Here is a 57,198-nt window from a genome sequence, read left to right as displayed (position 1 = left end):
GATTGCATATATTTGAATATTTGTATATGTTACATTGTGTCTTTGTGTGTATGCTTGCAGGATTGTGTGTTTCATAGAATTGATTTGTTTTTTTACCATAGTGCCATGAAAAATGACAGTCTGTCTGTCTGTCTGTCTGTCTGTCTGTCTGTCTGTCTACTAGTGATGTCATTATTAATTTCACCAAATGACTTCATATCCATGTAGACACATTATTATATTAAATAATAAAGTATGTAAAAAATTTATATTTTCAAAATATTTTTATACATCTGAAAACTTGAAACGAGACATTCTACACAATGAGTACTTTCTACTTTAAGTACATTTTGAAGCTAGTACTTTTGTATAGTTTTAATCAAGTAAATATTACAGTACCAAATGGTTTTTTGAAAGTGAAATATCCCTTTAAGTAAAACATGTGAGTACCTTTTCCACCATAGCTAGGGTAAAGGGCAAAGGGTAAAGGCAAAAGGGCAAAGGGTAAAGGTTAAAGGGCTTAGCCTTAGAGTATATACATATATGAACAGAGACGGCACCAGATATCTCCTCCCATCCACTTGCATTAAGTTGCTCAAAAGCGCATGAGGTGATTTCACTCAGGAACAGAGTGAATTCTGGGATGGATTTGCCCCAAACTCATGAACGCGCTGGTCGTTGACTATCATTGCACACGTTCACGTGTGAAACAGCGGCAGTCACGTATGAAACAGCGTTCATGTGTCATCATGAACGTGCACAATGATAGTCAACGGACCAGCGTGTTCATGAGTTTGGTCCAGCGCTGCAATGGCAAATTCGGCCACTATGTCCGTCTCTATTCATATATACTCTAAGGTAAAGGGCCATTCACACCAAGCACGATAATGTCTATAATGATATATTCCACCAATCACAGAGCGACAGGACATGACCTGCCAGGGGGTAAAGGTCAAGGTGGAGGAGGAAGAGGAACCGATGGAGGTCACTGTGAACTCTGACCTCGTCGTCCCTAACGGAAGCGTCGCAGAAGAGGCAACACTTTCCGCCTCAAACTGTGGCCTCCACAGACTTCAAATAAAGGAGCAGAACTCTGGAGCCAGCCTGGAAGATACTCTACACTCTGAGGCAAAAATGGAGGAACAGGGACTTCTAAGCATGGACACAGGAAAGCGGTGTTCTTTGGGTGAGACGGAGGGTCAGTTCTCCAATGTGAAGTCCACTAACACTGTCCCTGGAATCAACATGGCTGACAATAGGCCTCCAGTTAGAGTCAAAAGGGAGAATTACTCTGCCTCTGGAGCCAAGATGGAGGGCCAGGGTCTCTCTGGAGCCAAGATGGAGTACCATAATCTGTCTGGAGCCAAGATGGAGTACCATAATCTGTTTGGCGCCAAGATGGAGTACCATAATCTGTCTGGAGCCAAGATGGAGTACTATAATCTGTCTGGAGCCAAGATGGAGTACCATAATCTGTCTGGAGCCAAGATGGACTACCAGGGTCTCTCGGGCGCCAGGATTGTGTCAAATAACCTCCAGTTCAGAGTCAAAACGGAAAACGACTGTTTCCCTGGAGCCAAAATGGAGGACCTGTGTCTCTCCGGTGTCAAAATGGAGGACCAGCCTTTCGTTGGGTCAGAGTTGGAGGACCATCTCCTCTCTGGGGCCAAGCTGCCAGACCAGTGCCTGAGAGCAGTACTGTGGCAGGACATGTCAGTCAATCTGGCCTCCACCCTTCTGCATCAGCTTTCTGGTAACAACAACTACACTACATGAATACATATACACAGACTATACTCGGTCTGATTTGACTTTTCCTCAGAAACTAGTATAACCTGTCTGTCTGTGTGTCTGACTGTGTGTGTGTGTGTGTGTGTGTGTGTGTGTGTCTGTCTCTCTACAGAGAAAGTCAGTAAGGCCAACAACCATTTGATTGAGAGAACATCTCCCAAAACAAACAGGTATGATGGTTATGATTTTGTTGTTGTTGATGTTGAAGATGATGATATTACATTTTCTATTAAATTTTTATTGAAGTGATTAATTAATTGATAGGCCTACACCTGATGATGGTCGTTGTGACCGAAATGTTGTAGACTAATAAATAAACTATAGCTGATGTAAGTGAAGACAGTGTGCACTCTGTTCATGTTGCGTTCCTTTCATTTGAAACGTGTGTGTGTGTGTGTGTGTGTGTGTGTGTGTGTGTGTGTGTGTGTGTGTGTGTGTGTGTGTGTGTGTGTGTGTGTGTGTGTGTGTGTGTGTGTGTGTGTGTGTGTGTGTGTGTGTGTGTGCGTGCGTGCGTGCGTGCGTGCGTGCGTGTGTGTGCGTGTGCGTGTGCCCACGCACTAGTCCTTTGTTTAAAGTGACAGCCACTCCTGCCTCTGAGAACAGTCTGCCTGACACTGCCAGATCACCACATGGTAAAACGCACGCACGCACGCGCACACACACACAACGACACATACACACACACACACACACACAACGACACATAGTTCACCAGGTCATTCAGTTCAGTTTCTCAACTATAGTGGAAAGATATTTCTAATAATCAACAAATCCTACATTACTAAATGGATGGTCAGGGAACACACACAATACTGAAAACCCCTGTATAGTATATAGACCAGGGTTCCCCAATATTTTGACTAGCGTACCAGGCTGGGGGGCAGAGTCTGCACGCGCGAGGTCGAGGTTTTGCCATGAAATTTCATTTTCAGGGTGCCCAGTTTGACATGCATATAGGCTACTGACCCCCATGTAATGCCATTTATATCTGGGACCCCTCCAAAACAAAAACTCTTCCAGGGGCCACAAGGAGGCGCTCCTCGGGCCGCAAATGGCCCCCGGGCCGCCTATTGGGGAACCCTGGTATAGACTATAGTCCACTGGTTCCCAAACAGTGGGTCGGGACCCATTTGTGGGTCGCGGACACATTGTTATGGGTCCCCTTAGTTTTTATTTCCTAAATGTGTTATTTCAAAACATTTTCAAAAGACATTCCCCAAGGAACTGGTTGGAATAACGTGTTCCTTCCACGCGCTACGTCCAACCAGGGGAACTCCCCCTGTCAGGTGTAAAGGTATGCCAGGAAGGAATGGAGGGGGTGTGTAGTCAAGTTCTCTGACGACACTGGCTACGTTTACATGAAGGGTGATCATTCCGAATAAATACTTCAGAATAAAATACATCCGATGTAATGTTTTTTGCAGCGAGTTTACATGGGAAATGGTCATTCCGAATGAGTGTTTATATGGAGAAGTGATAGAAGACATGATACATGTTAATTCACGTGAAACTACGCCATCTGTTGGACACATAAAATATAGGCAGTTCATTCATTGTGACTTTCAGACGAAAGACGACACTTTGAAATCCCATAATTTCATTCCGCAGTAGTTTTGAGGCTGCTGCTTGGATAGGGACGGACATATTATGTTTACCGTCTTTTTTTCCCCACCTGCTGCGGCTCCCCTTCTCCGCTGGGAAGGTGATCGTCTCGTTTTTATGTGTAGCCTACTTTATTATCTAAAGCACGGCCAGGGCACGCAACACACTGATTATTATTGTATCGGGTCGCTCGTTATTTTTGAGAGAGAGAGAGAGAGAGAGACCGTTGAACACACACACACACACACACACACACACAAAATGCACGAAATAACGCGCTCTATGTGCAAACTCCTCGGCGCGCCTTGGATATGAGGCTTATGAGCGCCTTGGAGTTGGAGCGCAATGGAAATGAGCATGCTCAGAAAGACCAGAATTAATTTACATCCGAAGCAGTGTATACATGAGTCCAATTTTCTTTCAATCACATTGAACATCGGAGTAATCCGGCCAGTGACATCGGAATGGTTTTTAGATCGCATCGAGCGTTTTCATTCGGATGTAAGTTTTTGTAGGTGTTTACATAACAACGTTTAATAGGATTGAACTTCTATTCGGAATGAAAAGGGGATTTAACTGCTCATGTAAACGTAGCCATTGTCATCCTATGTGTTTATCCTACCTGGGGTCTCTTGATCCGCTAGATCTGCTATATTCACTAGTTTGGGTCCCGGGAGAATGTCTGATTTCTGTTTCGGGTCACGGGCTCAAACTGAGTGATCTTAACTAGAAGAGAGATGACTTCACGTCTTGCATGCACTCACAATATCTCCCTCTCTTTCACTGTGTCCTTCTCTCTCCATTACTCTCTCTGTCTCTCTCTCTCAGACGGTCAGACAACATTCAGTTCTAATCGAACCATCAGTTCATACTTCTACAGGTAACACACGCACGCACACACACACACACACACACACACACACACACACACGCACACACACACACACACACACACACACACACACACACACACACACATTCCCAAATGGCTGCTGTACATCTTGAGTAGAGTTCTCAGTGTCAGCCCGAAATAGTCAGTTCCGCATCAGAAAAAGTGTTTTTTTTTCCTTTTCCGTGACCTTTGACCTCCTTGACCCAGTTACCCCAAAAATGTAATCTCTCTCTTCAGATGTCATGTGTGTGGTTTTGAAACGGAGGGGCGTGGCATGTTCCTGGATCACATGACCGTGCACCGCCAATGGGAGCTCAGCTCCTACTCCCTGCACTGCTGCGCGTGTGGCCACTCCACCAATCAGGAGCCAGAGATGAGAGTGCACATTGACACACACTCTACCGGGGGCGGAGCCATCACTGGGGAGACTGGGTTAGCACACACAAGCAAGCACGCACACACACACGCACGCACGCACACACACGCACGCACAAACTTGACATAACATTTGACATGAATCCTCTCCTCCTCTCTCCCTCAGATGCTCCTCCCCTTCTATTGCCACCACCATCCCAGTAACGACGGTAAGCTCCGCCCCTGGCGCTGCCTCCTCCTCCTCCAATGAGCATCGCTGTCGCATCTGCCAGAGGCTGTTCCCCGGGCAACAGGACCTCCTGGCGCACTTCCAGGGCCATCGCCAGGGCAACCAGTACCGCTGCGACCTGTGCGGTCACCTGACCCGGACGGCCAACAAGCTGGTGGAGCACGTGCGCGTGCACACGGGCGAGAGACCCTTCACCTGCGACCTTTGCCCCTACAGCGCCAAGCGCCGCGACAGCCTGCGGCTGCACTGCAAGGTCAAGCACCCCGCGCACGCCGGCGCCTCTGGCGTGGTGCCGCGCGACGCCGTGCACACGCACCGCTCGTACGCGCCCGGCGAGGCTCAACAGCAGCAGCAGCGCTGTGGCAGGAACGGACAACTGGCCCACCGGGCGCTCGGCCACGCCCCCTCCAGCGTTCCCTTCGCCCTCGCTCTGCGTCCCTCACTGTCGGAGAGGCCGGGGTGGAGGGATCTGTCTCCTCTCCTCCCCATCACCACGCTGCTGTCTCTCAAACACCCCGTCTCCCCGCCTCCCTCCTCTGGTGGGGTGCCTCCTGCCCCCGTCTCCCCTCCCTCCTCTGGGTCACCCCCTGCCCCAGTCTCTCCTCCCTCCTCTGGGTCACCCGCTCCCCCCGTCTCCCCTCCCTCCTCTGGGTCACCCCCTGCCCCAGTCTGTCCTCCCTCCTCTGGGTCTATGTCTGTCAAACATTCCTTCCTGGCATACCTTGGTTTGATGGGGTCATCCTGAAAGCCTGTCTCACTCCCCTGCCAGTCCATTATCACTCCTCTCTCTCTGACGCACTCTTCTATTACTATTGTCTCACTCTTATCATTCCTCTCTCTGACACACTATTATATCACTTCTCTCTCTTTCTGACTCACTCTTCTTTTTTTTCCCCCATGATTTTTCACCCAGTGTCAATTACCTAATTCTGGATCAATCAAACCGGCATTTGATAGGAACTTCTCATCACTCTGGCATGCCAGTCAGGAGAAGATCCCCCTACACACAATTTCACAAGGTACTCCCTCTGGGAGTCAAACGAGCGCAGCTATAGGCAAGTCCTTGTACGGTTATTTCATGGTGACCTGGAGTCCAAATGGGAAGCACGCACATCTCCAAAACATTCTGCAGGTGTCGAACAAATATACGTACAGTGAAGAAGGAAGGCAGTTTGCACACTCTGTTGAAGCTCCAGGAACCACATTATTAAGAGGTCTCCTATGTCCAGCTTTGAGGGTTTGTGTAAACACAAACGTTGAATGCCATTGACATTACCTTGACATTAAAATAAAGTGCTTGTGGGAGCTACAAGATCAGTGTGCGAACTGTCTTCCTTATTTCATGGCTACTTCATGGTTATTTTTTACACTCTCGGTGGCGCACTATGAGCTTGTAGATCTGCTATTTTTCAATAGCTAAAATATAACATAATGCTTAAAACACCAACAGGGGTTCCCGCCCAAAATGGATTAATCCAGGCCTGGTAGGAAGAAAGGTGAGAAATGTCTCGATACAGGGGAACAGTATCAGAATCAGCTGTATTGTCACATCACAGTTTTACAAGTACAAAAGTGTGTGGAATAATTTCTTGTGCATACAGTAGCTCAGAATACACAGAATACGCTCCCTTCACCCAACCCTTTTATCTCTCCCTCTTTCATCTCCTTCTCATCCATCCATCTCTTCTCTTTCCCTCTCTAACTCTTTGTCTCTTCTCTCATTCTCTCACTCCTATAGAGCACCGAAGTCTGACGTCACTTTCAGTAGAGGGCGTCAGTCCCCAGGTTCATGTATTTGTTTAGTTGCATTGAAATCCCCATTGAGGCGATTTGAGATCGCCTCATATAACAACTGTGTTTGAAAAATAAACATGTCACCCCGGCCGCTTCACTCATATGGATATGAAGAATCAACTGACTGAGAGAAAACGCTAATGTTACTGCTGCTGAATTAGTTAGATTTTCGCTAGAAGCAGACTGTATCATATATGAGTGACTGACTGTTGCAAACGATACAGAGACACCTTCCCGACAATAACGCAGAGACAGCTTGTTTATTTTTGGACCACAACGCTTATAGTAGACGATATTAAGATCACCCCATGTTATTCTCCATAGAGACATTACTTCCGCGAACCAGGGGAATCGTCGGGATGAGCGAGTTACGTCAGGACTTCGGTGCTCTATTACTCTCTCATTCTCTCACTCCTCTCACTCTCATTCTCTCACTCCTCTCACTCTCGTTCTCTCACTCCTCTCCCGTGTCAACCTCGCCATCTTCTGCACTTACAAAGACACTAAAGTGATGATGTAAAGATCATTACCAATCTAAGGTATACTGTCACAGTGCGGTGTATAAGAATGTTAGATATTGAATTATCATGAATATTATTGTTGATATTATGCTTGCTGCACTGAACACAGGTATGAAGGATTTATATGTATTCTGGTTTTTGCGTCATGCTTGTGTGATTCTGCTGCATTTCTGCCTGCTTTCTCTCTCAGTCTGCCATCAGTGAGCAGCCTCACGCCCAGGCTCCACTGGGGAGTGCCACTGAGCTTTTGTGACGAACGTGAGCTGTGTCAGCGTTTGCCATGGACCGGTGAGGAAATGAAATCAATTCCTTTGTAATCAATACAACGTCAAATTGACAAAACACTGATTGTTTACGCAACACAATACCCTTGGTGGAGCGAAGAACCTGAACCTGACTAAACTCTGGGCTGATTCTGTACTTACTGCATTATCCCTGTGTCCTGCGCAAAGGCTGTACTGGGCTTTGCCTGATTGAATTTGTATTGTAACTATTCTACTAATTTATTATATCAATGGAAGGTGCTAAACACTTAAGACTGCAATCTTCTACTGTTGGTCACTGGGAGCCGCCCGATACAACCACAGTCTTCTACTGTTGGTCAGTCACTGGGTGCTGACCGGTACAACTACAGTCTTCTGCTGTTGGTCAGTCACTGGGTGCTGACCGGTACAACTACAGTCTTCTGCTGTTGGTCAGTCACTGGGTGCTGACCGGTACAACTACAGTCTTCTACTGTTGGTCAGTCACTGGGTGCTGACCGGTACAACTACAGTCTTCTACTGTTGGTCAGTCACTGGGTGCTGACCGGTACAACTACAGTCTTCTACTGTTGGTCAGTCACTGGGTGCTGACCGGTACAACTACAGTCTTCTACTGTTGGTCAGTCACTGGGTGCTGACCGGTACAACTACAGTCTTCTGCTGTTGTACTGGGAGCTGACCAGTACAACCACAGTCTTCTGCTGTTGTACTGGGAGCTGACCAATACAACCACAGTCTTCTGCTGTTGTACTGGGAGCTGACCAGTACAACCACAGTCTTCTACTGTTGTACAACTACACGTCAAATGCCTTGCTAAACGGGCCCCAGCTAATGTCTAGGCCAGTGGTTCTCAAACGGTGGGCCTCTGCACCGTGAGTCAAGTCCAGGTGTGCCTTGGGATTTTGTGACAACCACACATTATTGCAATATGTGACACATGTGTACAAAAGGTTATCGATTATTTATTTTTTTACCAGTATTTTGTGCACACTCATTTACCTATACAGTGGCAACTTCTATGCTCTAAAACAAATATATACATACCTGTACATAATACAGGATTTATTTTCTTCTTCATTTTGTTTTTTTTTAATATGGAGAAACCATAGACCGTGAAAAAGAAATGGACAATGGCGCCAACGGTTTCTACAGACCTATATGAAGCCTATTTTGCAGCGATTTCAAATCCTTTCTATATCTAGTTGATATCCGGCCTGGAATGCAAACGGAAATTAAAACCGCAGCGAGGTACGGTTCTTCACTCGGTAGAACCAGTAGAAAGCCTAGTAGAAACATACTCGACTTTATCGTTTTTTTATTTTTTTATGAATGGAACCATAAATAACTAAACGCATATCATGATTTAAATTATTTAAACTAGTGATTTAAAACATAAAGTGTTTGTGAAAAGGTTTACTAAGGTAATAAAATCAATTGTAAAGTTTGCCCATAACCTCATTGAGATATATTGATGATAAAAGGTGAAACAGCGACTTCTGCTGGGCCATTAATAGGAACAGCAGGCTGAACGAGAACCTTATTGCCCCTTGGGGACTGGGGAGATACAAGGTTTCTGCCCAAGGGCGATACGTTCCTTGAGATCGTGACTTGTCCAATAGTGTGCATTGTGCACAGTTTGAAAACCACTGGTCTAATAGGCCTCCGACTCACCCAACGAACTCAGAAGAACATTCAGGGTTTCATTGCTAAATTCTGTACAGGTATACGTGTCCAAAATGGAAAATAAAGCTACTCCCTGAAAGTTTACCAAAACCAAAACACATGAATGTATTCTCAGAAACATCAATGTTTTGTACATGTTTTTGAAACTGGGTTTCCTTCTGTCTATTCAGGGACTAGTTTTAAATCTGGGATACCAGGTGAATGTACGTAGCTTGTTATAGCTGGTACAACAGAAAACCAGGCAGTATTCCGGGTCACACTAGATCACTGGTTCCCAAACACTGGGTCGGGACCCAAGGTTGGGTCGCAGAACAATTTTTATGGGTCTGTTTAGTTTTTTTGGTTTCCTACACTAAAAACATTCCCAAAAAAAAGATTTTTTTTCATGAATTAAAATCAAAATTCTACGATTTCTTTCCAGGAATGTCATGAAGAAATCAATGAAAAGTCTAATTGCATGAATTAGAAAACAAAATTATGTTCATGAAGAGTTGGAAATAAGTTTCCACTTACACATTTGTAAGTTGAAACGCCTGAATTGAACAAAACAAAATAAGAAAGAAAATGGATTTACATGCATATGCTTTTTTTAAAACTTAATGGGGGGAAAAAATGTTTTAATTGTTTCAGTCCCGTGACCTCACGTCGGGTCCCGACCCATAGTTTGAGAACCTCTGCACTAGTAGAAAGCCACAGGCAAACCGCAGGAACTACTGTCTTTCTGTTTTACGGTTTAGATTTCATATCGACAATAATTCTACCACGAATGTTACTAATTGATGAACTGCTTACTTCTGTAGAGCCATGGAAGGGTCACTGCTCAATGTATGTACACTGTACAGACAGTTGTTTGGGTAATTAGGTAATACATTTTCAAAATAATGTAAACTAACCACTGCCAGTGAGTTTACCATAGAATCTGCTGTGTATCGGTTTGGTGAAAGACATTGGTTTCAGGCAGGCATTTTGAAAAAGATGATTACATGACATAGAGGGCAGTTTGTCTAAGCCTTCTGATACATCTAAATTCAATGAATGAGCTAAAGCTGGGTGGAAACACTTTAATGATGAATGAAAGAATTTAAACAATTTTAGGAGGTTCCGTCACATAGGATCATCAATGGTGGAAGAAGTACTCAGATACTGCAGTAAATGTAGAATACCACAATATACAAAAGTAAAAGGAATGCGGTCAAAAATGTACTTGACTAAAAGTACAAAAGTATTCGCATCAAAATATACTTGACCAAAAGTAACACCACTCAAATGTTTTACAATAGCAGATCTACAAGCTCAAAAAGCGCCGCGATTTGTCACACTGTGTGCTTGCGGATCGGCTATTTTCCAAAAGCCTATGTATAAAATAGGGCTGAAGTGGTTCATGTATGTTTTATAATATAATAATTTATATCTGCAAAGTAATTAGTAAAGATTTTCAAATAATTGTAGTGGAATAAAGTACAATATTTGTCTCTGAGATGTAGTGGAGTAGAAGTTTAGAAATTTGGAAAGACAACAGTTAAGTAAATGTTCCTCAAAAGTGCACTTAAGTACAGTACTTGAGTAAATGTACTTAGTTACTTTACATCACTGGATCTCAGATTGTCTGCGTGAGGCTAAAGAGCAGTTAACTTGTGTCCTGTAATTATCCTCTATTATAACATCTATTTCTACTGCAAGACTTATTATATGGACTTGAAAAGCCATTGCTGACGATCAATTTGAGAGATAAACTTATTCAGCCTTTCTTTATTAGCGAAGATGGTTGTTCAAAACAGAACAAAACTCTCATCCAATGAAACACTAAATGTTTGGTTAAAACCACATGGACCCTATAGCGTCCCTAATCCTGAGCGAACAATAGCGCAATGTTCCGCTTGACGTTTGTGATTTTTTTTATTGACAAATTGGTCTTTGCATCTCTAGGATAGATAGGCAGGCAGGCAGGCAGGCAGGCAGGCAGGCAGGCAGGCAGACAGACAGACAGACAGACAGACAGACAGACAGACAGACAGACAGACAGACAGACAGACAGACAGACAGACAGACAGACAGACAGACAGACAGACAGACAGACAGACAGACAGACAGTTTCAAGGGGTCAGTGCAGGTGTTCCATCACATCCAGTCTCCGTTAGGGTTTTGAATCCTTCAGGATTTTAACGATTCCAGTTATTTTAACGATTCCCTCTTTTAACGGTTCGATTCCTTTAACAGTTCCCTTTAACGATTCCTATAGTGGGTTCCTATAGAATGGACCCTTACAGGTACCCGCCAGGAATCACCTTCACATTTGAGTAAATTATCACGCCCCTCTCGCGACTTTCCCTACTTACTATTTACTATAATTGCAACTCGAACGGGGCTGAGTCGGCTAAGTGAACTTACGTTTGACACAGCAACTTGCACACTTTAGCACGCTCGGTGGTGTCTCTCGTGGGCCGTGGCTTAATCCATTCTGACCTGAGATCAGTTTCTGAAAATGTCTTCTACATCCTGACAGTTTTCTGAAAAAGCTATGTTTCTATGTCAGTCGTTCTTTGATTTTTCAAAAACAGCAAACCTACAAGCTCGTAGCGCGCCACTCGGTGGCGCGCTATGAGCTTGTAGATCTGCTATTTTTCAATAGCTAAAGCATAACATAATGCTAACACCAAAAGGGGTTCCCGCCTAGAATGGGTTTTAAGTTTGCTTGAGACGACGCCCCTCTGTCACGGTCTAAAACTACTTTATGCTCTACTACTAGTAGAAGGGGGGCGTGACCATTTACTGAAACGCAAAAGAGATTCCATGCTCGCTTACAGGTCTGTAAATTTGTACACTCGAAGAGTTATGGTGGTCCTTGAAATTTAAAAAGGTTTGAGAACCACTGGTATTGTAATTGCATAGCCGGGTTCCGGTAACGGTTCCAAATGTGATGGAACCCGTCTCCGGTTCCTGTGTTGTTTGGATAATTGTTCCTACGGTTCCGCATCCCAGCCCTAGTGGATCCGTCTCATTTTGTAATGAAACCCTGCAGATGTTTCATAGCCTTGGGACCAATACAATCAACAAACTTAAAATGTACAAAAATATTTTTTAATTTCTTTGTGGATGTTTTGAAGGTACATTGTTTCTTTATTAGATTTTTTTCCCCCTTTTCTTTCTTTACTATTTGTGTTGTTACCGTATATTGACTATATGTATTTGTGTTTATTATATAAGAGTTGTTAAGAGTTCAGGAAAAGCATCTCATTTTAAAGGCGGCATTGTATGTAGTTTGGTACGACCAACAAAAAATGTCCGATATAATGCAATCATAATCATTGACGAATAACTTGTTTTAGAATATTTCATCACCGAAAAAAGTCACTTTATTAAATGTGTGAATGCTTTGCCTTATGAAGGAAAAAAGAAACAGTTTGATTTTATTTCTGTGTGTGTTAAACATGTGTTGTGTTATTAGTCAAAGTCAAAGTCATACGATTTGTCACACACGTTACCGCAGTGAAATTTGTTCCCCGCATTTGACCCATCTCTTGGAGCGGTGAGCCGCAGCCAAGGAGCGGTGAGCTGCAGCGTGCGCCGCGCTCGGGAATCATTTGATTAGTAGATTTGACCCCCAATCCAACCCTTTGATGCTGAGTGTCAAGCAGGGAGGCACTGGGTCCCATTTTTACAGTCTTTGGTATGACCCGGCCGGGGATCGAACCCCAACCTCCCAGTTTCAGGGCGGACACTCTAACCACAAGGCCACTGAGCTGGTTCATAGTATTGCTGGCTGGTGTTGTGCACTGACAATGATCTATTCTACAAGATCACAATGTGCTGTCAGATTCGGCACTTGTTCATTAATGCAAGAACAATGACTTTTACTGTAGGAAGAGAAAAAACTAAATCCCATCAGTGAGCCCACCAATGAGACGCACACTGAATTGTGTCATCTATAATGAGCATCAGTGAGGATTGATTGATTGATTGATTGATTGATTGATTGATTGAAAATGTATTAACAGTATGCAGAATGGGTAGCGAATCTTGTGGACCAGACCCATTGCAAGATGCTGTACTCTGTCGTCAACCCTAAGCCATTCCAGCCTGTCAAAGTGGGCATGGGTGAGGTGGGTTCGGGGAGTGAGGCCAAGTAGTAGCCTGACCAGTTTGTTTTGGGAAGTCTGGAGCCTTGTTTTAAGGGCCTTAGAGGTGCTGTCGTACCAAGAGGTGCATTCGAAGAAACCTTGTACGAGGGCTCCTGTTAGGGTCTTCAAGGTGTTTTTGTTGACCAGTTAGGAGATCCTGTATAGGAATCTTGTTCTTTGGTTGACTTTTTTGATTACGTTGGTGGCCATTTTATCATCGGAAAGATTTGCCTCCAGGATGGAACCTAGGTAGGTAATTTTATCTTTTCGTGTAATAATATCGTCACCCACTTTAACCAAGAAGCCATCTGCCTTGCTGAGATTACTATTTGATCCAAATAGAATGGATTCAGTTTTTCCCAAGTGTAAAGATAGTTTGTTATCAGCGAGCCAGGTGCAGATTCTACCGAGTTCAGAGCTGAGAGTCTTTTCAACCTGCAGTTTGTTCCTGTCTGAGACCAGCAGTGCTGAGTCATCTGCGAACAGGAACAAATTGCAGTCTGTTATCTCCCCTAGGATTGCATCCAGCTCACTGATGTGCTATCAAAAACAATTTTAGCTTGTTAACCAGTATGGAGTTGTTCACGGTGTCAACCATGCCGCAGTAGGCTATTTGCCAGCAGCATCCACTTCGTGTTTGATGTGGTCGCTCAAATAGAGGAGCCATGTGTTAGTGGAGTGGGATGTTCTGAAGCCAGATTGGAATTCATACATTATTTTTTTGTGGCAAGATACTTTTCAACCTGTTCATAGACTATTTTTTCCATCACTTTCGAGATGGAGCTAAGAATAGAAATAGGGCGGTAGTTGCCGGGGTCTAATTTGCTCCCTTTCTTGTGCAGGGGGCTTACTTTGGCCAGTTTGAAATCTTGGGGGACCTGTCCCTGTTTGATGGAGAGGTTTATTATGTGGGTTTATTATGTGGAAATCTGGAGGGAATATTGTCGTGGCCAGTGGCCTTGTCGGGTTGAAGGGCACTGACTTTTAAGTAGCCTACCTCCTCAGCTGTTACTATTGTCAGTTTAAAATCATCTTTACAAACACCTAGGTTTTTGTAGAAGGCTTTGATGTGCTCTACACCAAAACGCCCAGAGTGGGAGGTGATGTGGCAGTTTTACACACACTAAACGCGTGAGGAATCAGGAGGTGAGCAAGGTCTGTCTTGATGATCTTTATTTAACGTGCACAGCAGTACACGGATGCTGCAGCACAGGCGGGTCTCAACGCAGGCACAATGTTATGTCACAATTCAGAGGTACAGTTCATATCAGTGATAGACCCCACCCAGAAGGTGGGGCAGAAAGAGAGTGGGGGTTTAGGAACAGGATGCAGAGGTAAAGGAGGGGAACAGGTGAGCAGGAAATGATCCCAGCCAGGTCACAGGAGCCATGTGTCAGGCACTGTTGTTATCACAACATGGTTCCGAGCTTCAAAGGCAGCGTTTGTATAGACTCATGTCAATACATTTAAATGTCCTTTTGGTGACCGAGTTTGAGTGAATGCATGATGGAAATTCCTCGTCAGAGGGCAGTTTGTTAACCAGCATTGTTTGATGTTTATTTATTTTACTTTCCCTGCTGCCAAGGTTATAGTCAACAGAGCATGAGTTCAAGTTGAAATTGATACTTAGGCTATATAGGCTACTTCACTTGCAATGATGGAATTGAGAATATGAAAGTTTCACTTTTTGAATTACAATATATTATGGAAGAAAATACACCTTTTTTCCTCACCATGAGAAGGATGTGCAACACACACACACACACACACACACACACACACACACACACACACACACACACACACACACACACACACACACACACACACACACACACACACACACACCCCTACACCTGTATTTTTTTGTGTGACATTTGTGTGAACTTTTAATGATACTATAGAACAAGTGCTCGGGACATGAAATAAAGGATACAATACAATTGTATGCGTGATGCTACTTCAAGCCAAGGTAAGATCGGAGGAGGGAGATATCAAACGCCCCCGTGGTGGGGATGAGGTAAAGATTCGTTCCCATAGCACGTAGGGATGGCCACGTTATGATTGGCTAGCTGGTTGTCAGGCGAAACCAACTTGGGTCATAAAACATTCTTGACTGATATGACTACTATTCCTTTTAAGTGTAGGCCTACGTGTGTGTGTGTGTGTGTGTGTGTGTGTGTGTGTGTGTGTGTGTGTGTGTGTGTGTGTGTGTGTGTGTGAATAATCCTTTCTTGAGTGAAAGCTATACTCCCAAAGTTTCTTAATTTATTTCTTATATTAGTTATTATTATTATTATTATTATTTGTTTTTGGGTTTTTTAAACTGCTGCTCGGTCATGATACAGCCGCAGTACATGTAGTAAGCCTGATTTGTATTTACAGTTCAGTGCTCAGATCCGGTCTAGATCCCACCTACTGTATCCGGTCATTTCCACTCTAGCACGCGGACAGTTTCTGTATCCGTTCTAGACCGGATCTGCAACGTAGCAAAGTGAATTGATCTAGTGGAGCGATATGCGTCTTGACAAACAACTGGCCAATCACAGCGCGCCCGTCTCCCCGGCTATGGGATCCAGGGTGAAAGGGGGCGTATTGCTAAGGAGGGTTGGGTTGTTAGCCACCAGCTAAAGTTCACCAAGAACAAGAAGAAGAAGAAGAAGCTATAAGCTAACAGTTTCATTTTGTAATAACATGACATGAATGTATTCAGAGAATCAAAACCACCTAAGAATCGGAAATCGTTCGTAACTAGCTGGTTAACAGTCAGTGGGTGGATGATAGCTAAGTTGTCCCACTGGTTCACACACTTCTAGATAAAGGTAAAAATAAAAATAAAAGAACGAAAACAAAAAAGTTTCAGGTTCAGCCCGGTTGTTTGGCCCCGGTCCGGTTGTTCAACCCGGGTTAACGCCTGTTGGAATGGACGGCGCCGGCGGCACCGTGCGGGCCACCGACGAGAGGGCGTCGGAGCGTGGCATGGATCAATACCTCCGATCGATCGGTTTACACCGCAAGAAGATCGCCAAGGACGGTTCCTGTTTGTTCCGGGCTGTCGCCGAACAGGTAAAAAAAAAAAAAGTTAAAAGTTGCCGGTTCTGTTCGAACCCCCAAACGTCACGTCAGCCCTCGGAACCGTGACGTTTGGGGAAGTTCGGTTTTTGGCTTATTTTTTGTCGGTGTAACTTTTGTTGTTAGCTTTTTATGTGTGTACCAGGGAACGTGTTTTAGCTGGTTAGCAACACAATCTAGTCGTGTAGCGTTCACATCGGTGACCTATCGAATCATGTGACCCAGGAGGAAGCCAGGCTGTTGGTGTGTGTGTGTATATATATATATATATATAAAACTAACATTTTTACAAGTAATTATTAAATGAACTAGTTGAATTGAAATACAATTATTTCTTTAGTTATGAATTAAAGTCTTGCATGCATTTCAAATTTAAAAACCGTCATCGCTGATAAACTGACCAAATCGCGAATTCTTCCATATTTCCATCCATAATTAGTCTTTGTACTTTTTGCAGACATGTCCTTTTTGTTTGTTATGTAATTTGAGTTATAAAAAAACAACAACAATTTGTTCCAATTCCTGCTCTGTCATACAGAGTGTCTATTTGTAGGTCTCTAAATGTTTTGATGAATTGAACAAGGTGGACCCTCTTGTAAACAAGTGTAATGCTTAATTGGGTCGTCCACTCACAGTTAACAGTCTTTGTATTGAGTTTGTGCTTGAAATGTAGTACTGTAATTCTGCAAACTGTTAATAAATATTTAAATGAATGAATCAATCAATCAATGATCAGTGACTGTATTGTACCGATATTAAACCAGAACCACCAGTTTCGCTGTTCAACAGCGATCCCAGCGGTCACCGAATCCGATAGGTCATTTGATCCCGTGTAACACCGTCTTCCACCCCTGCCTGGCTGCACGTGCAAAACGCATCCAATGATCTTAACCTGCTCCCACTCCCACTCATGATCTCATCTCATCCCAAAAAATGGACAGAATTACAAAATGTCTGCAACTTATATCCTAAACAACACCACATTTGCATTTATTGCACCTTATTTCGTAAAGGGAATTATGTATTCAAAAGATGAAACCATACAGAGACAGTTGGAATGTCAGGAAGTCATTGAGGCATAGTAGCTATGGCATTAGCTAACGCACCATGGGTAATAACTTATGCAACAACTTTAAGCAAACCTTCTGTTGTCATACATTTGTTTTTGATCAATATTGTCAATTTATCTAGCAATGAAACTTGAAATGTTGTCAATTTGATCAAAACGAAGAAAAATAAACAGATAAACATAGTACTACTGATTGAGTATTGTTTCAGGTGGCTCAAATGTTGTTTTCAAATTGTGTGCTATTAATATAGGTGTCACACCTATAGAGAGCCCTCATGATATTTCACAAAAACAGTGAACCCGGTAACAAAGACAGCCTGGTTGTAACCTCATGGTATTCCAGTCAAGTCTGCTAGTTTCTCTGTTTATAAATAAGACGATTACAATTCCGGCATTTAACAGACCCTCCTAATCCAGAACAATTTACAATATGCAAGAACAACACATGGTAATACATCAAATGCATAGAAATGGTCATCTAGGATCATATGTAAACTAAGAATCCGTCTATTACAGCAGAATATCACAGCGTTGAACTATGAACACTAGAATGCTGTCTGTCTACATAACATGCTCTCTATAATGACCGAGGCTTTGTCGTTTTTTGTGCAGGTGTTGGACAGTCAGATGCTCCACACCCAGGTTCGCAACAAGTGTGCCGAGTACCTGAAAGAGAACCGGGAGAGTTATGAGGCGGTAAGTGTACAGTAACCTATCAACAGCACCCATCGTGACCTACATACAGTACTTGCACTGTACCACACTGGCTCCTTGTACTCCTTATATGGATGAACTCAAACACAGTAACCTCAGGTGGCATTTAAAACTATGCCTAACCCTAAACTTATTTCTAACCTTATCCTCAGTATCACGCAGGCCGCTCTCTCAGTCTGCGTGATACTGATGATAAGGTTAGAAATATGTTTTAGGGTTAGGCAGGAAAAAGGTTAGGGGCGAGCGTGTCTTAAGGCGAGCCGTCCCGTTACTGCTGTTCTATGTAGAGTACTGGTGAGCTCATTGGTCAAATGAGAAACAAGTATTTGGACAATTTTCGTACTCGGGCGCTGTTGAGCACATTAATGCTGCTGCTGCTGCTGTGCGATTAAACCGTGCAAGGTCAACACACAACCTTCCATCTACCGGCCTGTACCCAGCGTATGTTCCAGAATGAATGAAAGACTTATGTATATGACAGTGTATGATCTCCTCTCGATCATCTTTTCTTTTGTGGTGCAACCACTCCCTTACGGAGCTATTTGTGTGGGTGGGTGGCTGGCTGGCTGGGTGCGTCTGAGCACGAAAACAACATGGTTGTTTTTCACCACCTGTGCACAACCTAACACACACTGTATATATGGTGATTTTGGGTGTAACAGTACAGTACAGTAGAGGGTACAGTAGGGAGACCCCCACACGGTAACTGTCATTTCTCAACCGTTTCGGACGCGGGGCGGCTCGCCGGAATCGGACCGGCACCCTGCGTGCGTTCCTGTGGGTCAGTACAGTGACAGTACAGGGCTGGCGCCCTGCGTGCGTTCCTGTGGGTCAGTACAGTGACAGTACAGGGCTGGCGCTCTGCGTGCGTTCCTGTGGGTCAGTACAGTGACAGTACAGGGCCGGCACCCTGCGTGCGTTCCTGTGGGTCAGTACAGTGACAGTACAGGGCCGGCACCCTGGGTGCGTTCCTGTGGGTCTGGAACTTCCGTCCCCCACCCACCCCCACACGGTGTTGCACCACTCACTTCACACGGGTGTGATTTTTTTACCCCCAGCAATTCATGATGGTATAGTCAGTGCTAGGTTAGTGACCACCGGTTGTACCCTTACATCTAAAGATGTATTGTGGGGTATGAGGATCCCACCGTAGGGTATAATATTGTCAAATAACCAGGGACAGCAGTGACTCAGGGGTAGAGTGGCCATTAGAGCAGCCAGATGGGAACCGCGAGGTCCCCAATTCCATCCCAGGCTCCCCCAGAGTTAGTATGCTGAACCTCTAATTGCTCCACATGTGCAGTTTGGTGCGGATAGTCCGAGTGTGAGGATAGTTGGTGTTACTGCGAAGGTGAGGTCCAGCCAACACCAACTCGGGACTCCTGGATCGCCGCCCTCCACACTTTTCCTATCCTACATCAGGTTCTTGAGCTCGACAGTGTTGGCTAAGCTGTCGTGCCGCAGTGCGTCTACATAGGTAGTGCGCTTCTTTCCCATAGAGTCAATTTACTTGCCTCAAGTTCTGGGTGTCTGTTACGAACGGGAACGAGTGAGTTAGGACTTTTAGAGAGAGGGGCGAGAGTGCACCACTGTAAGGGAAAAGGGATGAACCGGATTTACCACACGACCACTCAAAGTGTCACGATGAAAGTTTTAGGAACTTGATGTCGAACCCTAATAAGACAGTATATTTATTGTCACCGGTGGTCACATAGCTACCTCAGTGTGGAGAGATGGTGCTGCTTGTCAGCTTGTCGGCAGTCAAAATATTTACAATTTCTCTGTCAACACAAGAAAGTGATTATGTATGTACTGTTGGTTTGTTTATATTATAACCATCTTAAAAACTAACAGTAATATAATAATAATGTTGTTTGACACGCATTGTATTTTTACTGGTATTAAGAAAATATGTATTCCGACCGTTGCTCAGATTGCACCAAAAGGAGTGGTGTGATAAATGTTAGTCTTCCTCTATAATCACATTTGTAGTCTTTTTTTTTTTTTACTTAAATTTTATCCCACGATTTTGTAACCCAGTTTTCTTTTCACCCAGTGCCAATTATCTAATGTAATCCTGGGCGCTACACTTCCTCTGCCAACCTGGGGGGGCAGCGGACTGACCTCATGCCTCCTTCTATGCATGAGGAGTCCAAGCTGCTTCTTTTCACCTGACAGAGGGGAATTTCCCCGGCCGGACGTAGCGCGTGGAAGGGACACGTTATTCCGACCAGTTCCTTTCCCCTCCATCAGGCGCCCCGGCTGGCCAGGGGGAGGTAGTTTTAGAGACCAGGATTACAAATTACATTTGTAGTCTTAAGCTTTATTAGTAATATTCAAATATATATTAAAAAAATGTATGCTAAAATTTAGCATATTACTATGTACCTGGTCCTATGCCAGGGCCTAGTTTATGACCTATGCATCCTGAGAAAATCGCCTTCTCCCAACAAGTTATTTAGCTCAAATGTGAAATGATTAACCTGTACATGTCCCTTCATTTCATGTCCTCCAGTTCGTTGAGGGAGACTTTCAAGAATACCTGGTCAAGCTACGAGATCCACAGGTAGGTTTGTGTGTGTGTGTGTGTGTGTGTGTGTGTGTGTGTGTGTGTGTGTGTGTGTGTGTGTGTGTGTGTGTGTGTGTGTGTGTGTGTGTGTGTGTGTGTGTGTGTGTGTGTGTGTGTGTGTGTGTGTGTGTGTGTGTGTGTGTGTGTGTGTGAGATAATCTGAACGTGTTTGTCTTTGTGTTTTACAGCAGTGGGTAGGAGAGGTGGAGATCAACGCTCTGGCTATAATGTACAAGTAAGAACACTTCTACATTAAACAACTCTATTCTCTGCCTCTCTCTCCCTCTCTTCTGTCCAGTCTAACGGAATGTCTCTCTCTCTCCCTCTGTTCAGTCCACTTGTCCAGTAGTCCAACTAGCCCTTCTCTATCAACAGTCAAACCAAATGTCTCTCTCTCTCTCTTCAGCAAAACAAAATTCAGTCCAGGGTTCCCACAGTCATGAAATTCCTGGGAAATGTTTTGAAAAACAGTTTTTTCCAGGCCTGGAAAAGGTTTGGAATTAACGCTTTGGAAAATGGTTGGATATACATACATAGTTTTTGGCTACTGAGGTCAAGGTCAAGTTTATTTATATGTCCCAAGCTGGGCACTTCATTTTACAGCAGATAATAAACGCTCTTAAAACACATTACAAACAGTAGAACATACATAAACAACAGATGTACGATACGTATATATACATACACATTATCACAAGATACAGATTGTTACATTAAATATAAAGTGCAACTACTAGTTAACATCACTAAAATTGTTTGTAAACGTAATGTTTTGAAAATGAATTGTTACAAATGTGTGGGAACCCTGTTAGTCCAACTAATTATCTCCCTCTCTTCAGTCCAAGTAAAGGTATTTCTCTCTCCAGTTTAGCTAAATGTACTGTATCTCTCTCTAGTCTTGACTACATGTCTGTCTCCAGTCTTAAAACACATTATGTGCCCTTTCGTTCTTTCAAAATAGCGACGTGGGGTGCCCATCCGATTTAGCAAATTTGCATTTAGAAAATTTCCCCAAGATGTGTACAGACGTCCTGGGCACTGCATGGGATAGTTCGTAGGACGTCTTGGGCTCTGTCTCTCTCTCTCTCTCTCTCTCTCTCTCTCTCTCTCGTCTAACTAAAGGTCTCTCTCTCCACTCCAGTCTAAGTGTGTGTGTGTGTGTCTCTCTCCAGGAGAGATTTCATCATCTTCCAAGAGCCTGGTAAACCTCCAGTCCACATCACAGACAATGGATTCAAGGAAAAGGTTAGGACACACACACACACACACACACACACTCACTCACTCACTCACTCACTCACTCACTCACACATACTAGGCTTGTTCCGATTGCTACAGAAACGTATTGATCACCAAAGTGAATAACACAAAAAAGAAAATTCCTATGCCAAGACATTCATAAAGTCGGTGACGGTAAATGTGGATGTCCAGTATAGAGGGTATGCGCATGCAAGAAGCGAGTGGCAAAGTTAGTTTAATGTTGTTTAACCCATTCTGACCTGAGATCAGATTCTAAAAATGTCTATTACATCCTGACAGTTTCATTATTAACCCATTCTGACCTGAGATTTTCAAAAATAGCAGACCTACAAGCTCGTATCGCGCCACTCGGTGGCGCGATATGAGCTTGTAGATCTGCTATTTTTCAATAGCTAAAGCATAACATGATGCCAACACCAAAATGGGTGCCCGTTCAGAATGGGTTAAAAACAAGAAAAATTTCCATATATGGGCAGAACCAGAACTTGCAGTTTGGGGCGAAAAGGGCGAGGTCACTTTTTGCCCTCAAGTTATGCAGGAATTCCAATGCACCTTAGACTGGCACCCTCCCTAGATGTTTTTAAAACTCAGCTTAAGACCCATTTTTTTACTCTAGCATTTAGCTGAATCCTTTGATTTTAATGATTTGTTGACTCACTGTTTTACCCATTTCATTGTCTTTTTATGCATTTAATTTATTTTCTGATGTTGTTTGGTGTTTTTGGCATTTTTTTGTGCCTTGATTGTTATGTTGTTGATATTTTTTGTACTTTATTTGTCTTGTAAAGCACTTTGCGCTGCACTCGTGTCATGAAAGGTGCTCTATAAATAAAGTTTATTATTATTATTATTATTATACATACAAACAGAAAAGTCCTATCTGATGGCATTAATTGACCTATTCGTCCCGGGTAGGGCGGAAAATGTGTGCTAGTAATTACTAAGGCCAGGCAGGGCCTCGGGCCAGCCCAGTTAGGGCCCAGGAAGGGCCGGGCCTTAATTTGAACTCTAGTCTAGAGTTTGAATGGACCGGTTCGGTATCAGTCAAAAGGGAGACATTGAAGAGGAAGGACGGGTGGGGTAGGATCAACATATGCAATGTCAGTTAAGGTCAGCTCCATATATGGAGATCTAAGGGTTTGAGGTCAGATGTAGAGTTGCTGGCCCGGCTCCATAATTATGTAATGTATGCAGATCTAAGGTGACGATCCAGTTTTCTCCATGTATGGCTATCCAGGGTTTGATGAGGTCAGTGTCGTGATCTTCATATATGGAGACGGCCATATATAATAATAATACATTTTATTTATAAGGCGCCTTTCAGGGCACTCAAGGTCGCCGTACAGATTAAAAGCAGTACAAGAACACAGTTAAAAGCAGAAAAATCATAATAATAATTAAACTAGGGCACAGCTTGCAGCAGAAAGTCACACAGAGTCATAGGCCTGCCTAAACAGGTGGGTTTTGAGGTGAGTTTGAAATATGGTGATAGAGTCCATGTTTCTGATGTCAGGGGGGAGGGAGTTCCAGAGGTGAGGGGCAGAGCGGCTGAAAGCTCTTGACCCCATGGTGGAGAGACGGGCTGGGAGGACTTTCAGGGTGAGGGAGGAGGCAGACCTGAGAGACCGGGTGGGGATATTGATGTGGACAAGGTCAGACAGGTATGGGGGGGCGAGGTTATGGATGGCCTTGAATGTGTGGAGGAGGATCTTGAAGTCGATACGGTATTTGATGGGGAGCCAGTGGAGTTGGTGTAAAACAGGGGTGATGTGACTGATGACAGGGGTTCTGGTGACAATACGGGCAGCAGCGTTCTGGACTAGTTGGAGTTTATGGAGGAGTTTGTGGGGGAGACCAAAGAGAAGGGAATTACAGTAGTCCAGACGGGAGGTGACGAGAGAGTGAACCAGGATAGCGGCACTGTGGGGAGTGAGTGAGGGGCGGAGGCGGTTGATGTTTCTGAGGTGGAAGTAGGCGGATCGGATGGTGGTGTTTATGTGGGTGTGGAATGATAGGGTACTGTCAAGGACGACACCCAGACTCTTTACCTGAGGGGAGGGGGAAACCGAGGAGTTGTCAATGGTGAGAGTGAAACTGGGTTGCTTGGTGAGTGTGGATTTGGAACCAATGAGGACTACCTCGGTCTTATCACTGTTGAGTTTGAGGAAATTGGAGGTGAACCAGGACTTGATTTCCTGCAAACAGGTACAGAGGGAGGAGGGTGGGAAGGTGGAAGAGGGTTTGGAGGAGACATAGAGCTGGGTGTCGTCCACGTAACAGTGGAAAAGGATGTTGTATTTGCGGAAAATCTGTCCAAGGGGGAAGAGATAAATGATAAATAGGATAGGGCCAAGTACAGAGCCCTGGGGGACACCGGAGGAGATGGGGGAGGGATGGGAAGTGAATGATTTGAGCTGAATGAACTGAGTACGGCCAGAGAGGTATGAGTGAAACCAGTCTAGGGGTGTGTCGGATATACCAATTGATGCCAGTCGCTCAAGGAGGGTGGAGTGTGAAATGGTGTCAAAAGCTGCGCTCAGATCCAGGAGGATGAGGATTGATATTAGTCCAGAGTCAGCAGCAATCAGGAGGTCATTGGTGATTTTGTGGAGGGCTGTTTCTGTGCTGTGACGGGGGCGAAAACCGGACTGGAACTGTTCATAGAGGTTATTGTTGGTGAGGTGAGCTTGGATCTGTGAAGCAACTGTTGGAGCGTACCAGCTCAGTGGCCTTGTGGTTAGAGTGTCCGCCCTGAGACTGGGAGGTCGGGGACTCTGGGTTCAATCCCCGGCCGGTTCATACCAAAGACTGTAAAAATGGGACCCAGTACCTCCCTGCTTGACACTCAGCATCAAGGGTTGGATTGGGATATAAGTCCCTGCGACATACTAGCGTCATGTCCAGGGGGTGTACTTGTACATCAAGCTACAGAAACAGGAGATAGGCTCCTGCCCCTATGGGCCTCATGGCTCGGCAAGGCTACTTACTATATATGGAGCGTGTCACAAGGCGTGACGGACTGACAGCCATCTATGGTGGCGTGACGTGTCACGAGGCGTGACGGACTGACGGACTGACTGACAGGTTTGGCAGGTTTTCATAGTAATCTACGCCGGTCACTAAAACCTTTGTGTGTGTGTGTGTGTGTGTGTGTGTGTGTGTGTGTGTGTGTGTGTGTGTGTGTGTATTCCAGGTGCAGCTGTGTTTCCTGAATGGTAATCACTATGACAGTGTTTATCCAATCAGCCGCATGAAGAGTGCTGCCGTCTGCCAGTGTAAGTCTGCCTATTCAGAACACCTAACCTTATTTATCCCATTCTGACCTGAGATCAGATTAAAGAAATGTCTTCCTCATCCTGACAGTTTTCTGAAAAAGCTATGTTTCTATGTGGTTCTTCGATTTTTCAAAAATAGCAGACCTACAAGCTGCTATTTTTCAATAGCTAAAGCATAACATAATGCTAACAACACCAAAAGGGGTTCCCGCCCAAAATGGGTTATACAGCACATTTCAGACATTAACGTTCAGTAGAACTAGAATGCACTATACTGTACATTTACAGTGCACAGGTGAAAAGGAGGTGAGGTTGACCTAAGAATCCTTACAGAATACAACAAAAAGAGAATTGGATAAAATGGAGATCAGCGGTTTTCTGTCCTTTTTTCAACCTTTTTTCTGTCACAATAACCATTACAGATACTATTAATGTTCTCCCCCCCTCAGGTTGTGAATAGCTCAAATGGAGAAAGTGAATAAAATAGAGAGAATTAATTCTTAGTTATTGAAGTTAAAGGTAATATAGATGGGGTGCATACCCTAGACAGGGTGCATACTTAGTTTAGACTAGTCATTGGTTAGACTTGGGTTAAGGTTAGGTTTAGGTGTGCTGCCCCGTGGGAGGTTGGGTTTAGGGTGAGGGTTTGAGATAGGTTGTAGTTGTAGGAATAATGACTGGTCTAACCAATGACTAGTCTAAACCAAAAACTGTCTAAACTAATAGACTACTTTTTTTTTTGCCTTTTCTCGTTTGTGTGTGTGTGTGTGTGTGTGTGTGTGTGGGGGGGGCAGCCATCCTGTATGATTGGCTGTACGAGCACGTGTTGCATGTGGATCGTGCGGCTCTGGGTTCGTGTAACCGGGAGCCTCGCAGCCGGGACCTCCTCAACGACGACACCATGGACCCCTGCCCGTCCAGCGAGGATTCGGACCGCGAGGAAGACCACCAACCCCAGTGGTACGAACCAGGAAGTAACACGCAAACACTGCCAATTAACTATATCAGAATATAGGGATTTAACCTTTTCACAAAAAACCTTTCAGTTTTAACCAAAAACTATCACTTACACCTACAGTACATACCTTTAACAGTTATACTGCGAAACACGCATTCCCTGCTATTTAATCCAATATCCTACGCTGCCGAGATTGTTTTATTACCTTAGTTTAGAGCATACGCTGAAGTATTTGCAGCTTTCAACCACGAAAATCTGGCGAAAAATGGTCAGATGGGTTGTTATGATCAGAAGCATTAGCGGCCATGACAATGCGAAACGAAACCACAGTGCACAGGATGTTGTAGTCTAAACAAACGGCCCGTCCACTTGCATTGGGCTCAATTTCCCAGAAGCCATAGCAGCCCAGAGGATGACTTGATTTCCGGTTTCGTCATCATAACGCGACGGCCTCGACACCAGATCCGGGACAAATCCGTTGTTTTTTTTTTATTATTTTAAAACGGCGAATTAAACGCATTAAACAAATAGCGGGTTTAGCGTGTTACACAGGGGTGCATACTTAGTTTAGACTAGTCATTGGTTAGATATGGGTTACGGTAAGGTTTAGGTGTGCTGCCCCGGGAGGTTAGGTTTAGGGTGAGTGTTTGAGATAGGTCTAACCAATGACTAGTCTAAACCAAGTACTGTTCCACCACACGCAACGGGTGCAGTACTTAGTTTAGACTCTAAACTAAGTACTGCACCCGTTGCGTGTGGTAGAACCCTGTATTAAACAATTTAAAGCCCTGAAAGTGTTAACATAAGGATGGGACTGCATAGATGATGTGATGTGTGTTTTGTGTTGTTACAGGCTGGGGAATGGAGGCAGCACAGCGCCTAGACACTCCCGCCCATACAGGGTAACTGCAGTAACACACACACACACACACACACACACACACACACACACACACACTGATTGTCGTCCCCCGAATAGTCAGATGTAATTTACACAACCTACCTGTGTCATGTTTTAATTTAAACAACCTACCTGTCTCATGTTTTTCCCCCCCATTCTGAATTCCCATAGAGCTTTTTTTGGGGGGTCCCTGGAACAACATATTTTCAGATGGGGGTCGGTGGCCAATTTCATATAATCTTTGGGGTCCTTAACATGAAATATTGAGCACAGTGATGCAAATAGCCTGCATCCTGCATCCTTAGACTCACTAAATTGAGAAAGTACGCAATCATGTCAACCTTCGGGGTCCTGGGATGCAATACTGTACTCTAACCTCGTTTATACAATGTCCCTGGGACCCATCTCAAAGACCACCCATTACATTGAAAACCTATTTACATCACTGGAGCACCACTGATATAGAAACATGGGTATTTCAGAAAACTGAAGACCTTTTTATTTTTTTAATATTTTAATGTCAGGCCTAAATGGGTTTATCTGTCTGGTCTGTGTCTAGGCTGAACGTTCTTTGGTTTAATTTGGCATGATTAAAATGTGTGTGTGTGTGTGTGTGTGTGTGTGTGTAGGGGAGAGGTACAGGCCGGCCTTTTCTGTCGGAGCGAGTGAGACGCTCTCTGAACCCAACACTGTTCAGGAACATCGAGTACGATGTGTGGGACCGAGACCAGAGAGGTAACACACACACACACACACACACACTCTCAGATTGGTTAAAATAAAGCTTTATTCATAAAACACACCGAGTGAAGCCCAACACACACCGGGTGCGCAGCGACGCGGCACAGGCGTGGAAAATAGAACAGTGGTGTATCGGAGCGTCCGGCGAGGCGTGAACGCGCGTCGGACGCCGCCGGTGTGGGATAGGTTCATTGAAAATAACGGAGGCGGCTGTTTTGACACGCGGCGTTCACAGACGGTGTGTGATGGGCTTCAGTGTTCCAGTGGGTCTTTACCGTACAAATGCATGGCAGAAAGAAAACATATTGTCAGAGTAAAGCAGTTCAACTGTTGTTTGTCTTTGTCAGCCCAACAGAAACAAGACTTCTGCATTGCTGCTGGGATGCACTTCAGTACAGGAGACAGATGTCAGGTAAGGTGCGTGTGTGCGTGCGTGTGTGGGTGGATTCACATTAGTGGTTAGGAGTTGAAGTTTATTTTTATTTTTATTGAGTCAATCACAATTCCTTGTTACAAATACATTTTCTTTTCACATTTGTTTCTCACATGTTTCATGTCACTGTTGTTATCTGACATTGACCCATTTTTTCGCATACATACAACTACATCCCTTCACCTATTTCAACATAAGAAAACACAAAGAAATTTAAAGAAAAAGAAAAAAAGAAGGTTAGGGTTGAAGTTAAGCCTGATTTTGCCAGTGCGGACAGTTCAGAAACCTGCCTACCAGTGACATAATCGGTAGGCGGGTTTGGTCATTTCAAAGAAGATGTTTGATGAATTAAGTTTCGGGTTAGGCATAGTTTTACTGGGGTTGAGTTTAGGAATATGGTTACCGGTAGTTAAGGTTAGGTTTAACCGTTTAAGCTGTTGAAAATGGGCAAAGTTCTCCTTTGAATATTAAATGGTGTTAAATATTCAAATGCATGAGTATTAATGAAACATCAATCATCAGGTTCGTCTTGACAACGGTGGGCGGTACCACAACGCTACCATCAAGGAAGTGTTGCCTGGCAACGGACCTGTGACTGTTTACATAGAGGAACTCAACAGGAAGTATGTCACATGTACTTATTAACAACCACACTACCGGTAATTAGATTCTCACTGTGTGTGTGTGTGTGTGTGTGTGTGTGTGTGTGTGTGTGTCCACATGTCATGTGTGGGTGCACGCACACGTGTGTATACTTTTATATATATCGTTGCTGTCGGACAGAAACCTTGTATCTGCATATTTCATGTTCTTTCTCAAATTAACGCCCTACTTTGTCATACTACAGTCACACGAAAGTTGCAAAAATAGCTGAAATACAAGCTCAGAATGTGTTATTATTAGACAAATTGATATGAGATGCATGTGAGCCAGCTGTTCCAAGTCTTTGATTAGACGGCAGTCTGTTATTGATTTCAGCGGTCATTATTCAAAGGTAACGGACCACTGAATTCAGTGATTGACCAATCTGAATCAAGCATTCATCCAAGCCGTGTAATAAGATGAAATATTATTTCTTCTTTCATTCCTTGTACATTTTTGGACATACATCGTGTACTAAAGTGTGTGTGTGTGTGTGTTTGTGTGTGTGTGTGTGTGTGTTTGTGCGTGTGTGTGTGTGTGTGCGTAGACACACAGTGCCTCTGTGGAATCTGTCTCCTCTCAGTGACGACAGCAGTTGGAAGACTGTAGTGGCAACCCGAGACACCAGGAGACTCAGTAATGGACACACATCTGGTAAACACACACACACAGCACACACACACACACACACACACAGCATACACGCACACATACACACAGCACACACACGTAGTGATAATAGGCAATCTACGAGCGCACAGCACAACGTGTCGCATCAGCAACGTGCTGTGCACTCGTACATCGGCCATTTGAACTATTTCGGAACGTTTTCATTTGTTACAACTTGTTTCATTGATATATTAAACAAAAAAAGCTCTATAGTTTATTATTAATGCCTTCGAGCTCTGTCTCTCTCTCTCTCTGTCTCTCTATCTCTGTCCCTCTCTGTCTCTCTATCTCTGTCCCTCTCTGTCTCTCTGTGTCTCTCACCCACAGAGTGGGGAGAGGGAAGAGGACGGGGGAGGGGGAATTCTCCTGGATCGTCGAACGCGTCCACCTCGGCCACCTCATCTATTTCCCCAACGGGTTCTACAGGGCGCGTGCAGAGGCAGCGCTCTTGGCCCCCACAGGCCACCGTACAGGACAACAGGTCTGTCTGTCTGTCTGTCACATGAAGTATAAGAATACTTAGACAGACAGTGTCTCTACAGTAGCCAATCTCTTGACAAAACAGGCAACATTTGTAAACTAGAAAAGTGTGTGTGTGTGTGTGTGTGTGTGTGTGTGTGTGTGTGCGTGTGCGTGTGCGTGTAGGAGCTGTGCAGTCTTACCAGAGGACGACATTGACTTGGAGATCCTACTCACCGATGAGCAATGTTTTCCTGCTCTTGTGAGTCTTTTTTTCTTCACGTACACCTTCACAGTCCCGGGACGCCCTAGAAATTAGGGGTGTCAAAAAATCGATTCGAATTAGAATCGCGATTCCCGCTATGAACGATTCAAAATCGATTCATAATTTCCAAAGATCTACATGGTGTTTGTGTTATGAAATGTAAGCTTACCCTAATCACAGTAAACATCATGTCTTCAGTCAGTTACTGTAGTCAGTACTAGTCACTTCAGTTCAGCACAGCTGTATTGTATTGTATTGTATTGTAGTATTGAATCGAGAATCATTTCGAATGGAGAATAGTTTTGAATCTGGAAAGAAAATGCTTTAGAATTTTAAAAAAATCGTTTTTGTATTGAAAATCGATTTTGAATCGAATCGTGACCCCAATAATCGGAATCGAATTGTGGGACACCCAAAGATTCGCAGCCCTACTAGAAACCCCTCAATGACCCCTGATGACAAAGACAATTTGATTGACTGACATTTTGACAAATTGTGTCTCATCATTTCCTCATCAGACACAGAGCCACGGAGACGGCGGGAAGAGGAGAGTGGAGAAGAAGAACCGAAGGAACACGGTGTGTGGTGTGGGGGGGAGGGGGGGGGGGGGAATAACTGTTCTGGGGTCAGTGGAGTGAACACTGTGTGTGGTGTGGGGGGGGGGGGATAACTGTTCTGGGGTCAGTGGAGTGAGTTTGACGTCTATATTATTACAATTGGCGAAATTTAAACAAGAAGGTGTAGGTCCTAGCAGAAGTTATTTTGGCAATTCGCCAACGTTTTTCCGAAAAACTGTCTGCAAGGAAGTCGGACCCAGAATAGAGAGAATGCACAATTTGCCCCACTCATCTAGAGTGGCAAAACGTTGAGCAGTGTGGAATTTTTATGAAACAAAAACACCATACAGCTGCAATGTTGATGGTGAGTTAATGTCGTATAATACAATCAGATAGGACTTTTCTGTTTGGATGTATGGGCTGTCAAGTCAAGTTGCCACTCAGTGGGCGTTCCCGCATAACTTCCGGGTACGATGATGTCACGCGCATACCCTCTATAGAGCGTCGCAGTCCCGCCCCCTCGGGAGACCCGGAAAATAAATCCCGTTCATTTTCCTCATAGACTTTTCAGAAAGTATTTATTTAAAGACGTTTACGCCGCGGACAAAGCCAACTCTTGTCGTGACAAATCATGACAATAAACACAATGTTTTGGGCCAAACAAAGAATTATAAAGTAGAAAAAAACAGCAGGTTACAACTATTTTTTTTGTTGTTTTTCTTCTTTGTAATTATTTGTTTGGTCCAAAATATTGTGGTGTGTTGTCATGATTGTCACGACTCGAGTTGGCTTCGTACGACGCTTAAAAGGTCTTTAAATAAATACTTTATGAAATGTCTATGGGAAAAATGCATTGGGATTAATTTCCTGGGCCTGGCGTCGTCATGAAAGGGGGCGGTACAATAGAGAGGAAAGACACGAGGAGAGTAGTCGGTGATGAATAAGAAGTAAGATCAAAAACGTCTCAAGTGTTTCTAACTGTACGTTCCTCTTTGCATTCTACAGAAGAGTCCAGTTGACGACCTCAAGCCTCCATCACCACCTAGTGGTGAACCACCGAAGTCCTCCACTCCTCCCCTCACAGCCGCGCCGGCTACCACTACTACTACTGCTGCACCCAAAGATAAAACCCCACCCTCCACCGCCACTACTACACCCTCTACCACTGTCGCTACCAAAGACACCGCCAACGTGGACTTGGTCCCCGCTTACGCTAACTTAGCGCAAATGGTGGCCAACAACACGCGCACTGGTTTGATTAAAACGAGCGCTACGTCGAACGCGGCGGCCACCGGCGCAGGTGGTGCTCAAAACCCCCCGTATGCACCCGCCCCCGGCCTGGCTTCGTCAACGGGCGTTGAACGGGCGTCTTCCTACGCGTCGGTGATGAGCGCCAAGTCCACCTGCCCCGCCATCCTGGCTCTCCTCAGCCCCGGCCTTCCGTCCGCCGTCTCCTCCTCCTCCTCCTCTGCCGCTCCGCCCACCTTCATCGCGCCCATCGTCCCTCCCCCCGTCTTCCTCACCCAGACCACCAACCCCCTCTCGTCGTCCTCGCACACCCACCCTCCTCTCCACCCTCCCTCTGCTCACTCCGATCACTCTCATCTCTCTCACCAAGCAGCACAGATCTCTCACCACCACCAGCCTTCCGTCTCTCGCCTGTCCGACCTCCATCCTTCGGTCTCTGAGCCCCAGGCCGCCGTCTCTCACTCCCAGACCTCCGTGCCTCAGCCCCAGCCTTCCATGGGGCACCCTTCTCACCGTCAGCCCCCCGACTCTCACCCCTCTCACCCCCAGCCCGCTGTCTCCTACGCGCAGCATCCTGCGTCTCACCCGCACCCTTCTCTCTCTTACGCATCGCAGCAGCATCCGGTGTCTCACCCCCAGCCCTCTGCGTCTCACCCCAAGCCCCCTGACTCTCAGTCCTCTCACCCGCAGCCGTCTCAGTCTGTCTCCCCCCCACGGCCCTCCATGATGTCTCATCCCTCTCACCCCCAGCCTTCCATGATGACTCACCCCCAGCATCCCATGATGTCTCTCCCCCAGCCTCCTGACTCTGACCTCCCTCACTCCCAGCCACATGCGATGCACCCATCACACCACCACGTCTCTGTCGCCCACCAGTCTCACCTGCATGCCTCTGTCGCCCACCAGTCTCACCCCCACCAGTCTCACCCCCACGCCTCTCTCTCCCACCAGTCTCACCACCAGCAGGCGCCCGGCGTCAACAACAACGCGCCTCACTTCCAGCCCTCTCACCCTCACCACTTTCACCCTCCGCCTCAAGGGCAGTTTCAAACGGAACCCCAACCCCAACAACAACAACAACAACAACAGCCACAACAACAGGCCCTGAGCCCCCCTCCTCCTCCCCACCAGTACCCTCCCCACCCTCACGCCGCCCCCCAGCACCACGCCAGGGTGCCGTCGGTGCCCACCGGAGCCGTGCCCCTCCACCAGCTGTCCCAGCTCTACATGGACCCCCTGTTCCCCGGCTTCCCCGTAGGGGAGAAGGGAGAGGCCCTGCCCACGCCGCCGCCATACTCCATGAGCTTCAACGGGAGTGACCTGCCCAGGGGTGAGTTGTTTTAACGGGAGTGACCTGCCCAGGGGTGAGTTGTTTTAACGGGAGTGACCTGCCCAGGGGTGAGTTCGAGGTCCCATCACCCCTTTAGCCCCTCCTAGATTCAGCTTTTAGTGAATAGGAAACTTTGTCCTACACAAATATTAACCCATTTAGGCCTGACGTCGAAATTCGCTCTGAAAGAATATATATTCAAAGATTTGAGCTGCATTTTCACGATTTTTCAAAAATAGCAGACCTACAAGCTCGTAGATCTGCTATTTTTCAATAGCTAAAGCATAACATAATGCTAACACCAAAAGGGGTTCCCGCCCCAAAATGGGTTAAATTCCTATCGACAATGAATGGTAGAATTTTACGTCATAGTGTCTGAGGAAATAGTGTCTATTTTTTTTATCATGATGATGTACGATGATAAGAGCGCCCTGCCGTTATGTGTGATGATAATCCGAGCAGCATTATGACTCAGTATGATCATAATTTTCTATCCCAATCTTGTGTTCTGTGTTCCAGATGTTCACATTCTGAGGTTTTTCTTCAATCTGGGACTGAAGGTAAGACCAATGCTATATTTGTAGTGAACAGATGCTAGGTAATAATACAGATACAGTATAGCTTACTTGTGGACAGACGATGCTAGGTTCATGGTTTATTTGTACTAGTAAACATGTTAGGTATATGGTTTCCTTGTAGATGGACGCTAGGTTACAGTACAGTATAAGGTGTACTTGTAGACAGATGCTAGGTATGTGGTTGCGAACGCAGTGAGCCACTTACTATGACAGCAAGGGCTAAATGTCTGTGTGTGTGTGTGTGTGTCACGCTGTTACACCACCCACCCGCCACCAGAGGGCGCAGCTGTAGCACACACACACACACACACACACAGGGCGCAGCTGTAACACACACACACACACGAGCTGCGTTCGCTTCACGCGTTTGCGCGTCTTACTTGTGTACTTGTAGACAGATGCTAGGTATGTGGTGTACTTGTAGACAGACAGGGGGTTCCCCAGCTAAATGGTAACCAAATGGACCCTTGTATATCTTTCATTTTACACTCTCACCCTTACAGGTCCATCCATTTGGTTTCATTTTTCGCTCTCAAGAGTTAAATTATTGTTAAATATCTGCATTACTTAATTCTACACAATTAGAGAATGTAGAAGCATTGTTATTTTGATCAATGTTTGCCTGTTTTCTCTCCTATGGTACCTACCATATCAGTTGCCTACAGCATGGAATTGTGGACAAAATATTATCCAATGATAACCAAATGATAAATATTCTTTTAAAAGTTTTGGGTCTGAGAGGCTAAAATCTCTTTTACACAGCGACCATCTCCAGATAAAACGTCAAAGTCCCCTTTGCGTTCTCATTTTTTATTGACCCTTTACACGAGAACGCACACTTTATGAAAACGCTATAATGTCGCTAGGTGGCGGTAATGGGTTGCCAGATAGACCAGTCACCCGCGTTATGTACAAGAAGAAGAGCCACGGGATGGATATATATTTTATAATACATTAGGCTACATAAACGCTGCTGCCGTTTACATCATGGTTTTACATTCACCATCGCTGATGAGCAGCACTTTGTAGGCGAGGAGGGAGGCTTGTTCAGGAACTATATTATATCATATATGGCTCTGCATCAATGTAATACACGTATGCGCTGTGAACCAACGTGAGCCGTGATGTCATAAGTTTTGCGGATTCATCGTTTTGCCTGTTTACATGGAGAAGGGATAAAACGGCGTTCTCAAAGATTTCCACTCTGGAAGGTGGTTTCACTTTGTTGCGTTTTCACCTCCTGAAAACACAGTTCTCGTGTAAAAGGACACCAGCAAACGATACTTTATTTTGCCGTTTTCTATGAACACCATTCTCGTGTAAAGGCCACCTAAATCTCATGAAATGGTGGTCCGTGTGGCTCAAACGCTGAATAAATAATGGACCCTGATATGAAAAGGGTTGTAATAAACCACTGGCGTACCCGACTGACGTCGTCTCCATATGGTGTGTCTCTCCCAACAGGCGTACTCCAACCCCATGTTCTCTCCGTACATGTACCTCCTCCCCCTGCAGCAGGCCTACACCATGCAGCCCACCCTCCCCCACCTCTACCCCCCTCCCCCCGGCCCCGCCTCCTCCCGGGACCCCTCTCCCCTCCCGCCCCCCCTCCCCCCTCTACTCCATCAGTCCGGCGCCGCCCGCCAGCCCCCAGTACGACCACTTCACCCCCCCTCCTCCTGCTGCCCCTCCGTCCCACGACCCCAACCCTCCCCCTCCCGTGCCCTCGCAGTGGCAGCAGCCGCAGCACCTGGGCGGCGGCGGCGGCGGCGGCGGCGGGGTCAGGCAGTTCTCGTCCTATCCCGTGGCGGCGGGGGGGGTGTACCCGTCTGCCGCCACGCCCCCCTCCTACCCCCACTCCCACTCCCCCACCGCCGCCTCCCAGTACCTCTATCAGCCCAGCCTGCCCCAGTACCCCACCTCCCCGCTGGGGTACCCCCCTGAGTTCCCGGGGGGCCACGGCGCGGAGCAGCACCAGCACCAGCCTCCGGCCGGCGGCAGAGGCCTGCTGCAGGGCCTGGCGCTCAGGCAAAGCCCCGGCTTCGCGGAGGCCTCCTCCGTGGCCAACGCTAACTTTGCTAATGCTAACGGAAGCGCAGCCTCAGGTAGGAGCACTTTATTACACACCGGTGGTTCTCAGACCTTTTTAATTCAAGGACCCCCAGTTCAGTGAGCGTTTGTTCACCTGTAAGATTTGGTTTTGTCTCGGTAACAAAACTTCATAGGAACAATACTGGCATAACTAAGTAAACTAAAAACTAAAAACATTAAAAAAATGTTTTTACATGATAGACGACAATAGCTTAAGTATTTATGATGCATTCTCTTAATGACTTTACTTCGCCTCTACACGTTGAGGTGTTTTGGTATGAAAACCCACATATAATATGCATGAAGCCAAACCGCTTGAAATTGAGTTTTCTTTTGTTACTGTAAAATAATCTTTTGAAATAATAAAAATCATTTGTAGTAAACAAAAAAAGAATGTTATTGATTCCATGTGGGAAAGCTTCATTGTTTACTTTATGGTTCATTTGATTCTCTTTCTTCACGTCTTTTTCCATCTAATGGTTTGCTTGTGTTTTGTTCTGTAGCCATGACAACCAATGGGGAAAACAAAGATGGCAAACGTGTTTTACCGGTGGACTTTAACCTAGTAAGACACACCTACGCACACACACACACACACACACACACACATTTATGAATTTACAGTAACAGTTTTGGACATGCAAGGTTTCCCGCACAACAGTGACGATACGTTCTTCTCCTCAGGTCACATTTGTCTCTGACTCCTCCCACCACCCGCCACGTGGTTTTGGCCTGCCCAGATTCACAGAAGTCCCCGTGGCGGCGTTGGGCGGCGACCACCCCCGCATGTCCCCGGCGCCCTGCGGCCCTCTGGAGGCGGCAGACCTCAACTGCTTCGCCCCTCCCTTCCAGCCGTCGGCCGCCGGTCATCATTACGCGGCCGGCGGCGTCTACGCCGGCGCGGAGCCCGTCGTCCGCGGGACCACGCCCCTGTCCGTGGGGTGCAGCACGGAGGACGAGCCGCGGGAGGACGAGGGGGGGGGGGAGGAGGGGTGCGGGGGGGAGGAGGCGGAGCAAGCGGCGGATGCCATGAGCCACCACAGGGGGAACCGGCGGTACAACCCCCGCTTCCGAGAAGGAGGGGAGAGGGGCGGCAGGGGGAGGGGTGGTGGGGGGGACCGGGGACGTGGACGGGGGGGATACAGGAGGGGTCGAGGAGGGGGGGAAGGAGGAGGAGGAGGGGGGGAAGGAGGAGGAGGAGGAGGAGGAGTGGGGGAAGGAGGCGAGGGATCGGAGGAGAGGAGGGAGTACACTAGGGAGAGGAGGCGAGGTGGAGAGAATTACATGTATAATTATAACGCTGGCTTCAGGGGATATGGTTATCAGGGCGGTCGAGGGAGGGGCTTCTAACGCCCCCCCCCCGAACTCGTACGCGGTCATGCGGTGGACGCGGCCGACCGGTTTTCGGCGCGCAGCCATCGTGCGACGGGGCATAAATTAGGCGTAACAACTCGTGGATGTTGGAATAGGGGCGTGCGTGTTGCCAACAGCTGTTCCGCTTGTTTGTTTCATTGGACGAATGAAGCTTGAGGCTTTTTTTGTATCATCTAAACGGAACCGGGGGTTGCCAGGTTGGGGTTAAAGTCTGTAACACACCCATGGCACTTCGGCACTTAAGTTGCCTCCCTTTCCGCCCCCCCCTTTCCCAGCATGCATTGTGGCTACATACATTTGGTCCCGAGTACAAATTAAGCGGACGTGTTTATTTGGATGATTGGTTCTTTTTTTGCACCTTGTTTGGTAGGAGTCACGTTGGAACCCGCCTTCACGGCTCTACTTTACACTTTATGTATGTTCTCCAAAGCTCTGACCGTGTGCTTCGCATGTTAGTAGCTACAAGCAACTTAGACGCTTGCCACGTCTCTGTATTACCTTCCATTGACGCCGGCATTCGCGAAGCAGAAGTCAGATCCGGTCGTGTTATTAAACGATGATAAACTCGCCAATATTGCATCTGTACGGCTAGCTCGAGTCATCCTCTTTCTTTGTCAGGTCTTTGTTTTCATCTATGTAAAGGAGAGCTTTGCAGATTGGCCTGTACGAGTTGGAGAAGGTGGCTGAGGCGGAAGTTAGTCTACTCTCCCAGTGCAAATGAGCCTGATGTGGCCTGTTTGAGCCGCATGACAACAACTAGGCTCTAACACGATAACACGCAATCCAAAATGTGCCTTCCCGTGCAAGAGGAAAGATCTTGGTGCTGTTTCGGGACTTTTTCTATCTCGTGAATGTGCTGTTAATGGAGGGGAGGAGAATGCAACTTACGCGGCTAACATCTAAGTTGTTTACGTCTAGCATGTTGTTGTTGTTGCCCTGATATCCTGTCTGTCAAGTTGCTGGCACACAGATTCATTAGTTAATGCGGGACAAATCTCAACAACCACCCAATGCTTTTGTGCCTTGATAATAAGATAAGACCTGTATTCTCCTCATTAATCGTTAAAAAGTCCTCTGGCGTAGATTCAACGGTAAGACTCGTGGCGCTGTCGTTGTCTTGCTAATGCTACGCTATATAAAACACTGGTTCACAGCGTTGGATCCTCCGGAGTCCACCGGGGGTTCCAAATGGGTCTTTATGTGTCTGTAACTCTTGAGAGTCCATTTGGTTCCATTTGTACTCTCAGAGTTAAATGAACATCCCACAGATAAGACATCTGTTCCATTTGTACCCTCTCAGTGTTACAGACCCCAGACTCTGAGGAACGGTGTCGTAAAGCACTGAACGGTGTACAGTGTTGTCATGTACAGTGTGTTTGTACGTATGTATATATATGTTGGTTTGCCTTTCAGTGGTGGATGTTTTTTGTATAGTCTTCCATGGGCTTTGTTCAGACGTTTCCTTCCTTTTTGTTCTATGAAGTTGGCTGGTTCTTAGCTGCTGGTCCGTAGCGTTAGAGGGTCTTAGGAGGTTATCCTTAACGCTGTGGTACTGTCCATCCTTTCCCCTCACACCCACGGTAGCGCAGCGGCCGCAGCCTCTCGTCTTTAGTTTAAAATTTTAAAATACACTTTCGCTACTCACCTAAACAAAGACGTTTTTTTAATGTTGAAAGCCTACTTTCCTTAGTGGGAACACTCAGCGCCACCACCTCACGTCCAAAATACACTTTTTGTCCAGAAAATAAAGTATTTTACCCGAAAAGAAAGTATACTGATCTTGTCAATAGAAACTTGTCATTGAGCAGGTTTTGGGGGGTGGGGGGCTCTGAATGTTCCCACTAAGGAAAAAAAGTAGGCTTTCAACTCCTCCAAACCGTGTTTGTTTTGGTGAGTAGAGAATTAATTAAACGAACCTGTCCAGGTGTCACTTATTAGTCTATTTCAAAACCAGACGTAGAAGACTCCTAGACTGTTGCTGGAACATAAAATGTCTTCTTGCTGTACTTTAAGTGCCTTAAGTTCAGTCTTTTGTTTTTCCATTCCATTCTGCTGTAAGAAACCAAAGCTGTACAGAAACTACAGTTTTTCTGGGTTTTGTTATTGTTGTATTGTTTCTGTAAGTTTAAATGAATAAAATTTGGTTCAACTGGAGAACAGTGGTGGCGTTTATTGTAAGATCATGTTTTATGCAGTTAAAACATTGTTGAATTGTTAGGGCCGATTCATACTCCTATTTTACCGCTGTTTCGGCGCTGTAGTGCCGAAATTATTTCGGCTCGTGAAAATATACCGGTAATTTAAATCGTGAAAATATAATTTATTTCAGAAAACTGACATTTTTGCCTTAGCCTATAGGTTTTCAATGGTACCCCAACGTTCAACCCCTGAATTTACCATGATCCAAAATGTATATTATAATCCATTTTTAATGTTATTTGGATGACCCTAAGGATCATAAAAAAACGTGAACGATTACTATTGCAATTCTTTTGGGTCAAATCTTTGATCTTGACTGGCCTATGAAATCATCATCAAACCCGGAAGTTATGTGTGTCAAAAAACTACTTTCTGGCCTTGACAGCCCATACATCCAAACAGAAGTCCTGTCTGATTGCATTAAACAATGTTAAACTCACTTTGCATGTTGCTTTGCCATTCGATGTGCCATTCACTTTAAGCATGCGCATACCCTCTATTAGGCATGGTTAAAGTCAGTATGATTGCATTTTTTTCAGTCTGTCAACCTCGAGGGACCTGAGTGGGAACACCACTGTTTACATGTGTAAGAGCCATGAATTGGTCATTATGTTGGTCTATGAAATGAGTGGGCTGTCACTGGTGATTAACGTGGATGATTGACGGGCATAGGGGCGGACCTGATTCATTCAATACCTCACCTAGTTCACCTGCCTCACACACAGTGAGAGAGAGAGGGGGTGTGTGGGAAGCCGCACTTTTGTTGACCGCTTTATACCACTTATTTTGTTTTATTTATTTACTTTATTTACGTTGGATCGCTGTGACTACTTTACTTTATGTTTGAGCACCGTTTTCAGTTATGCACCTGCCTTTAATAAAACACCTTAAACGCATTGTTTTGGACCCAGCGAAATCCCTTTGTTCACGGAGCGCGTCTGACAACATGGCCCATCCCATCGCCTCTCAGCGACTTATTTATACATCAATCTCCCGTAGTCGCTTTACAACATGTCTGGCACGATTCTGAGAGCATCATTATATATGCCATGGTGCCACCTGCAACTTATTAACCTTTACTGATAATATAGTAAGGATTTGGCTTAGGGTTCAGGGTTTGATTTGTAAGAAGGGAAAAATAAACATTTTGACAAATTAAACCCTAATGCAAATAGACACTCTACAAGCTCGTATATCACAAAAGTCCCTAAAATAGGGAAGCCAAGGATGTGGTTTAAAAAATAATTATATTTGTTAAATCAGGAATTAAACATATCCCCACCAGCCATAAAAACAAATGACTAGAGTACATCAGAAGCAGAAATAAAAGGGGTTCAAAATGAAGAATTAATTTTAACGGTTTCTTCCTTGTAATGAATAACATGGGTGGATTTGTGGTTCATTGTTGTCTTTGTAATGCAATTGTAGTCATCGTTTTGTATTCATTAATGAGCATTGTTTTAATTATCAATGAGCTCTCAAGGTGTGGTCCCTGGGGTTGATTTCAGGGGGTCCCCAGCTAAATTGTTGATATTTAGGAACAAAATGGACCCTTGTAGGTCTGAAACTTTGACAGTGAAAATGTAACCAAATGGACCATATAGGTCCATTTATATACACTCAAGAGTTTTGGGTGTCCGTAACCCAAACGAACGAGAACCACTGAAATAGACAATTTGCTAATTGCAATTGCTTTGTGTTGCGGCTCTCCTCACAGCATCCTCATGAGTTAAACGGCAATGCGCACTTTTAAGAAAATACGATTTTATTCAAACCAAGAAAACAAGTAAAACAGATGTGTGTTCAGAACAGAAACAGTGTGAGACGGGCAGCCTCTATCAGTTTTCTTTAAGTTCATCAAAATACTCACAAGGTTGTGAAGTAGAACAACCTTGTGAGTAGAACTTTCCCAGTTGTGCTGTATACTGGGGGCACAGCTGAGTAGAACTTTCCCAGTTGTGCTGTATACTGGGGGCACAGCTGAGTAGAACTTTCCCAGTTGTGCTGTATACTGGGGGCACAGCTGAGTAGAACTTTCCCAGTACAGTCTCGAGCCTCCCACAAGTTTCAAAAGCTTCTGTCAAAAGGGTAGCGCTACAAAGTATCAAACACTTGCCATGGCATGAAGGGTTTGAATAATTCAGACACTGCAATAGTAATTAAAAGTGGCATTTTGTGTTGTATTTGGATAAGTCCTATTAGTTGTGTTGAGATATTTAAATTGTTTGATTTGTTTTATTTCATACAGTTTGGGGGGGTGAATTGCCATATGTGTAAACACCACTACGTCAACATTGGCACGGGTGAATTGCCATAACTCCACTGCAAGAAATATGAAATACATGAGTTTTTCCGTTTTATGATCATTGCTAATATCTACATACGATACGGTGTTTTGATATGAAAACCCACATTTTGTATTTAACCCATTTAGACCCGAGGCCGATTCTAAAAGCACCTTCTAAATCCTAACCTACGTTTTCGGCTTCAAAACTCAGTGAGGTGTGACGATTTCACCGAGAGGCCTCCTGCTTCAGTAAACATACATGGGGCATGCATATGTATTAGTCCGGCACAGCTTGCCCTGTCAAAGGTGCCAATATGGCGGCCGGATTGACACATTGAATGAAAAGCAGCGGCCAATGTGGTGTCTATACTACTGTTGAATTGAGTACAATCGGCCACAATGGAAACAAGTCCCCTGGGTCTTTTTGTGTCATCCTTTTAGCATAATCTTTGACTGTACTACCTGCCGGTACTGTTAAACCCGCTAATAAAATATTAAATCAATAAATCAAACGTGTGTATACTGTATATATATATATACGAGTACAACCACAGAGTAAAACTTTTTCCCATTGGCTATCAATTCATTGCTACAAACAGAAAACAACCACAATTTGTGCAGTTCCCAGACTTTAAGACTCGTCCAGATGAAGGCTTGTAGGTAAATGTGTACAGGTGTATATAGGTGAGGATAAATGTCTATGAATCATCTGATGGTTCGGTACATCATGAAGTCCACTGTGGTGCACCGTGGGTATTTTCCGATGGAACTCTCTTCTACGGGCGTGTAGACTTTGATCTGCCTCATGTGAGTGTCTCTGCCGTTCTGGTGGTTGGCCAGAACGGCTATCTGGATCATAAACGTACGGATAGGGCTGTTCGCCTGGAAGACAGACAGAGAGAGAGAGAGACAGAAACCGTTACTTTTCAGGAGATTTAACCTCAGTCCTGAATTCCAATGGATCCAATGTAGTTATAATTTGAACATAAGCTCTATCTATCTTTAATCATAAGCTCTATCTAAAACAGAATGAACTACTTTCACTTTGTCTTTCCAAATAAAAAAAAGTTTAAATAGAGCATGAACTTGTAGATCAGACATCTTTGTTTTTGTGTGACTTGTACTTCGCTGTACAAGTAGGGTATTCAATTACAAAAAAAATATGGAGACAGGATTTCTGCCCGACACTGCAACAATACATTTTTGTATGTAGCATACATACAGAACAGATACAGTACAAAAGGTAATATTTACATTGTCTAATAAGGAGATGTGGATCCATCCACTGGGCTCCACCATTTCCAACTGCTGTAGAGGAGGAGAAATGAAAGAAGAGAGGACGAGAAGAGAATGAAAGGAGAACAGTTAATAAAAAGTCATCGTTTATTGGTTTTAGAAAATGGTTACAAAATATAGCATGAAAATTGTGAACATGTTCCAATATATTGAATATAATATTGGATATAACGTGATGGAAGATAGAATGGTTACTGTGATTTCTTGCAGGTTGTGGAAGTTGTTTCCGACTCGGACAGAGATTTTACTGGGAGTGTAGCTCTCATCCGACTTATAATCAGCATAAATGCACAACATCTTCACCGTGGTCTTCCTCCTGGAGGACAAGAAACACCATCATCATGATGTCTGCCATGTAACCTCGCGTCACCAGTCACCACCAAGCCTGGTCTCATTCATTTATGACTGTTCCAACAATTTTCTTTTTTTCTGCTCACTGATCACACTTTTCCCTGAACTGTGGTAAAACGTTAATGGTAAAAAGGTGCACAAGTGTAGGCCTATGTGTGAACTATACCTGAACTGTATATTAACCAGATGAGGCTGAGAGCCATCAGACTGCCAGTAGGTCTCCAAGTTATCATCCCTCAACTGGTCCACTCCAAAACCTGATGGGGAGAGAGAGACAGAGCGAAAGAGAGAGACTTTGAGAGGCAGTCAACATGTTGAATGATTGATAACCAAACATTGCAACATACTGTATTTTCATTTTGTCAGTGGAGCTGTCATTATGTCAATCAATCTCACCTGGTTTACATGAGGACAGGGACCACACAGCCTGGGAGCCTATCTCTCGGACGGTACCAGTTCGCTCCAGTTGTTTGGGGTCCGCCCCTGGGGGGGTCTTACTTGGCGTGGCCATCCTCTAAAAGCCACAGTTCACAGGTCAGCAGTGCGTTCAACAACACTAACGCATCGTTAACACAACTACACAACAAGTCAGTTTATATTATATTTCCTTTGCTGCTTTGTGTTAAGCACATTGAATTCCATTGTTGTTGCACTAGCCATGGTTTATGACGCTCGTATTTCATGATAATCATCATGGCAGTCATGTAACGTTTCAGGGCTATTGTTGTACGTGCCTTGCCTTTACACGCGTTAACAGCAACACTGGTGCAGAGGTGTCCTGTCAATTCCCAGCCCTAGAATGTCTGTGATCTTTACAGACAGACATTTCATGCATTCCAAATACATAGATCGGTCCTATCCGCGCAGGCTGACTGACCTAATGGACAGTTAGTCTATGGACTTGATTGATTGTAGCCGCCACACACACAGCTTACCTGTTAACCTGCCAAAAGATCCTCAACGTGTCCGTTCAGCGGCTCAAATGTCGTGTCGCGTTATTTAAATCCGAAAAATACATTAAAAACGTTCCTTTTTTGTTTGTTTTTTTCGCTTCTTCTCCTTCGAATCTCCCACTTCTTTAACTCAAGTTCGGTCGCTGGTTGGTGACGTCACGCTCAGTCGCAGGTTTTATTGCGTCATTACTGGCAAAGGTTGTATGGTTTATTTTGGTTTCTCCGATATAATTATAAACTATAGTTTCTCCTTCATCTACACAAAATAATGAACGTGATATTAACATAATCAATTTTGTAATTATTTTAGTAAATACATAAATTATGTAATACAAATACATACATCAAATAGCTATTCTAAGCCTTTATTTGTCTTTTTTATGAAAACTATTTGTAACTATATTTTCTTAGGCTTCTATGGTCTGGTGACTGGTGTTGTTCTTTGTTTGTATGTATTTATTTTATTGTCAATTATTTTTTTAAACAACGATGATTTTTACTGCGTCATCCCGCCGCGACCGCGCCTTCCGACCAGCGTCAAAATTGACTTTAGAGTCTAGACTTCTCCCCATCTGGCCTAGAGCTGGATACGGAACCAGTCTCTGCGTTTGTGTGTAATGTGTGCGTGGAAATGACCGGATACAGTGGGCGGGCTCCAGACCGGAAAAAGAGCACGGAACCAGGGCTTTCCACGGGTACCGCCCAGATAGTACCGCCATGTCCACTTATTATAAGCGACTTTGTACTTGTTTTCTGTGAGTTGCGGCGTTTTGTGGGGCTTGATGAATTGAAGCCCTGGTCCAAGGCTTACAGCGAGCCTCTCTCTGACGCCTTGTGGAATTACCTTCCACAGCCCTCTGGTCATATTTCCACTCCCGTGCGCTGTTTTTCTAATACCAGCAAATAAACAAAACGGCGCAACCACTCACCGAAACAAAGCCTGCTAGACCTTGGTAAAAGTCTATTCTCGAACCTGGGAAGCGTCTCAGGTCCCCAGTTTCTCTCTAAAATGCACTTTGTGCCATTTTAATAACGCAATGTACCCTGAATTTAATGACAGTTAGTGAGTAACGCTATCCTACACTCGCGAACCGCCAGGATCACATTACTGGCGGTTCGCGAGTGTAGGATAGCGTTATCAGTTAAATTCAGGGTACATTGCGTTACTAAAATGGCACAAAGTGCATTTTAGAGAGAAACTGGGGACCTGAGACGCTTCCCAGGTTCGAGAATAGACTTTTACCAAGGTCTAGCAGGCTTTGTTTCGGTGAGTGGTTTCGTCGTTTTGTTTATTTGCTGCCATTAGAAAAACAGCGCACGGGAGTGGAACCAGAGGGCTGTGGAAGGTACTTCCACAAGGCGTCAGAGAGAGGCTCGCTGTAAGCCTTGGACCAGGGCTAGGTTACCTGCTGTGCAGCCCATCCTCCGCCCACATCATTAGTATGTTGATTAGTAATAGTATTTAGGCTGCGCAGCTCTCAGCAGCTGTCTGTCTCTAGCATGACCACGTTCGTTCTGGGAACTCACTTTAGTCTCAGTCATCAGTCATTCTCCACAGAGAGGTGACCATCAGTCAGTAAATTATGTCTCTAGTCGTGGACCATTTGTTGTTCAGTTGTTCTCTGTGCGTGGAGGTGCTGAAGGAGCCAGTGACTCTGCCCTGCGGACACAACTACTGCTTTGGCTGCATCGAAGGAGCCTGGGACCAGGAGGCCGAGGAGAAGAGACTGTCCAGCTGTCCCCAGTGTGGAGAGAGCTTCTGTCCACGGCCTGCTCTGAGGAGGAACCACATGCTGGCTGAGGTGATCATTCTGATGAACATCAGAGACACGAAGTAGACTTGGATTAATTTCGCACACCAGGCTTTAGACTTGGATCGAGACGCCCAGAGTCTTGGAGTTTAGTTAAAATAATCTTTGCACTTTCTCACATGAGGTCCGTATATCTACATAAACGTTCATATTTCAAATGTAAAGTGCTTAACCTATGTACACGGATGTCTTTATGTACGGTCGATCAGAAGTACCTGTATATTATTTATTGTTCAATAACAAGCCTTTTAATCAGATCGGTGGCCATTTTTTCTGTATACTTTCAACTGCGCGACCCTATCGGTTGGAAGGTGTATTGCACTCTGATATATTGTATTAACTTTGATGAAAAAATAGCCACCGATGGGATTCAAATGCTTTTTATTGAACAATACGGACTATACGGGTACTTCTGATCAGCCGTACATGATTGTAACATCCGTGGCCATTGGGAAAGCTATTTATATTTTAAATCTGAGCGTTTTGTAGATGTACGTAGCCCAAGTGCGGAAGTACAAAGGCTATTTTTAACTAAACCCCAAAGACTTTAAATTGAAAATATAGGGTATGCGCATGCTTATAGTGAATGGCACATCGAGTGGCAAAGCAAAGTGAGACTTTAGTATATTATATGAAAGCTATTATAAGTCTTGTATTAATGCTAGAGCTGAATAATAACATGACTTTACTGATCACTTGGAATGTTATCATGAATGGTGGAGTAAGTAAACGTTTTTTCTTTTTCCTTTTTTTTAAATTTATCTTTAAGTTGTCAGTCTATTGTAAGCAATGAATCTAGCGTCTGTTTAATGACATGCTAGCTAACCCATAGGAAAAATCACAGGATGGTTGTCAAAACTAGGTCGAGTGCTACAGGCTGATCTGAAATCAGTACTAGTCTGTACCAGTGTCATGTTCAGGAAGTGAACTTGTACCAAGCTGCCTGACGCATTCAATAATCACTTAGTTCATATTTGTGGCTTTTGGCTCTGAAGACGTATTGGGCTATGTACTGTTTACACGTTGGAAAGAATGTATAGCATCATTTACACTGCAGAAATAACTGATATATTTTTTTAAAGAACTCTGAATACTTATGCAAGATGTTGTAAAACAACGTGAGCGGAGGTCAAAGGTCAGAGCAGACAGTGTTCAGATAACATGATGATCCTGTGTCTGTCATGTGACGTGTCTGTCTTATCATTTCTTTATCAGTGTCTACACTACATTAACGGTGGTAGTTACAACGACACACACACACAACCTGTTGTGGTTTCAGTGCCTTGCTAAACGGCACATGAGCAGTGTTGGGGTAGGAGTGAGTGGCCATTCACTTCCACTCCCAGATTTTTTCTGCCGGTCTGGAGAATCGCACCAAAGTGCAACAGGTGTGCTCCTCTAACATTTATAGGACTTTATAGGACTTCAGTTCCAATTGGCAAGGTAAACATGTACATACAGTAGAATGCAGAGGGACAGTGTAGTGTCTCAGTAAACTATAGGATCATAGAATGCAGAGAGACAGTGTAGTGTCTCAGTAAACTATAGGATCATAGAATGCAGAGAGACAGTGTAGCGTCTCAGTAAACTATAGGATCATAGAATGCAGAGAGACAGTGTAGCGTCTCAGTAAACTATAGGATCATAGAATGCAGAGAGACTTCGTGACAATAAAGTGAATCTGAATCTATTCGTAGCTTGTGGAGAAACTGAGGACTCCAGATGTCCAGCGGCCTTCCGTCTCTGCCGCTCCGCTCTATGCCGGGCCTGCCGACGTAGCCTGTGACCTTCACCACAAGCCCATGGAGGTGTTCTGTCGGCCTGCTCTGAGGAGGAACCACATGCTGGCTGAGGTGATCATTCTGATGAACATCAGAGACACGAAGTAGACTTGGATTAATTTCGCACACCAGGCTTTAGACTTGGATCGAGACGCCCAGAGTCTTGGAGTTTAGTTAAAATAATCTTTGCACTTTCTCACATGAGGTCCGTATATCTACATAAACGTTCATATTTCAAATGTAAAGTGCTTAACCTATGTACACGGATGTCTTTATGTACGGTCGATCAGAAGTACCTGTATATTATTTATTGTTCAATAACAAGCCTTTTAATCAGATCGGTGGCCATTTTTTCTGTATACTTTCAACTGCGCGACCCTATCGGTTGGAAGGTGTATTGCACTCTGATATATTATATTAACTTTGATGAAAAAATAGCCACCGATGGGATTCAAATGCTTTTTATTGAACAATACGGACTATACGGGTACTTCTGATCAGCCGTACATGATTGTAACATCCGTGGCCATTGGGAAAGCTATTTATATTTTAAATCTGAGCGTTTTGTAGATGTACGTAGCCCAAGTGCGGAAGTACAAAGGCTATTTTTAACTAAACCCCAAAGACTTTAAATTGAAAATATAGGGTATGCGCATGCTTATAGTGAATGGCACATCGAGTGGCAAAGCAAAGTGAGACTTTAGTATATTATATGAAAGCTATTATAAGTCTTGTATTAATGCTAGAGCTGAATAATAACATGACTTTACTGATCACTTGGAATGTTATCATGAATGGTGGAGTAAGTAAACGTTTTTTCTTTTTCCTTTTTTTTTTTTAAATTTATCTTTAAGTTGTCAGTCTATTGTAAGCAATGAATCTAGCGTCTGTTTAATGACATGCTAGCTAACCCATAGGAAAAATCACAGGATGGTTGTCAAAACTAGGTCGAGTGCTACAGGCTGATCTGAAATCAGTACTAGTCTGTACCAGTGTCATGTTCAGGAAGTGAACTTGTACCAAGCTGCCTGACGCATTCAATAATCACTTAGTTCATATTTGTGGCTTTTGGCTCTGAAGACGTATTGGGCTATGTACTGTTTACACGTTGGAAAGAATGTATAGCATCATTTACACTGCAGAAATAACTGATATATTTTTTTTAAAGAACTCTGAATACTTATGCAAGATGTTGTAAAACAACGTGAGCGGAGGTCAAAGGTCAGAGCAGACAGTGTTCAGATAACATGATGATCCTGTGTCTGTCATGTGATGTGTCTGTCTTATCATTTCTTTATCAGTGTCTACACTACATTAACGGTGGTAGTTACAACGACACACACACACAACCTGTTGTGGTTTCAGTGCCTTGCTAAACGGCACATGAGCAGTGTTGGGGTAGGAGTGAGTGGCCATTCACTTCCACTCCCAGATTTTTTCTGCCGGTCTGGAGAATCGCACCAAAGTGCAACAGGTGTGCTCCTCTAACATTTATAGGACTTTATAGGACTTCAGTTCCAATTGGCAAGGTAAACATGTACATACAGTAGAATGCAGAGGGACAGTGTAGTGTCTCAGTAAACTATAGGATCATAGAATGCAGAGAGACAGTGTAGTGTCTCAGTAAACTATAGGATCATAGAATGCAGAGAGACAGTGTAGCGTCTACAACTTTTTGATCAAACTGGTCTTTGACAGATCGGTCAGTACAAAGAGGAGCTGGAACGCAACTTCAATGCCAAGGTACGAGAGGCACGCACGCACACACGTGCACAGAAACGCACACGCACAGGCACATACACAATACTGTAACTGCCAATGCCAAGGTACACACAGCAACGTTAAAGGACAACTTTGTTTGTTTTTCAAACTGGTTCATGTTTTAGGTTGGAGGTGACAAACTGACATATTGAGCCTACAACACAGTATGGTATCTCGCTAGTATCCCCCTTCACATTCAGTAGATCCCATGTTTTGTGGCCACATGTAATTTCCTGGGGTCTAGTAGGACTAAAGTAAATGATAAAGAAAACGCCAACATTTTGTCAAATATTGCTAAAACGAAAGCAGCAAATGAATAAAAACACTCTAAATACTTTCTCTATACAACCTAGAACATGAACCTTGGTGGAACAAAAAAAAAGTTGTCCTTTAACTCTATCTCTACCGCTAGCTGTTAGCATAAACCCCAGCTCCAGGGGCCAGCATACACGCTCACTTTAAGACGACAGTGTTTGCCCGCCCCCCACACATTGTTAGAGTTAAGTGCCTGTCGGCTCAGGATGTGAAGGCTACTGCAGATTTCCACGAGGTGTACACATACATGGCTGTGCTTACTTGTTGGAACGACGCGAGATGACATGGCCTTGGCCTTGCATACAAACACGCATCACACTTTTCTTCCAGATTCTTTTAACCAACTCTCTTTCGAATGTTTTCAGTTTGTTACTTTAACAATTATCTTTCTAAGCTCTCGTGTCAAGGAGCCACATGCAGCAGGCATTTTGTGCAGGAAAACATTAGAGCACAAGGCAGTGCAGTCAGCCGAGGCAAGATGGCGGTGACGGCAGTAAAAGAGGTAGTCAACGTGACGCCGTGTTCACACTAGTGGCGACAAAGCACCGCGCTACGAGCTGTTTTCAATGGAAGTCGGTGACGAGAAGCTTCAAACTGATGCCCGGCACTTTATATTTTGACTTAAGACTAGTGGCTACAAATAAGTTCAGCTGGCTTTGACTTTGTTCAGTACTCCAGTTTTTCATTTACACATTGTGGCTTGTGCAACGCTGATCTTTTGGCCCGACCGTTCACACTGCATTTGCAAGTGACTAGATCGGATCACAGAACTTTGTGTTGCAGCCTGAATCAGATCTGTGTCACATCTAGATTGGAATCCCATTTATTTAAATAAGTCTAAACACAAATGAGTCACATGGAATCCGATTTAGATCAGGTTACTGCGTTCAGACTGAGACGGATCTCCTGATATTAGTTTTTGAATCTGATTTGAAACCACCTCTGAATGTGGCTCGAGTCGCATTTGTAAAAATCTGATTCCATGTGACTTGTGTTTAGAGTGGACTTATTTAAACGGATTCCAGTCTGGAGGTGGCACAGTTCTGATTCAGGCTGCCAGTGTAAATGGGGCCTTAAACGGGGTTAAACTTGGAGACAATGTAGCTGAAAAGGCGTTGGTTGTTGTGTTGTCGCCACTATTGTGAACGCCGCATTAAGAAGTGAAACCTAGGCCAGAGAGTCTGTGTAAAGGAAGACTGACTGTATCATGTCTGTTTCCCAGCTAAAATGCTCAATGATATGAATCCCATCTTGTCACGCACACAAATGTATTTTAGTTTTGAGTGTTTCAGAAGCAATCATTGATGTGTATATATGCTGTATGTTTGCTTCCAACCCTCTGCGTACCGCAGCTGGAGAACGCCCAGCAGACTGCGTTGAGGAAGGGCGATGCCGTCAACGCCACCCAGGATGAGTTGACCACAACCAAGGTCCGCATGGAGACCCTCAGCGCACAGCTGCAGCTCTACCAGAAAGAGGTTGGTAGCCTAAACCAGGATAGACGGGAATAGTTGTAAATCTGGGACATTTGTATGCAAAAGTTCAAAACATCGTACTAGTGCATGCTACATTAGACTTAGAAGCTCAGCCAAAGTATTTCAATTTTTCAAAACTGCACAATAATTTAGAAACTGTAGATCACAAGGGCTATGCAGGTAGATCACATGACATGCCCCTAAAAAAGTATCTGACACTTGAATTAAGGTGACTTGATTCATTGATCAAAAAGGGCCTGTCAGCTCAAACCCACAAAGCAATGTTTTTTTTTCGAGTGTTGCTGTGCACAAACGCCAGTAGCATTACAGATAAATACAAAACTACCTATTCCAAGTGCATTTGACTTATATGTAACACCAGTATATATACAGTAGTTTAAATATGGAATATAATATTCCATATTTAAACTATTTTCAGCAATGGTATAATCTTTTTTCAGTAGGTAAAGGTAGGATCTTGTTGAGACAGTCATTTTGAAAGTAGCTCTCAGGTCAAAGTGTGGGCATTTTAAAATGTGTGATGACAGAAGGTATGCACGTGACATCATCGTACCCGGACGTTATGTGGGAACGCCTACCGATTGGCAAAACTACTTTCTGGCCTTGACAGCCAATACATTCAAACAGAAAAGTCCTATCTGACTGCATTTAAATGACCTTCAACAACATTAAACTCACTTGCATTGGCAAAAGGGGGGTAGGAGTTTAATACTTCATCCTACTCCTTTTTGGACATGGATTTATTATTTATTTTGACGTTTGAAATGCAACTCATCCATTCTTCTGTGTGCAGAAAGCGGCCCTGGAGGGCCGGGTCCAGGACTTGGAGCGGATCCTGGACAGAGAGAGGGAGCTGTGGAGCCAGAGGCTGGCCCAGAAGGAACAGGACATGCAGGGCATGCAGGCCAAGATGCTCCGACAGCTGGAAGACTACGAGAGCCTGCTGGACGTCAAGCTGGCGCTGGACATGGAGATCAACGCCTACCGCAAGATGTTGGAGGGAGAGGAGCAGAGGTAATGACCTCTGACCCTGGAGGGAGAGGAGCAGAAGTAATGTTCTTTAACCCAAATTCTAATACCCAGAATCTCGGGTATTGGAACACTTGCTCACTCGCACTCGATCGCTCCAGCCTGGCGGTGTTGTGGTGAAATTGGTGACCTGCCGAAATATGTGACCATCTTGACAAATTAAATCAAAACTAAGCTATGATGACAAACTATGACAAAACATACTGCCAAGAAAATGGCCGCTCTACAAGCTCAACGTGTCGCTGGAGACTCCCTTTTTTGCTGAGTGTGCGTGGGAATCGATGGTCGCTGATGGGGCTTTTGTTTTACAGGTTAACTCCACAAAAACAGGTTAGGGTTAAGTTTAGGCATAGTTTTTGTGAGGTTAGGGTTAGGTGTCACTCTCAGAAAAGGGCAGATCTAACTGTACAAGCTCACAACATGACACGTTCCCATGTCTTCCAGACTGCAGCTGTCGCCGAGCCCCGCCCAGCACTCGACGGTGGCGCCGACGCACGCGCACGGTGCGCGTAGGCTGAAGGGGAAGAAACGCAAGATGGAGGAATCCAGCGGCGGTACGCCGGCCTACAAGATGTCCACCAACTCCACGGCCTGCGGTCCCGTCAGCATCGATGAAGTCGACGTAGAAGGCAACTACGTCGTACTGAAGAACAACTCTGACACGGTAAGATGCTCCGTCAACTGTTGTGTGGATTTTGCGCCGTATGGTTGCAACTTACTCCGTATGGTTGCAACTAGGGATGCACCGATGTATTGACCACATATCTGTATCTGATATTTTGCCGTTATCAGTCAGTATGTGCAAATAAAACTGACATTAACCGATGGCAGTAGCCAATCTTTATCTGTTGTTGATAAGCATAAATTTTTGCGTTGGCTACGTTGGGGTGTGTGTGTGTGTATTTGTTTCCCCTGGCACAAAAGGGGGAAATAAAAACTAAAACTTATATCTGTATACTTATCGGCATCGGCTAAATTGTTATTTTAAACATCTGTATCGGCCAAGAATTTCCATAATTGTGCAACCATACGAAAGATGGAACTAGGGATGCAACATCTCAGCTACCTGGTCTCTACACTCTCCGTCTCCGGTCTAAAGCAAAGACTGAAGTTTGTCATCAGTTCTGGATGATTATGAATGTTTAAACGTAACAAACCTTGTTTTAGAAAAGAAGAAATGTATTGGGTTCAATTCTGTCTAGTTGGTGTGTGTTAACCCCTAGTCGCCTGCTAACATTTCCAGGAGCAGCCACTAGGGGGATGGGTGGTCAGAAGGACTCACCCGAGCATGGAGAATGTGTCCTTCCACATCCCTCCTTCCTGTGTCCTGCACGGAGGCCAGACACTCACTGTAAGTTCTACTGTACATCATTGTACTGGCACTCACTGTACTCTTCTAAGTTCTAACCCAGTGGTTTAACTCTTTTCATATCAAGGTCTATTATTTATTCAGCATTTGAGCCATGGAACCACCATTTGATGATTTTGATTTAGCCTCTCAGACCAAATATGATGTTGTCCTTGGAATGATTTTTGTCCACAATTCCATGCTGTATTGATGTTGGTACCATAAGAGTCGTAACAAGCTAACTCTCTAATTGCATGGACATCTTGTAAATTAAGTAATGCAGATCTGCTTAACAATACTTTAACTCTTTTGCATAATGGGATTTACTGTAATGCTTAAGAGTTGTGTGTGTGTGTGTGTGTGTGTCAGATCTGGGCAGCAGATGCAGAGATGGAGACTGGCCCTGGGAACATGGTCATGCAGGGTCACACAAGCTGGGGTCCAGTCACTGAGGGTGGGGTCCAGTCACTAAGGGTGATCCTCCTCACCCCCGACCAGGAGGTAAGGTTAAAACGTTCACTTAATCCTTTTTGCAAAAGAAAATATATGTTAATGACGTTTAACAACTACATGTTGTCTCAGTAAGACAGCCCTCCCCCTATCCACAAGGAGCTGTGCACCAAAGCATTATGGGAATTGTAGTCCAGCAAGGAAGTGAGCCCAGTGTCTATGACATCAGACACTGGGCTCACTGCTAAAATATCAAACCATATATTACCCTCAGGAAAGTGTTAAAAATCTTCTAAACCTCATTAAAGTATATTGTTTTTGCAAAAAGGGTGAAGTGTCCCTTTAAACTTAAAGGTTTCATGACCTCATTTACACCCAAACAACCTGAACTTTATACATTCAGGCCCCTTTTCCACCGGTTGGTTCCCAACGGGAACCGGTTCAGTTCTTAGTCCAGGAGCCAGGGCTCCAAAATTGGAACATTAATTATGAATTGAGTGGGTAAAACCATACCTAGATTATCACCATGGAACTTCCCCAATTGAGTACTTATTACAAATTAAATGTTTTTAAATATGCAAATGAGGCATTATGTAGGAAAATATGCAAAATAATAGAAAATATGAAAAAGCTACTATTGTGGAAGTGTTATCATGTATTAATTTACTTGTATTGATCCTAGTATAAACAATTTAATATAAGACTAGTTTTTCCCACCAATTTTGGAGCTCTGGCTCATGGACTAAGAACCAAAAAGAACTGAACCGGTTCCCATCGGGAACCAACCAGTGGAAAGGGGGTCTCAATGGATTTCTGTAGTTTTCTGAACCCTTTTGAGCTGCAATGAAGAGGCAAACATGCCTCAACAGTGACATCAGCTGGCAAATCCCTATGTCATATATATATATGGGATTTGTGGAGTTTTACCAGACGCCACAGGCAAATCAGAGCACTTGTTTGAGCCAGAAAACTACAGAAAATCTACTAAATGTTAAGTTCATGTTTTTAGGGTGCACTTGAGCTCAGAAAACCATCTCTCTTGGCGCAGTGAGCCGCAGCCGCGACACGCTCGGGAATCATTTGTAGTCTATCTAACCTAATCTATGTTAAAAACAAATCCGGATCGTATCTGCTCTTCTCTGCTATTTTAATGGTCATTGCTTGTCAATCAGTCCATGTTGGTGTTTATTTAGTTTTAGTCAGTATTTTTGAGTAACATACCAGTCGTAGTTTTAAATCGATACGTCCATGTGTCTAATGTGTTGTATTTTTCTAGGATTCATCTGCAGAGGCGAGCTGTGCCATTATGTAATATTACCTGGACCCCCTTCCACCTCGCACTGAATCTTTGTACCTGGATGGGCTGCCTTTAGCTTTGGAACTTTTTTTCCTTGTGTGTGAACATATTATACAATTTTAATGGATGTTGTTTTGCATAATAAAGATTTTTCTAACGCAAATTCTGTTCATTCATCCATCGTCTTGCTGCTTCATTGGAACTGCAGAGGTGTAACGGATTTAGTGGCATCTTTGTGAAAAAGATTAGTTCTAAATGGATCCAACCATAGAGCTTAGATCCATTTAGAACTACAACCATGGAGGTGTGGAACAGGTGGCTGTACTCTAAACACAATGTCCTGTTTCACAAGTTTTTAAATTTATAAGAATCATAATGAAAATGGCAGATTTATTTATTAGATAGGCTATTGTCAAATCAATGGCCAAAATGTATATATACAGTGCCTTCGGAAAGTATTCACACCCCTTCACTTTTACCACATTTTGTTTTGTTACAGCCTCATTTCAAAATGAATTCAATTCGTTTTTTTCCTCATCAATCTACACACAATGATGAAGTGTAAAGTTTTCTCACATATTTTGTTAATTTATTAAAAATAAGAAGCTGGAAAAACACATGTACATAAGTATTCACACTCTTGACTTATACTAAGTTGAGGCACCTTTGGAAGCAATTACAGACTTTTTGGGAATGATGCTACAAGCTTGGCACACTTGAATTTGGGGTATTTTCCCCCTTTCTCTGCAGATCCTCTCAAGCTCTGTCAGGTTAGACGGGGAGCATCGCTACACAGCTATTTTCAGGTCCTTCCAGAGATGCTCAATGGGGTTCAAGTCTGGGCTCTGGCTGGGCCACTCAAGGACTTTCACAGAGTTGTCCTAAAACCAATCCTTCGTTATCTTAGCTGTGTGCTTGGGGTCGTTAAAAATGTTCGTCGACTACCTTTTTCCACTGACGAAAACTAAATGGAAACTAAATTAAAACTAAGCTATGGTGAAAACTAAGACTAAATATACTGACAATTTCGTCAACTAGACTAAAATGTTAGGAAGGGACTAGTGAACAAGAGATCCAGTATAAGTCATTTTACAATTAGTTGCATGCTGTAAATAGCAAATCTACAAGCTCATCTACAAGCAACGCGTCGCAGCATTACGAGTGTAAAATCAGTCATTACGACGGCATCAAGGCCCGCCAAAACACATTTTAGTCGACTAAATCACTTGTAGATTTAGTCAACTAAAATCTCATCACATTTAGTCGACTAAAACTAGACTAACACTAATACATTCCATGTGACTAAAATGTGTCAAAACCATTCAAGAGACTACAACTAAAATAAAAATGTGCTGCCAAAAACAACACTGTT

General features: G+C 44.4%; 3 protein-coding genes across 3 annotated transcripts; 2 read left to right on the top strand and 1 right to left on the bottom strand.

Moving 5' to 3' along the window:
• The first annotated feature begins 15,880 nt into the window (after positions 1 to 15,880).
• otud4 (OTU deubiquitinase 4) lies at positions 15,881 to 36,037 on the top strand. Its single transcript, XM_083789054.1, has 18 exons — positions 15,881 to 16,313; positions 18,001 to 18,084; positions 20,618 to 20,668; positions 20,860 to 20,906; positions 21,844 to 21,916; positions 25,125 to 25,206; positions 26,001 to 26,166; positions 27,018 to 27,066; positions 27,695 to 27,800; positions 28,154 to 28,218; positions 28,762 to 28,862; positions 29,429 to 29,535; positions 29,878 to 30,031; positions 30,196 to 30,271; positions 30,793 to 30,852; positions 31,837 to 33,409; positions 33,929 to 33,969; positions 35,452 to 36,037. The coding sequence occupies exons 1-18, from the start codon at positions 16,170 to 16,172 to the stop codon at positions 35,929 to 35,931; spliced, it is 3,459 nt and encodes a 1,152-aa protein (XP_083645180.1). The 5' UTR covers positions 15,881 to 16,169; the 3' UTR covers positions 35,932 to 36,037.
• Positions 36,038 to 41,658: 5,621 nt separating this feature from the next.
• Positions 41,659 to 44,675, bottom strand: anapc10 (anaphase promoting complex subunit 10). Its single transcript, XM_083788682.1, has 6 exons — positions 44,521 to 44,675; positions 43,982 to 44,099; positions 43,752 to 43,842; positions 43,430 to 43,550; positions 43,193 to 43,246; positions 41,659 to 42,820 (listed from the first exon to the last, which is right to left on the bottom strand). Exons 2-6 carry the CDS (start codon positions 44,094 to 44,096, stop codon positions 42,644 to 42,646), a joined length of 558 nt encoding a protein of 185 aa, XP_083644808.1. The 5' UTR covers positions 44,097 to 44,099; positions 44,521 to 44,675; the 3' UTR covers positions 41,659 to 42,643.
• A 3,477-nt stretch (positions 44,676 to 48,152) lies between these two features.
• Positions 48,153 to 55,929, top strand: LOC310875707 (lamin-B3-like). The gene is made up of 7 exons (XM_083789022.1): positions 48,153 to 48,202; positions 51,559 to 51,684; positions 52,496 to 52,716; positions 53,176 to 53,395; positions 53,975 to 54,082; positions 54,449 to 54,580; positions 55,806 to 55,929. Exons 1-7 carry the CDS (start codon positions 48,191 to 48,193, stop codon positions 55,839 to 55,841), a joined length of 855 nt encoding a protein of 284 aa, XP_083645148.1. The 5' UTR covers positions 48,153 to 48,190; the 3' UTR covers positions 55,842 to 55,929.
• Positions 55,930 to 57,198: the final 1,269 nt, after the last annotated feature.

Source organism: Protomyctophum parallelum (genome assembly GCF_964188405.1).
Source record: "Protomyctophum parallelum genome assembly, chromosome: 18".
Taxonomy (NCBI): Eukaryota; Metazoa; Chordata; class Actinopteri; order Myctophiformes; family Myctophidae; genus Protomyctophum; species Protomyctophum parallelum.
Note: the sequence above shows the minus strand (reverse complement) of the source record. Positions and strands in the feature narration are given on the sequence as shown.

Excerpts from the sequence above, each read along its gene's own strand:
- otud4 (XM_083789054.1), top strand. The coding sequence starts at position 16,170 with ATGGACGGCGCCGGCGGCACCGTGCGGGCCACCGACGAGAGGGCGTCG. Across the intron at positions 30,853-31,836 it reads AGAAGAACCGAAGGAACACG|AAGAGTCCAGTTGACGACCT; the intron begins GTGTGTGGTGTG and ends TGCATTCTACAG. Across the intron at positions 33,410-33,928 it reads CGGGAGTGACCTGCCCAGGG|ATGTTCACATTCTGAGGTTT; the intron begins GTGAGTTGTTTT and ends TCTGTGTTCCAG.
- anapc10 (XM_083788682.1), bottom strand. The coding sequence starts at position 44,096 with ATGGCCACGCCAAGTAAGACCCCCCCAGGGGCGGACCCCAAACAACTG. Across the intron at positions 43,551-43,751 it reads CTGGTTAATATACAGTTCAG|GAGGAAGACCACGGTGAAGA; the intron begins GTATAGTTCACA and ends CTTGTCCTCCAG. Across the intron at positions 42,821-43,192 it reads ACATCTCCTTATTAGACAAT|GCGAACAGCCCTATCCGTAC; the intron begins GTAAATATTACC and ends TCTGTCTTCCAG.
- LOC310875707 (XM_083789022.1), top strand. Across the intron at positions 52,717-53,175 it reads TTGGAGGGAGAGGAGCAGAG|ACTGCAGCTGTCGCCGAGCC; the intron begins GTAATGACCTCT and ends CATGTCTTCCAG. Across the intron at positions 53,396-53,974 it reads TGAAGAACAACTCTGACACG|GAGCAGCCACTAGGGGGATG; the intron begins GTAAGATGCTCC and ends TAACATTTCCAG.